The 68,863-nt window shown below is 45.6% G+C and overlaps 5 protein-coding genes across 8 annotated transcripts; 2 read left to right on the top strand and 3 right to left on the bottom strand.

Moving 5' to 3' along the window:
• Positions 1 to 13,268: 13,268 nt before the first annotated feature.
• Positions 13,269 to 16,742, top strand: HRH3 (histamine receptor H3). The gene is made up of 3 exons (XM_059480901.1): positions 13,269 to 13,482; positions 13,913 to 14,079; positions 14,932 to 16,742. Exons 1-3 carry the CDS (start codon positions 13,269 to 13,271, stop codon positions 15,808 to 15,810), a joined length of 1,260 nt encoding a protein of 419 aa, XP_059336884.1. The 3' UTR covers positions 15,811 to 16,742.
• An 11,260-nt stretch (positions 16,743 to 28,002) lies between these two features.
• Positions 28,003 to 32,936, bottom strand: MTG2 (mitochondrial ribosome associated GTPase 2). The gene is made up of 6 exons (XM_059481114.1): positions 32,751 to 32,936; positions 31,497 to 31,644; positions 30,782 to 30,897; positions 30,298 to 30,516; positions 29,518 to 29,656; positions 28,003 to 29,133 (listed from the first exon to the last, which is right to left on the bottom strand). The coding sequence occupies exons 1-6, from the start codon at positions 32,934 to 32,936 to the stop codon at positions 28,739 to 28,741; spliced, it is 1,203 nt and encodes a 400-aa protein (XP_059337097.1). The 3' UTR covers positions 28,003 to 28,738.
• An 838-nt stretch (positions 32,937 to 33,774) lies between these two features.
• On the bottom strand, positions 33,775 to 47,696 carry SS18L1 (SS18L1 subunit of BAF chromatin remodeling complex). Its single transcript, XM_059480715.1, has 11 exons — positions 47,482 to 47,696; positions 44,878 to 44,954; positions 44,136 to 44,220; positions 43,144 to 43,288; positions 40,367 to 40,564; positions 39,230 to 39,394; positions 38,259 to 38,360; positions 37,758 to 37,850; positions 37,016 to 37,135; positions 36,151 to 36,278; positions 33,775 to 35,936 (listed from the first exon to the last, which is right to left on the bottom strand). The coding sequence occupies exons 1-11, from the start codon at positions 47,548 to 47,550 to the stop codon at positions 35,910 to 35,912; spliced, it is 1,209 nt and encodes a 402-aa protein (XP_059336698.1). The 5' UTR covers positions 47,551 to 47,696; the 3' UTR covers positions 33,775 to 35,909.
• A 690-nt stretch (positions 47,697 to 48,386) lies between these two features.
• On the top strand, positions 48,387 to 53,916 carry PSMA7 (proteasome 20S subunit alpha 7). Its single transcript, XM_059481009.1, has 7 exons — positions 48,387 to 48,638; positions 49,836 to 49,962; positions 50,771 to 50,895; positions 52,123 to 52,245; positions 52,584 to 52,703; positions 53,254 to 53,316; positions 53,573 to 53,916. The coding sequence occupies exons 1-7, from the start codon at positions 48,543 to 48,545 to the stop codon at positions 53,663 to 53,665; spliced, it is 747 nt and encodes a 248-aa protein (XP_059336992.1). The 5' UTR covers positions 48,387 to 48,542; the 3' UTR covers positions 53,666 to 53,916.
• Positions 53,917 to 55,699: 1,783 nt separating this feature from the next.
• LSM14B (LSM family member 14B) lies at positions 55,700 to 67,269 on the bottom strand. Of its 4 annotated transcripts, none has more exons than XM_059480966.1 (10): positions 67,044 to 67,269; positions 62,860 to 63,023; positions 62,382 to 62,517; positions 61,810 to 61,926; positions 59,875 to 60,045; positions 59,675 to 59,755; positions 58,526 to 58,687; positions 58,201 to 58,354; positions 57,339 to 57,518; positions 55,700 to 56,993 (listed from the first exon to the last, which is right to left on the bottom strand). In XM_059480966.1, the coding sequence occupies exons 1-9, from the start codon at positions 67,162 to 67,164 to the stop codon at positions 57,347 to 57,349; spliced, it is 1,278 nt and encodes a 425-aa protein (XP_059336949.1). In that variant the 5' UTR covers positions 67,165 to 67,269; the 3' UTR covers positions 55,700 to 56,993; positions 57,339 to 57,346. The 4 variants fall into 4 exon arrangements, with proteins under 4 accessions (XP_059336949.1, XP_059336950.1, XP_059336951.1 ...); XM_059480967.1 differs by having other exon boundaries at positions 59,675 to 59,752; XM_059480968.1 differs by lacking the exon at positions 61,810 to 61,926.
• Between the last annotated feature and the right edge of the window lie 1,594 nt (positions 67,270 to 68,863).

Here is a 68,863-nt window from a genome sequence, read left to right as displayed (position 1 = left end):
CATTGTAATTTTTTTTCCCTAATACCTCTTGCAATTATAATTTTTCCCCTAATATCTACACTGAATCTATCTTTATAATTTTTTTTCCCCTAATTGTAATTTTTAAAATTTTCTTCCCTAATATCTACACCGAATCAATCCTTCTTTAGTTCCAAAGCATCACCCACCCTTGGCAGCGCTCAGATCAGCCCTGGGAGTTCCTCTAACCTGGAGAGGGATGAGCCTGGAGCAGCCCCATGCCAAGAGAGGAGACACAAGTGCTCTTTCAGCCAGAGTGAACTATTACAGGTTTTTAGCGGGAAAAAAAACCATTATCTGATCACAAGAGCAGCCTTGCAAGGCTTCATATGCTCTCAGTGCTTCAGGCAAACACAAGTGGAAGGACTTTTTCCTATCTTTTGTGTGTGCAGCCACTATTTGATGTAAATGTACTCACCAGAAATTGAATAAGTCCCACACCAGTAATTTTATACCCATCCAACATTTAAATTATGAATGCAATAATCTGCAGCACCACGACTCACAAGGCAAGGCTAGAATTCCCCAGGCAAAAACCCCTATTTTTAGCTCTTTGCAGCTGAGATTTTTACAAGATGTAGAAATTTGCTCCCTCCCGCTGCCTCAGGGGTTAATTTGCGTGCAAAGTTTCAGGGTTTTGTTTTTCTGTCCTTCAGGGGGTCAAACCTGAAAGCAGCAAAACAAAGAAGCTGCTTTGGGGGGAAGGAGGGCAAGAAGAAATCCCCAGCTCTGCCTGGGCGAGGGATTGCCTAACAGGGTTACTCTGAGGCAGAGGAGTGATGAAATTGGTTTTTCCTCTGAGAACATCCCCTGGCTGGGCTGGAACCTGGCTCAGGAGTGGCTGTGTTCTCCCTGAGCAGGGGCTGGGCTGGAATCTTTCCATCATTGGTCCGTGGAGCTCGCAGCAGTTTCACAGGAGATGCTCCTGACTCATATTTGCAAATGGCATTTAAAATCTTGGGCTATTTTCTTCACTATGTTTCTTAAGGGTTTTGGTTGTTTTTTAATCTGTTTCAGGGACTTGGTGTTTTACTTGTTTTCTTCTCTGTGTGGTACCAAGGAGAGACCAAAGCAGTGCAGAACTTGTTTCCCTCTGTGTGTGGCAATAGCAGAAAATGAATGAGAGAGAAAAGGATCAGATGCACCCCAATAATCAGAAGCTCCATTCTGCTGGGCCCCACGAGGGATCTGTGATGCCCAGAGCATGGAGGCAGCTCTGGTTCAGGCTGAGCAGCTCAGGGTTTCATCACTTTTTGTGTCACATAAAGGCATTTATCAGCAGGGCTCATCATAACTGATGCGTGAGATGTGGTGCTCCTTCCAAAGGAGGGCTGTAGGGTAATGTTCTCCATGCCAAGCTCTGTCTGGAATTACAGCCTGGTGAGAAATCCCAGCCCTGCACTCTCCTCCCTTGATAAATCTCCCCACTGCCATTTCTTGATCAAAGGCTGCCAAAATGGGAGCTCCAACACCACCTTGCCTCCCAAACCCAGCTCAGTGGCTGCTTGGTGGCAGGAATTAAACACAGGAGTTATTTTGCCTCTGAATACCATCTGTGAACCATGTAGAGAAAAAGCTGCTAAACCTCTGTCTCCCGTGCCCTGTGAAAGGCTCCAGCAGAGTAGGTGGACATTAATCTCCTCTCCTCTGCAAAGTAATGCATTGCTGTTCCTGATGTCATCAGGCTTTGGTTGTGCTGGAGGGAAAAAATATTTAAAAAAAATATTGTGGCAAATGGAGATGCAATTCTTTTAAAACGTATTTTTGAGAGGTAACAGCAACAAAAATTGCGTGAAGATCAAAGAGAAAAGAGGCTGTGCTCAAGAATAACTCAAAAATAATATGGGGCAGTTGCTGAGCAACTCTCCAATGCAAAGTATTGCTATTTTCTGGTCCCTTCCCCCATCTGCACAGGAGGGATGGTGTCTAGTGCTGGTCAAAGAAAAGGTCTGTGTGATTGCCTGGGTACAATTAGATCTGAGGTCTTTGCAAACAGCTCCTATCAATCAGCCTCGAGCCATTGATCTTACATCTGAAGCACTTATTGAAAAATAAATTATGGTTTTTTTGATCTAATCCACTATTAAGGATTCCTTTCTTCCTTTCTGAGGTTGAGTAAATAAAATTCTTCCATCAGAACTTGCTTAATAATTATGCTGGACACACAGCAGACCAAATCTTGAGGGTGAAGCAAAGTGACGACTCAGAAGCTGAAGGCTGATTTCTTTTTCTCTGGTCATTTCTTTTTTTTTTTTTGTTGGAAGAGCTATTCTTTAGGCAGGCACTGCACAGTGCTAAATGCATTCCAATAATCAGGGCATTGTCTGTTATCTGCCTGGAGCCGAGCAGCTCATGTGCCACAGGGACCTGCCTGCTGCACAGTGGTACCCAGGGCTGCACCTTCCTCCTCCCACTGTGCCTCTGTCCTTGTCCTGCTTTTGTGCAGCTGCTTCCAGATGCAAAAGTGCTTTTTCTCCTCTAGGAGGGGTTGTCAGTATCCATCCATGGGGATCCTCCAGCTTCCAGATTGCACTGAGACCATCAGGAGGAGGAGATGCCATGAAAACTCCACAGCAGGGCTGGGACACAGCTCAGGTGGTCACCATCCCTCTCTCCTGCTGGGGTCTCTGGGGAGGTGTTGAGATCTCTGATAACCATGGAAATACATTGTGCCATCTCATTTTGTGAAAGAAAGGAATAAATTCCTGAGCTCCAGCCCAGCCTGCACTTTTCCATCTCCCTCTCCAGCAGGGCAGGATGGAGCTGTGACTCAGCCCCACTCTGTGCACCCCACTGGGAAGGTCCCTTTGAGCATCCTGGGACTGGGGTCAGGTCCCTTTGAGCATCCTGGGACTGGGGTCAGCCACACTTGAGCCCCCTACTCAAATCTTCTTCCCAAGGGCTGGACCTGAGGCAGAGCAGATGCTTGACCCACAGCAGCATCAGTGTGACAAGGCTTGCCCTGCTATTTCCCGGTGTGGTTTTTTTTCCAATATCCCTTTGAAAGCAGTGCAGCCAGCTCAGCTCTGCCTCTTGGATGCTGGCAGGCTGCCACCCTTTAATTAAGCCTGCTGTTATGTCTGATGCTGGTGGCAGAGTTTCAGGGCACCAGCACAGAGGCTGTGGGAGTGGGAGCAGGAGATGAGGTGGCTGCAGAGCTGTGTGGTGATTTGGATGTTCAGGATAACATGCCAAAGTAGCAGTGTTGATTTTATCCTCTCCACTGGTCAGATCAGCTCCTGAGCACAGATCCAGCCAGGCCATTGAAAAACTCCTTTTCCTGCAGGGAAGAGGGCAGCTGAGAGCAGAGAGCATTGGTTTGAAATACACCCCTCACTTTGTGGCACAAATGTGGCACAGAGAGCTCTCTGGGACCCCCTGGTACCCCCCACTCTGTGGCACCAAGAGCTCTCTGGGATCCCCTGGTACCCCTCATTTTGTGGCACAGAGAGCTCTCTGGGATCCCCTGGTACCCCTCATTTTGTGGCACAGAGAGCTCTCTGGGATCCCCTGGTACCCCTCATTTTGTGGCACAGAGAGCTCTCTGGGATCCCCTGGTACCCAGCTGTGTGCCCCCAGCCTGAGCCAGCTCAGCAGGCTCCACTCACCTGGGTGAACACTGAGCTCCCAGCCCAGGTGACAGGAACAGGGACTGAGGGAGGGACAGCTTGAGCATCTCCCCCTGTGCTGCAGGACACACTGAAGGTCAAGTCTGAGAGTTTTCCCTCCACTTCTGGCTGCTCCGCTCAGAGCGACTCAAATTCATCTTGTCCCCCACAAAGTGAGTTGTGGCCAGGTACATCTCACTGCTGCAGAGCCTCTGTGCTGCAAGTCATGGCTTGACTTCAGTGCATTCTTCAGCCTCACTCCTCCTCACACAACTCTGTTCCCTCCTCTCCTCTCCTCTCCTCTCCAGGCAGCCGCTGCCCTTGTGCGACCCCAGGGCTGAATTTCAGTGCAATGACTGCACACAGGACAGGATGGCGAGGCACGGCCAGGAGGGTGCAATCCTAAATCCCTGTCCCCACAGCCAGCCGTGGATGCTTTGGAGAATCAGCCTCACACTGGGATGCTGAGTGGGATGTGGGACTCTGCCACCACCCAGTGATCAGAGGAAAGAAGAGAGAGCAGCCTGCTCATGGCAGCACTTGGATAACCCCAGCCTGGAGCCCAGCACCCCTGATTTGTATTCTGCCTCTCGATCTGCAGCGGCTGTGCCCTGCTGCCCCTCCCAGCCCCACCAGGGCCGATCATCACTGCCTGAGCCCCAGAGGCTGCGCTCGCTGCTCCGCTCGCAGATAACCACGGACTGCAATTAACACTCTGTGCTAATGAGGGGCAGCGACAGAATGCACAATGGCAGAGCTACAGGCCAGCGATTACAGACACAATCTTCCCTCTTCCTTGTCCTTGCTCTGTTTTCTCCACTGTTCCACACTTGCTGAGAGCCTGACACAGCAAGCAGAGCTCTGAAGATGATGAGCAGAGTAATAAAGAAGCTCTTTGAAGCACCATGAGCCCTGATCATCCCTTCATGTTTCTGCAGCCCTGCTGGCCAGGGCAGCGAGCAGGAGGTCCACTTCAGGTGGTCTGAACTGCTAAAAGTAGTGTCATTAAAAAGCCCCAACTTAATCATGATAATTGAATTAAAGGAATATTGTGGAATATTTCCTGCTTGTTCTCAAGAGGGGTTGTGCTCTTTAAAACCTTTTGAAATCCAGCTGCTGCAAATAGCAACTCATGTGCTTTCCCAATTACTCACCTTTCTTGCTCAATACCCAGTATCTATTTAGGAACTGTTTTTCAAAACACCCTGCGCTTTGCACAATTAATTTGGGGAAGTCTGTGGTGTGTCCCAATGCTCAAAAAATGCTGTGACAAGCTGAGGAGACCACATGTATAAAGTCAACCTATAGAAACAAATAAGCACATTTTTGTACATGCAATCTCTGGCAGGATTGTGAAGAGTTGTAAAACAATGCCATAATATTCTTAAATGCCAGATGTCACATGAAATATTATTCAGAATCACTTCTCTCTCCTTCCCAACCTGCCTGCAAACAAGTGGGATCAGCACTGCCTGGCCGTGGGTGCTGGGAGCAGCATCAGCTGTGAGTGGTGCATTATTAACAACTGGAATTATTAATTCTATTTCAGAAAGCTCTTCTGTGCCTCTACATGCAGTCGTTTGCAGAATTATTTAGAAAATTAATCTTGCACCTGATCCTTCCCTTTTTTAATGAACCATGTCGTGCTGTCAGACAACGCTGATGGACAGCATAAAGCAAGGGAAGGGAAAAGGGAAAATAGCAGCTGCAAAGGGAAATAGCACCTGAAATGACAGGCAGAGCCTTCCCACAAAGCACCTCACTCACAGAGTTAAAGCAGAGCAGAACAAGGAGATATTAAAAGAGAAATTGCACCGTGGGAGGGATGGCAGAGTGGTGGGGCCTGGGTCCCTGTGGGGAGGGTAAATGTTCCAGTTCCTCACCTACTGCCCAAACCTTTACCTACCAGAAGATGCTGATGGTACCTGGCTGCAGTTGGGTCCCCTGCTCTATTCCCAGCTGTCCTGGCTCTGCTTTTCCAGCCACAGCTCCAGGAGAACCTTTGTGCCCATGGGGCATCATTGCTTTTTGTGTCCTTCAACATCTGCTTGGAAAGTAGGAAAACTCCTCTTTGCAGTGACCAGAGACACCCCTGGGCTCCAGTGCAGCTGTGTAACCTCTGGAACCCTTGGCATCCTCACTCCATGCTCAGATCTGCATCTCATTCCTATTTTTGCTGCTCTTCTCTCTTCCCAAGCAAATTACTGAGGAATCCTCCACCCACCAAGCACCAACCCAGCCTTCATTGCATAATACTGCCTGCAAAAGTTTTAAGGCAGGGATTTTTGTGTGGTTGACATTCATTTCCCAGCTTCACAGCACCTTGTAGGCCCTGGCAAAGAAAGGAAAGAGGTGGGAATGATTTCATGCATCCCCCCCCTGCTAGGGTGATGTTTCTCAGCCTCCACAGGGAGGATGTGTGTGAAGCAAAGGGGTAAGAGGAGTTTCTGTGGCCACTGGTTTTGGGATGAGTTTTTTATGCAGACTGAAAGGAGATCTGGCTTCTACATCCCCCAAATTCTTTCTTCACCGTGCAGGAAATTCCCTGCGTGACCATCACCCTCTGGAGGGGTTGGATCTGAGCCGTGACCCTGCTGTGCTGAGGCACAGAACAGCCAGGGGGATGGCAGCAAACACCCTTCAGGAGGATGACCCAGCACCTGCACATCTTGTTTTCTACAGCTCCTGTGTTATTCAGTCCCTTGAATTCCACTGAAAGTGATTAATGTTCCTTGTCCTCACCTTCTCCCTCCAGCACGGCTGCACTGTGGCTAAGCACAGGTCAGAGCCAGCAGGACATGATTACTCATTGGAGAGGGAAGGACTTTCAGTTCTTCTTTTTCCCTTTTTTTTTTTTTTTTTTTTTTTTTGTTCCAGGATGGTCTGAACTCAGATCACAGCAGCTGTGACATCCATGGCAGCTCTGCAGTGTTTGGAGTCACCCAGGGCGGCTTTCACAAGCGGAGCCCTCTCATCATCACAGTCAGATAAAAGAGAATCCTGTTACTTACAGCCACAGCAAACCTCCTCTCTTCAGGCCACAAGCCTCAGCAAAGCCCAGGGTGGCTGATGAGATGGATTTATTTGCTAAAACCCTGTTTGCTGCAAGCCAGACCAATAAAGAGACCTGCTGGAGGTCTCAGTTCTCCAGACCCAGGAGGGCTCTGTTTCCTTTGCCCTGTACTATCTTTACACAAATCTGACTCCAAATGATCTTTCTAGAGGTCAAACCAGCTTCAGCAACATGGATTTGGAAGACAATAGATAACAGAAAGCTGTTACAGAAACACCCTGAGCATCATTGCAGCTTTGCCTGCAGTGAGCTGATGCTTCCTAAATGCTTCACCTTCCCCCTGTCACTGTCCCTTTTCACTCCTCTTCCCCATGCCTTTGTAGTTGGATGCCTGACACACTCTGTTAGTCTCTGTGCCTTGTAATGAACATCAAAAGAATGAAAAGATGATGAATTGGAGATCAGGACCCAGAGCAATCACTAATAGAAGGGAATACATTAGGCACACCACAGCTCAATAGGAAATACATTCTCCATCTGCCTTTGCTACAGATCCAAGGGCAAGCTTGTCATTGTCTCAGGCAGACAGAGATGGGGTTGAGACATGGGGTTTTTTATGAGAAAAGCCAGGAGTTAGGGAAAATCCTTGTACAGATGAAGGTCTTTCTGAATTAGAGTGATCTGGAGAGTGTGGGGCAGGCTTTGGAAGGCAATGGGCAGGCAAGGGCAGCAGAATCCCCCTGGCAGCAAATTCAAACCAGGGAGCTGAACAGAATCCAGCCCCTGCAGAAATGGAGAAGTGGCCACAGTGGCTGACAGGGGTGAGACAGGGAACTTGGCAGAGGTGGCAGGGGCTGGAAGGACAGAGGGATGGGTTACCCTCTCCCTAGGAAGGGCACCTTTCTCTGGAGAAAATGCACTTGATAACTGACACTTCAGTGCTGGACCCTCAACCTCGAGAGAGCTTTTAGAGACACAAACACTTGAAATTCCTGCCTGAGATGGCAGCATCTCCAGAGAGAAAACAGAGATGGTGAAGGAGTGCTGCCTGGGCAGATGCTGCTGCATCATTTCACAGGAGCCACTGGAGAGGGGGAGAATAACAACAAGCTTCAGACCCTCTTGGCTAAACACTGTCCCTCTAACACTGCCCAGCACCTGGGGACACCAGTTTTCATTTTCACAGAAGCCAAATGCCCAAACAAACAAGATAAAGTCAGCTAGACTGCTGATTCTCCTAATCTCAGACACAGAGATTTGTTTGCCCTCTACTCTCCAGAGAAATGTGTTTCCTTCTATTCCATGCTGTTTATACAGCCACATATGCTTGGGGAAGAAGAGTCATACAGAAAAGACAAGCTTTTGCTTAAATCCCTCAAATACTGTGCCTGAAGGACCCTCCAGCTTGTAAGACACCTGATGGGAGCCTCTGGGGACAGCTTCTGCTCTCAACTGCCTGGGCATGACTCAGAAGAAACTCTTTTGGTCCAGTTAAGTTGGGCAGAGACAACAACAAAGTTGTCTATGTTTGTGTGTGGAAGGTATCTGGTGCACCCAGGGCTCCATCATCCTCCCTGATGCACACCAAGAATTAATGGATTTGCATCTTTGTAAGGGGAAATAGAACTGGGCCCACGTTGAGCAGCGATAATGAATTAAACTGAATTAAATTTTGATACATATTAGAGATATGTTAGTTACTATATAAAGTAATATGCCTAATTAGCCCAGGAAGTGTGTTAAATATTACATGAGGTTACCAATGAGTTCCTGCAGGAAGCGAGTGAGCTGACATTTGTAGTTCTCCTCACATGAGAACCTGGTGGTAGCTCTGGAGATATCCATGGACTCCACAAATGGGCTTAAACCCTCCCCATCTCATTTCTTAGTGACCTGAAGTTTTGTGAAGCCTGATGGAGTGTGAAGGAGCACACTGTGCCACAGCTTGCACCACGGCCCAGAGAAACCCAGCTCATTTCTCTACAGCTGCTCTGCCTTCCATCTGCCTGGGAACAGAAGTGGCTTTGATTAGAAATGTTTTAGTCCTTCCCAAATCTCTCTTTCTCACTCCTAACCCACACTGCTTGCTGCCATTAAGAGAATTAGAAACAAAAAGCCAGCCTTGCCTCTTAAACCACTGCCTGATGGAGTACCAAATTTAATGGGTACCTTTTCAACAGAGCTCTAACATTCACTCCTCCATGCGGCAAAATGCTTCCAGCACGGTTGGTAGCAGCTGCACACGGATTTCACACCTTCATATTCAGACCCTGCTGTCTCTCTCTGCAAACATCTATCAGTCTGAGCAGCAGCTGCCAACTCAGTCCAGGCTGACAGATGTAGGATGAGTTCTGGTTCCATTCCCCACCGTGCTCAGAAATTCTCGTTTTGAATTACAACACCGAACTGGCCTTGACAAGAGTCAGGTGTTAACTCTGATCAGACACTTACTTCATTACTAATGGCATTACTCATCCTGCTCTGCTTTGTTTTCCTCCCTCAAACTCAGCATTTCCCTGCTCACAAAAGTGCTGTTGGACTGAACAAGGATAGAAATGTGACTTTTTGTGGTGACAAGGCGATTTGTAATCTTAAGGAGCTTGTTCCCAAGAAGCCAACAGCACTCATGGCAGTTTGAGACAGGTCCAACTATGAAAAGTCTCTCTGTAGTAAAGGATGCATTTTTAACACTTTGGGAGTTTGGTTTTGCAGGTTGGAGCTGGGAATGGAGAGAAAGAACACAGGAAGGAGAGGAAAGAAGGAAGGAAAAGAAAGAAGTGAAAAGGTTCATGACATGTTTTGAGTGCAGATGGACACACACTGTGCCCAGATGGGGACAATTCCCCTCCAGAATCTGTGAGCCTGGAACATGGTGGCTTTGTGCCATTTAGAGCTCTCAGCAGGTGTTGCTTTGGGAGTGGAGATGTTAGCTTCTCTCACCCCTCTGAAAGCTGGCTCACAGGTTATTTCTCAGCATTTTCAAGAATTATTCTGGTCATCATTGTCTTTGTTTGACATCAAACTCACTCAATTTTGTCCCCTGCAGTAGGGTAAGGAAGGGACCTCCTGCCAGCAGCAGAAGCTGTTCTGACACCTGGCTGAGCTGGATGCAGCACATCCAGTGACTGATTTCATCATTCCCAGCCAGCTCTGCATTGCCATGCTGGTGTTCAGCCCTAATAGCTCCCCAAGCCTTGACAGACAAGTTGTTGGGTTTGTTTTTAAGAGAAATATATATCAAAGTGTAGCATTTCACTGCAAAGGCATCTCCAGCATGAGAAATGCTCCCCTGGTGTTTTCTGTGTCCTACTCATTGGTGCTGTGTGTGAAATATTTATACTGAGGGTTTGTGCTGTGTCTTGGGGGTCTGGCAAAGCAGGGGCTGAAGGGCTCCTTGAAGATTTTGCCCTCAGCCAATTTGGAATCTCTTTTCTCTGCCACACTGCCCTTCTCTTCACCCATGTGTGCTGGTAACTTGTGAGGGGAATCTTTTAAAAGGGAATTTTCCAAACAGAATAAACATGTCCCACGATGAAAGGCAGAAGAAAAGGAAATAAAACAAAGGTTTCATAGTCACAGATACTTGTGTGAGTGCCAGAGGACTTTCAACCCTCATCAGACATGAACACAAAGAGATTTTTTAATAATCTCTTTCTTTAAAGTTTGTTTCAGAGACAAACTGGCTCCATGGGACAGAAGTAAACAATGGAAAAACTACAACTTGTGCATATCCTCCTAGTCCTAGGTTAATAGAGAGCTATCTGTGGGCACGATGGTGCAGACAAGAGAAGACTTTTTGGCTGTGAGGGCAGTCTGGAGGGCAGCTGGAACAGCTGGAGGGGTTATGGAGTGACCATTGCTGGAGATGTTCAAACCCCAACCAGACAAAGCCCTGGGCAACCTGCTGTACCTGACCCTGCTTAGGCAGAGGAGATGGCCTGGAAAAGCTCAAGAGGTCCCTTCCAGCCTGAACCACCCTGTGATGTGCCACCCCCAGCTGCTGCTGCTGCTCAGGCACAGCCTCAGAACAAACAGAAATGAGGCTCAGGAGGGCCTAGGGCTGAGCTGCAGCTCTGACCATCCAGGAAGGTTCCACTGCAGATCACAGGGATTGAGTCAGGAGCTCTCCCTGCCCATGGCCTGATGCAGGGTGCTCAGAACACCCCGAGTGAAATTATATAAGCACTTATGAGCACATGGGGTACCTACACATGGCAGGTGTGCTGTGTGAGCCAGCTCCAAACGTGAGCTGCCAGACCATCTGCTGGCATGTCTGAGTGTGCTCTGCTTGAACTACAGTTGTGTGATTTCCTTTCCTGAGATGTGTTAGAAATACTCTTGTCCTGTCTGCTGAAGCGAGAGAAACATGAGGATCAGGAAACCTGTAATCTGAGCTCTATCACCTCTCATTTATCCAGCAATCCTAGAAATTTACTCTGGATAAAAAATAACTGTGATTTGTCCACATTGTATTGTATCACTTCATAAATTATCTTAGGTACAAAGTAGGGGGTTTGGCGGTGAAAATTCTGAATAAATGGCTGGCAGCTAACAAACAGCAAACTGCTCCTGGGGATGGGAGCTGCACAGCACACACACCATTGTATGGAATTTGTAAACATTTCAATGAACATTTCAATGAACACTAATGCTTGACTGAGTGGCTGGAGATTACAAATAACACCAGATCACAAACTGCCACATAGTGAAAGTGATTCGTGGGTTCATTAAACATCACAGGTGTCAAAAAATAAAATAAAAAAAAAACAAAACAACTCCTTCTCCATCGCATCTGTGATGATCAGCATAAAATTCACGTCCTGTCTGCTGGGCTGTGGTGCAGTGTGGGCCCGGGCGGGGTGCTTGGGTGGGTGGTTGGGTCTGATCCCCCTTGGGCAGTGCTGAAGGAGCACCAAGCACCCCCAGGGCTAGCTCTGACCCCCTCGGGCAGTACCAAGCCCCTCCAGCCGGGAGTTGCGGCCGCCGCATCCCCAGCGCTGCCGCCCGCGGCTCCACGAGCGCACAGTGACATCCTCCGTCGGGATGCGGCAGCAGCCGAGCCTCGGCCACCCATGGAACACCGGCCTGGGGACACTCGTGTGTCCCCGAGGAGGGAGGGGGACACAGGCGCGGGCAGCTGCGGGCTCACTGCGCGCACAGCTGGAAGGGCAAGCCCGGCTCGGAGCGCGGAGCCGGCGCGATGGCCCCGGGCTGGGACAGGACAGGGTGAGGCTGGCTCCTGCCGAGGCCACCCTTTGGTGGGTGCCACAAGGGCCACACCCTGCGGGAGAAATGCCCTCAGTGCCCTCAGTGCCCTCAGTGCTCGGCTCTGCCGGCTGCAAGCGATTCCCAGCGATTGCAGAGCTCTCCCAGCAGGATCCGCCGCCAGCGGCTGTGGCTGCGTGTTTCGAGAGGAATTCGGTGAGGCTGTAGCAGCTCCTGAGGTGAAAATAGCTTTTGGAGCAATCAGAAGGTGGCAGACCCCCTGGGCCTTAACTACAGGCTCGTTTCTGGGTTTGCACAGTTTTCTTGCGTTGCTTACGTTCTCTATGTTTCTCGAATTCCCCTGACAGAAGGATGCCTGCTCAGGGTCTGCAGCCCGAACCCTTCTCTGTGTTTGCAGCTGCTGCTCTGCCCATCCCCGTGCTGTTCTCCAGAGGTGCTGACAGCAGAACTGATCCTGCCCCTGTGGCAATACCTGTGGGGATGTTTTCTGTCCTGCCACCTGCAGCAGGCACCAAGGATAGGGTTTGTGCAGTGGTAGGTGACTTCATCCTGCACAATCACCAGCTGAAACAAATCCTCAGAGAGAAGTTATTCTCTTTAGAGAATAAGTGGTGGAACAAGTGGTGGAAGAAGGAAGAATTACCTTCCTGGAGCTGGGGCCCCAAGGACTCCTTGGTTTGCATACCAAGAATTCAGTTTTTCTTACACAGCTTTACCTCTTCCTCCTGCTGCCCACGAGGAGCAGAGGCAAGATCATCACCCTCTGTGTTCCACCTGCCCAGGGAGCCCTCCTGGCTGATTAAAAGGCAAATGAAGTTCTGACCTCACTTCTGTTCATTAAGGCACAGATCCCGCAGGAGCAATAAATTCATGGTGGACGCTTTGGAGAGATGCAGGAATGTTGCTGTGCAGCATGCAAAGATGCTCTGGGAGAATACAAGAATGCTTCCGAGTTGAGAGGGGAAAGAGGGATGTAGAGGTGTTCTAGGGGGTGGCAAGGATTCTTCGAGGTAATGCAGTGATGCTCCAGGTTTGAGAAGGGAAGGGAAATGGGAGAAGATGCTCTGGGGGGGGGATCAGGGATGCTCCGGGGTAATGCAAGGATGCTACCAGGTTGAGAGGGGAATGTGTGGATTCTCGGGAATGCCCTGGAGGAATGAAGGGATGCTCTGGGTAGTACAAAGGTGCTCCCGGGCTGAGAAGCTCCGTGGGATTGTGCAGATGCTCAGGGCTGCTCTCGCGGCACGCAGAGAGACGCTTGGGCGGATTTAGGGATGCTCTGGGGGTCTCGGGGCTGCTCGGGGGGCACCGAGGGTGCCGGGGGCCGGAGCGGGAGGCGGGAGCGGGCGGGGCGGGGAGGGGCAGCAGCCCCGCGGCGGCGGCGCGGCGGGAGCGGCGCGGGCATGGAGAGCGCCGGGGCGCTGAACGGCTCCGCCGCCGCCGCCGGGCGCTTCGCGGCCGCGGGCACGGCAGCGCTGGGCGCGCTCATGGCCCTGCTCATCGCCGTCACCGTGGCGGGCAACGCGCTCGTCATGCTGGCCTTCGTGGCGGACTCCAGCCTGCGCACCCAGAACAACTTCTTCCTCCTCAACCTGGCCATCTCGGATTTCCTCGTAGGTAAAGTGCCACCGGCACCGGCACGGCAGCAACTCGGGCTGCCCGGCTGCTCCCGCGGGCCCCGCTCCTGCCCCCGACACCCTCCCGCAGTCCCGGTCCCCTCCCGCAGTCCCGGTCCCGTGCCACAGTCCCGGTTCCCCTCCCGCAGTCCCGTTCCCCTCCCGCTGTCCCGGTCCCCTCCCGCTGTCCCGGTCCCCTCCCGCTATCCCATTCCCCTCCCGCTGTCCCGGTCCCGTCCCGCTGTCCCGGTCCCGTCCCACAGTCCCGGTTCCCTCCCGCAGTCCCTCTCCCCTCCCACAGTCCCGTTCCCCTCCCGCAGTCCCGTTCCCCTCCCGCTGTCCCGGTCCCGCACAGGGAAGGAGCCCCCGGCGCCCGCGGGTCCCCCCGGGCAGAGCCCGGCTCTCATCGGGACCGACCCCTCCGCTTGCAGGCGCTTTCTGCATCCCCCTGTACGTGCCCTATGTGCTGACGGGGAGATGGATCTTCGGGAGAAGCCTCTGCAAACTCTGGCTGGTGGTTGATTACTTGCTGTGCACCTCTTCGGTCTTCAACATCGTCCTAATTAGCTACGACAGGTTCCTCTCGGTGACAAGAGCGGTGAGTCCTGTCATGACAGCTGAGAGGGACATAACTCTCCGCCTGCTTTATTCTCCAGATTGTCTGCAATACTTAAAAGTTCTTTGAATCCTCCAGAAATTATGAATTTTTCAGCTTGGGAGGCAATAACCATCCACAAATGCAAAATTCAGCTGTGATTTCAGATTAGCATTCCTGGCATGATTAAATCACTTAAGGCTCAGTCCCCGTTGTGCAGGTGTTCCCTTCCCAGGTGACAGGGTAGTAGTGTACAAGCAAGCCAGCCAGGTAAGCAGACTGTAAACTAACTTGCAAGAGCTTATTATCCCCAGGACAAACAAGTGGATTGCAGTCAGACTCGCAGCTTCACGGCAGTAAATAGCACTGCCAGCTGTGGCAGGGAATGTGGAGAGGTCTCTGAGAGTGTGGGAGATCAAAATGTTTGGCCTTTTGCAGGAGGTAATGAGCAGTTCCCAGGCAGATCTGACCCACTGCTGTTTGCTCGTTCCCTGATTGCAAATACAACACAGATTTAGCCCAGGAGTTGGTCAAGTCCCTCTCCTTGGGACTGACAGGGAGGAGCTGGGACAGCTCAGTAAGTGGTGGGTGCAGACAGCTGCCAGCTCCAACCAAACCAGTAAATTTCCACTTAGCAGACACCATATTTTGGAGCTGTAAAATGAGTGTTCTAAATCTTCCCTGTAAGAGTGTGATTTATCTAGCAATTGCTCCTGTTGCCTATGGCATATCAATTTGTTGCACTGCTGGGGGATTGCCTAGCAACTTTACCAGGATTGCTAATAGTCCATTTGTGAGGAGCCTCAGCCAGCTGGGGTGTGGGACTGTGTGTAAGACAAGGCTTTCCTCTTGCAGGTCGCCTACAGAGCCCAGCAAGGCAACACCAGGCAAGCAGTGCTGAAGATGGTGATGGTGTGGGTGTTGGCATTCCTGCTGTACGGACCTGCCATTATCAGCTGGGAGTACATATCAGGCCAGAGCATCATCCCCAGTGGGGAATGCTATGCCGAGTTCTTCTACAACTGGTATTTCCTCATGACAGCCTCCACGCTGGAGTTTTTCACCCCTTTCATCAGCGTGATGTTTTTCAACCTGAGCATTTACCTGAACATCCAGAAACGCACCAAAATGCGCCTGGACGTTCTCCACGAAGTGCACAACCAGTCCTTCACTGAGGAGATGGAAAGGAGCCCAGAGGCAAAGCTTTCTCTGAAATGCTGTAAGTGGGAGCAGAAGGAGTCAGCTGAAACCCTCGACCTCTCTAAGAGCAAAGCTCAAGCAGCAGCCTCCACTTCCAGCCTGGATGCCAAAGACCTGCTGGAAATGAGCTCGGAGAGCTCCAGGAAACCCAAGTGTTGCGACAAAAAGAGCTGCAAAACTTCAGCCTCCACTCTGTCCTCAGAGAAACGGGTGAAGATCGTGTCCCAGAGCACAACCCAACACTTCAGGCTCTCCAGAGACAAGAAAGTGGCCAAATCACTGGCCATCATTGTGGGCATCTTTGGGGTTTGCTGGGCACCGTACACCCTCCTGATGATCATCCGCGCTGGCTGCCACGGCCAGTGCATCTCCGAGTTCTGGTATGAGACTTCTTTCTGGCTGCTGTGGATCAACTCAGCTGTCAACCCCGTCCTGTACCCTCTCTGCCACTCCAGCTTCAGGAGGGCTTTTGTTAAACTCCTTTGCCCCAAGAAGCTGAAGGTTCAGCCTCACTATGCCCTTCAGAACTACTGAGGGTGAAGCCAGCCCAGTGTGAGGATGAGACAAGCCTTGGTTTACTTCTGCTGTACTGGTGTGCGACTGGAGCTTGTGTCCTTGGAAGAAGCCAGGAGCAGCGGTGTGGGGCAGGTGAGGAAGGCAGAAGAGAGCCCACAATTAACTTATTTTAGTTCATCAACAACAAAATCCCACCGCAGAGAAATATAAAGGGGTTTATTGACATTAACCACGGGCAGGGAAATCTGCGTCCGCCACTTGCAGGTGCCACAAAAGAGCTCTGCTGCCACCTAGTCAGCCTGAGCAGCACCAGCATTTAGCTCCAATAAACTGAAAACTGAAAAGAAAGAGCTAATAAAAATAAATATCTGGCTTAAACTAGTGTGCTAAACTACAGCTTAGCTGTTGGCAGACCTGATCTTCCTCATAAATGGGAGAGATTTTTCTTCACACCTATTACACATGGATTATGATGATACAGAAAGAAAAGAACAAACCTCAGAAGGAAAACATCTCATTTCTATTTTTGTTACAGTCATAATCTGGATCCCTGTTTCATGGGGTGCAATAGATGTCCTTTCCACACCCCAAGAAGGGACAGATCTCTGCCCTAAGGAGTTTACAGTGCCAGCTTCTCCACAGGCTCCATCCTGACAACCCAAAGACATCCTCAAATCTCTCCTGCAGGATCTTAAAGATACTCTTCTGGCACTGTGTTAGGGAATGACAAGCTCAGATAGATGCAAATCTTGTGTTGTTTTTGTTATGTTCCTTTTTAAAATGTTCCTTTCAGACCTCTTAAATTTTTCAAGTTTCAGAAATCTTGCATTCTTTCTTTTAAAATACCTCATTTCATTGGAGACCTGGCTTGAGCTGATTCAGTCAACACAACCTTCAATTCTTTTACTGTTTAATTTGAAATTTTTCTTTAGAGCTGTCAACTAATTAAACAGAGCACAAGATTCAAGAGACCAGGGCTCTAGCCTTGGTCCTACCAAAAAATCCTGGTCATTTTACTCTGCTTCCCATCTCATGCTTCATCACAGCTGCCCATTTGTTCTGCAGCCTCTTTGGGCACAGAGGCAGTATGACCAAAAAGCAGATTAATTCCACTGCTGGCACTGCTCAGAGATGTAGTAACACAAATAAGTAATTAGTTGCCATGGCAAATGCTCGTATTTAACAGTATTGCACAGGGGAGCTCAAGATCCTAAGTCTGAAAACTCCATTTACAAATAGAATCCCAAATGTGGTAAAGCAGAACCCCAAAGCTTATGATGTTGTGATCACCAATGACATTTTGCTGCTGCGAGCAAACTGCTTTTGGCTGCTGCTAAAAGTAAAAAGAAAATGCCATCAGACTGTATCTCAGTGATATTTGTCAAGTAGATCAGTATTGTCACCTGAAGTCAGGTTTTAAATGATGTCTTGTCTTGTGTGTGTGATATTTCAGACTTGTGACATGTTCTGTCAGTTTGTTATATATGGGTTAAAACTCACCCCTCAAAGTATGTGTGCTGTGAATTGACAGGATAAATGTTGAGCCTGCTCGTACCTTTCCCTGTGTCTGCTCCCTTCTGAAAACTTCAATAAAGTATTTTTGTAAGAAGCTTGCTGCATATTTTATGGTGAAAAAGCTGTTGTCAGAACTGATAAAATCCAACTGGAAGCAGAACATCCACGGGTTTACCTGAGGAGGCAGATATACATGTCACAGATAAACCAGCTCCTGGAACAGCTGAGTGTCTCTTACCTCTGTGAGCAGGTTCCTGACAGCCCCCTGAGGGTCTGGTGAGTGCACATCACTCAGTTCTCTCCAGCTTCTGGTCTTTTCCAGAGCGTGTTACACGCAGCTGGGATCTGGAGAGGGTCCATCAGCAATAACTCTTCCTATAACTCACAAACCTCACTGGTTTACTTAAAAATGACAAAGCCATAACGTGCCCAAGGCACCAGTTTCCAGCTGAAGTTCTCTTCAGGTGCTCAACAGGAGAGGTGCAACTACTAGATCGTTCATTCTGATTAAAAAAGGTGCCTGGTGTGACACCTTCCTTTCCCAGAGGGAAGAAAAGAGTGCATTTCCTTTTGCACAGTATTTTCATGGTCTCTGACCTCCATGTGGGCAAAATTATCTATACTTGGCTGAAGGTAATTTTATTCATTGTTGGATTTTGCAGGGAAGATACTTATATTCCTTCCTGAAATAAGAGCTCTTGCTTTGTCAGATAAAAAGGAAAAATAACTATTTATGCTTGGACATGAGGTCACACCTGAGCCTGGTTTTCATACTGAAAATGTTGGGAGATGCTCTGAAGTTTCAGAGTAGCTGATGACTAATTCAAATATGCTTAAAAGAGTATTTGAATTCTGCTGATTGTCAGTGTTCAGAATATAAATGTCTGTATGCATTTGGAAGAGGCAGTGACTGGGGAGCTTCTAGGCATGAGCCAATATGAATTATGAAAATGCAGAACCACTGGATGAGGCAGGGGTGCTTGTCATCCAGCCCAGCAAAACACCTGCGTATCATTTATTTTTACAGGCTAAAAAATTGCCTCTTTCCTATTGTCTTGGCATAAGCTAAGCAGGCAGGACCTGTTTACAACAGCCATGAAGGAGGACTTGCTGTAATAATTAATATGATTCAAATATTTGGGGAAGCACAGAGGCTTCATCTCCACAGAGAAAAGAAACCTGGCTAATTCCAGGGAGAAGCATCCAATTTATGCAGGGAGTGTTGGTAAACAGCATTCAGGCAGCTGCAAGTCATGCCAGGGAGCTTTTTGGATAAGAGACTTCCCACAGGAGCAGAGTGGAGGTGATGCCAGTTCCCCTCTCTTGGTACAAATCTCCATTAACTCGAGGACATAAAGGCTGCCCCAAAGAGGTCTGTGGTCTTTTCCTACAGCAGCATCTGCATATCAATAAACTACCAAAAAACATTTTTAATTTTAGCACAGCTACTTTCTTTCTGTCTCTCTAAATGCTTCCTCCCTAATCACCAGTAATGAGAGATCTCTTTGCACAGACAGAGGAACTCTGCTCCTCAGCCTCTCCTCCAGCCCCTCCTCAATTACCATCCCTTATTTTTTCTCTCCAACCTGCAGTTACAGAAATTGCTCCATTGTTCCACAGACATCACTGAAGCTTCATTAGCTCAAGTAGGAGGCTGGAGAAGAAGAGAGAATGCAAGGATCTTTTGTTGAAAAACACCTGTCTGTGATAATTAATGAGATTTGCTGGCAGAGAAGGGCTTTGAAAGTAGCAAGATGTGATTATATTTTGATTTGAAAGAATGCTAATGGTTTGTAAATGACCATTCATTTTCACAGCAGAACTAGGATGGAAAGACCAGGGGTTAATATCCTTGCCAGAAAGAACTTGAACAATGTGATTTCTGTGAGAGGGGATTGATTTTTCACAACCCCATCTGTGGAGCAGTGACACCAGCACAACTTTGCAGTACAGATCTGGTCCTAAAAGAGACCTCCTGCACTCTGCAGAGCTTGTTCTGCAAATAGATGAGGCACAGTAAGGAGTGTTATCTTTCCTTCTGAAGTGAGAATTGCAGACAAGAATAAAAACTCTGAGAGCTGCCCTGGATGAGTGCCACAAAAGAGAAAAGCTCTCAATTTCTGACACCACAAAGCCAGCCTTTCATGCAAGATTGCACAGATGTTCCTGTGGACAGTAGGGAACTCACAGCACTTTTCTGCTCCCTTAACCTTTAAGCCTCCTCCTTTCCTCCTTAGAACAATTTTCTGTCAATATAGTTGCATTTGCAGGATTAAGGAATTATGGGGGTTTAGAACAGCAATTAGGAGTTCTGCAGGGTGAAAGGTCTCACCTATAATCCAGCACCACCATTTATTGAGATTTAAAACTATTGTTGGTATTTACTTCAACAAACCCCGCACTACCTGAGGGAGGAACACTTGTGAGCTCCTCAAAGGCAAGAAAACCCAGCTCTGTCCCTGCACCTCCTGTTGCAAGCTCAGAATGTCAATGGCTCCTTCAATCAGCACCATTTTTATTGCTAAGGATGCACGAGCATTACTTATTTACAGGCCCCACACTTTTACTCCATCATTTACAATGTGTTTGCACAGTCTGGGTGCAAAAGGGAGCTAACACTTAATCCAAGTACCAAACATCATAGGTAGAGCTATGTGTGCACTTCTGTGGGGGAAGAACAAGACTATTGTTCAATTTTTAAAATGCTATTACCTGATTTTTATTTTTTTAATGATTTAGAGGCACTAAGCAAGAACTTTGGTTGGGTTGTAAAGGCTTCGCGGCAAAACTGGACCCACAGCTTAAACATGTGTTTTTTTAAACACAAAAATGTGTTCTTTTAAACACAAAAATGTGTCTGTGGTGTGACACCGACTTTGGAATTATTTTTAACACAATATCCTAGGATTTAGCAGCACAATTAACACTGAAGGAAAACTGATTGCAAAGTAGTTAATAATCTCATTCAAGATCTCTCTGAGCATTCACAAACAACAACCTCTCTACCAGGAAGGCAACAAGAGTTCTGGCAAATATTTTAGCTGTTAACTCACAGCTCACACACGACTTTAGCCTTTAGAAGCTGTTTATTGAAGAACAAACAATAATGGGGGTTGCATATAAACCCTTGAACACAAGGCTGCAAGTACACCCTGCAGTGTCCATGAACTGAGAACAGTTTGACAAAGCAATCACCCTCCATTATGAAAATAATTTATACCTTAGATTCTAAGAAGCACAAATTTAATAGACCACTCTGGTTAAAACACCATTTAATACCTCTGATACAGCTTGTATTCAAAATATACAGGGATAAAATAATATGTGTAATACTTTTACGAAGCCTATGGTCAGTGCTCTGGGAATTAAACTGTTATCCAAGAGCTTTCATGAAAGGAAAAAGGTCTTTTGTTGGTGTCATTAAAATTTTTAACCAAAATGAAGGTTGCAAAAACTTTATGGAGCTGTGTGGGCAGAGGAATGCTGACACACAGCTAATTCAAAGTAAGGAAAAGACTGAAGTCAAATGTGACTGTCATTGGAAGAATACAGCACCAGGGCAATACAAAACCTCAGCAGAGGACCAAAATGCCCAACACATCCCTCCTGAAGCTCTCACTGGGGAGAGCTCATGCAGACAGAAGCCTGCAGAACAGTTCATCTGTATTTCAGAGAGATAAGAGCTGAAACACCTTAGAAATTCCCCCTCACAAGTGCCACATGCTCCTGTCCTCTACTAGGAAGGGACAATCTCAAAAATTAGATAATCCCTGGGAACACAGGGATTATACTGATTTCCCTTGAAAAAACCCAGAAATTCACCTTTCCTTCACTCACCTCCTGAGAGATGCTCCAGCAGTACTGAACGAATGACTGAAAGCTGGGGAAATCAGGAATTTAAGGTGATTACCATTGACTCATGTTAATAACCATGCTTTCACCTCAACAATTACTTCACTGAGAACCAGCACTGTGCACCACTTCAGAAAAGTGCCTTCCAGTCACCATTTGTAAATAGGAAATATTTGTAATCAATATTAATCACTCCCAACTGTGGCATAACAAGTTATCAAATCAGAATTGCCTCCTTCACAACAAAAGAACACAGAACATAAATTTTAGTCAGCCTAAATGCCACTTTTACAACAGACTCTGAAGAGGTATCTGTGTGCTGACAGAATCTACCAAATTCCCTTTGAAAAAGCAGGTCTATTAACTGAAAGAACAGAATAGGCATAGCATTTTCTGAGAAAATCTGAACAAGTTCTTTCTTTATTCAAGCACATTTGTGGCTCTCTGCAATTATTTTCTCGATTAATGTATGAGCACTTAGGCTTTCCTGGCGTGAAAGAGGGAATATAGCTATTTTTCAGCCTGGGTATTAACTAAAAGCAAATCTTCTACTGTGCACTCATTCATCAAGTGCCCTGGTCAGCTAAATGTGATATCAGTTTTATTTCAGGCTAAATACATCAGGAAAATAACTTCTGTAGCACTAATTTAATTTAGTCTTAACATACAATTCTAGAACTGTTCTGTTGATCAGCTTCAGAAGCCTCTTCAAGCCATTGAATAACAATTACAAAAATCACTATCTTTAGAACATTTAATTAGTGATAATTATATCAATTAGCAGCACCAGTTAGTAAATTGTACATGTTTCACATGGCAATTGTTATCCATCTACAGATTAAGTTTTATCTACTGTGAAAGAATTTCTGAATGCTTTATAAAACAAATAAGAGTTGTGTGAGTGAGCTCTCCTAAAGCTCCTGAGCACTGCCAGGGACTGCAGTTCCATGAAGAGGGTAAAGTGGATACTGGAGGATTATTTCCCAAATTCCAGGTCATCTGTTTTGCCACAGAATTTCTCTGTGACTCTGCAAGTTGCTAGGGTCCAAATCCAGACAGATATTTTAATTCAAAATGCTTATAATTCAGTGGGATATAGGCTTTTCCAAGCCTGGCTAAGATTGGACCTCAGCCTTTCGTGATTCAGTTTCTACCACTGAAATCAGATTTAAAAATCACTCAGAAACATAAGGTACAGTAATTGGAAAAAAAAATTCAAACCCATGAAATTTTCATCCATCAAAACCATTTTCCTAATGGCCATAAATTAGTTAATGAAGCTGGAAATTTTTGGTTGATTTAGAAACAGAGCTGTGTTAACTTGTCAAAATAAAATAAATTTTTTCAGCCTATAGATAGAAGGGGCACAAGCACAGTTAATATGGCACCCAACCCATAGCACAGTGGGGCAAGATTCAAACCCACAACCCCTGGCTCTGGAGTTTTTAATGTCATCAGATTTGGGGTTTTTTAGATAGACCTCAGCATCCCAGTAATTGCCCGTTTGCACCACTGCTCTAAACTTCCATTACATGTCTGCTGTGGGGGTGGGTAAGTGAGGAGAAGAAACATTTTGTAAAGTCATGCAGTAAGAAAATATCGATTTGTTAGGAAAATTAATCTGCAAACATCAGAGGTTTCTGTCCAAAAAGGAGACAGAGGAGTCTTTTCTGGCTTTATTTGAATAAAGGCAGAGGCCATGGGGTGTTCCCCTGGGATCTCTCAGATTTTTGGAGGACACAGCCTCCCTTTTCATCCCAATTTCCCTTCTCTCTTTCCCCATTGGCTGAGGTACTTGATAGGTTCAGACTTCCCAATACACCTGATACCAAAGATTTCCCTCTAATGTACAATTCACAGAATCACAGAATCACAGAAGTTCAAGACTGGAAGAGACCTATAAGATCATCAAGTCCAGCCGATGTTCTAACTGTTCACTAGATCATGGCAGCAAGTGCCACATCCAGTCTTTTTTTGAATTCTTCAAGGGATGATGACTCCACCACCTCACTGGGTAAATGATTCCAGATCTGACCACTCTTTCTGTGAAATATTTCCTTCTTAATTCTAACTTCTAATTCTCCCTTTTAATCGCTAATTCTTACTGAATTTAGGCACTTTTCTTCCCCATTGTTTCTTTCATCTTTCAACGTCTAATTTCATCTATCAGCAAACCTAAAGCTCCAGCCCAGACCACATGGCTTCCCTCTCCTCCTCAGACCTCTTCACCCAACCAGAACCAAAGAGAATTCCCCTGGGAGTGCTCTGCTTTTAACCCCCTGTGTTCTGAGGTGCATCCCTGTCTTCAGTGCCCACACCAGGTGCCAATATTCAAATCTGACCACTCATTGGTTTGACTACAACTTCCCAAAACTCACTTCCTTGTCAAACCAGGACATTGTGATAAATGTGAGTCCTGTCTGGACAAAGCACTCTGGCTGCCCAAAGTCATCGTCCTGATTTATAAGAGAGGAAAACAACAGGAAATGAAGAGCCACAAACCAGTATGATTTCATGAATAAGATAATCAAAATAGGGATACTTCATCTGTAATATCACAGATGTCTTCTTGACAACCAGTGTTTTAGCAATTACATTGCCTCATGCAAATATTTTTTGTCATAAGCATTTTCCACTTTTAGGGGGAGATTAATTTATCTGGATTTAGAGAGGGAATAGTAACTTCTGACAGTGGCTGATTAGTGTGTGCACAAAGGAAGCACTGGGTGGGGATTCACAAGTCTTTGGGAAATAATGATGTTCCAGTCTCAAAGGTAATTAAGCATCAAGAACCCAAATGCCAAGATTCAAATGAGAAATCTTTAAACCATGATGAAGCTTTTCCATATGCAAAAATTGATCCCAAACCATCAGATGCTTTCTAAAATATTGACTGTTACCAGCACATTAATTGCCTATCGATTTCTCAAGTTACAAAGACAAAAAGGCCCCACGTAGGATTTGAATAACAAAAGATAATTTGTTCAGCAGTTCATTTTCAGCTTTTCAATCAGTCTTAATATGTCTGGATCTAAAGTGTATTTCTAAAATTGCACTTTAAAAGGTGGTTGTGTCTGTATAAAACATTTTCAGCATATGTGAATAGCACAAGGATGTTTTGTGTCTTGTACTCATCATGACATAAAATAACAGCATCTGATTTTGCTGCAGTGCTACAGCCAGGTTAAAAGCCCACCAAACTGAGCCCAGGACACCTCTGCATTATGCCACTCACTCCAATTACACTAATTGAATGTTACCAGAATAAAATGGATTGTAACAAAGTAACCAACCACAGCCTTAATGAAATGGAACGTGCAGACACGAGTGAGTTATTAAACCATAATCATACGGATTTGTAGTATGATTGGTCTTCTCACTCATCAGTCAGGAAACGTCTATAAAATACACAAATACACGTCCTCACCTTGATGGCAGAATATAGCAACATGCAAAGAAGAGAGCTGAGTAAGGAATGCACAGTTCAAGGAGTCAGGGCTATATTTTATACATACAAGGGCAGAGAAAAAAACCCCAAACCCTATGGATGACAAATCAGATGCTGTTAAAGCCTCCTTGGACAATTCTATTTCAATCAGAAAAGAGGAGATGAAAAATTACTCTCAGTGGGGAAACGAAGGACAAACATAATCTCAACATTAAAACAAGGTTGATGAAAATCTCCCTGCCTTTGTCCTTCCACCAGCTAGGTTTTATGACTCAGAAAAATGGGCACACACCACATGATTAATTTCAGAACTGCTCAGAGAAAAATCAAGAGTGCAGCCTGAAGGGAGCTTTGTTCTGTTATCAAGAGTTGCAAAATCATCTTTTATCGTTATTGGCATACAAATTTAACCTCCCCTCCAAATAATAATACTCCCGTCCAAACAATAACTGCAGTCTTTCCAGACTTCTGCAGTGCAGGCACATTTAATCCTTATTTGAAAAAACAAAAATTTGTTGCTGGAGAATGGCACTAGGACCTGCAGCATGGAAGACTAGCAGAAAACAGAATTGTTCTTCAAAGGCCAGGCACACATTGACCTTGGGATGAAGTTTAGCAGTGTCAGGGGGTTGTTTCAATTCTCACCAAAGCCCTTTCCACAACAGTGCACTACCAGTGCAGGTGTTGGAGAGTTTTGTTGGAAACCCATGGAGGACAGGACAGAAAAGCAGTTGGATGGTGGATCCGTGTCCAGCAGCTTGTACAAACTATGACCAGATCCCACCCCATCTCTGGTTCACAGCCACTACTGTCAGTCTTTAATTTGAATTAATGAACAGGTAACAGGTTGTTCAGCATGTTCAAGTCAAGAGTACTTATTCACCTTCCACAAATCTACTATGAAGACTCTTAATAAGGACTCAGACAATAATGGAAGATCCTTCCGTAATGTAAAAAAAAAAAAAAAAAAAAAAAAAAAAATTAGGTAAGTGCTTTAGGAAACAGTAAGTAAAGTAGATTGCAAAACATCTCATGCTTAAACACACAGATTCAAGGCTCTAGTTAATGTAATGCAATGAGTCCTCAGTATGCCCATGTTTAAAAGTGCAGTCCTTTCTAATGCTTGCTTTTACATTAGCATTTGATTTTCTTTTTCCAGGCAATTGATACCACTTCTATTTTCCAAGGACTTACAAAGCGGAAAATAAATAAAATAAAATAAATATAACCCCCCTACAATTAGCACTGAAATAATGTTGTAATTGTGTACTGAAAAAATACAAAAGAGTACTAGAATTGTAAAGTGCTCAACAAAATTATGGTTCAGGCTTCTCCAGGAAATAGAATTGACTGCACTTCAATTCACATTGAATTCCCATGGCTTATTGTCAGAATGAGAAATAAAATCTACCATATCTCTCTCCTCTGGCCAGCTTAAGGAGCAAAGTCACCATCAAAGGGTTCAGCAAAGGAAAGCAAAAGGGAATCGTGTGGAAGAAAACCACCAAAACCTAAATCAAAACAAGCCCACCCACCCCAGCCCGTGCCAAAAAAAAGTGGAAAGACATCCTATAGCACACAGCAGCTCCCCAAAACAATTCACCATTAAACTAATGATTTTTTTCCCTCTCTGTTTTAATAGGCAAAATGCATTTCCTTTGCAAATACTTTATTTCCAGCAGAACCAGAGGTTCCTCCTCAGTCCTGTGCTCCACTACAACGAGACCCAAGAGATCTTCATGCTAACTGTGAAGGAGCACCCTGGAGAAATGTGATTTAAGTGGTTAAAGACTACAGGAAGCCCAAGCCTCTCCAAAGAGCTGTTCCGACAACAAAGCTGGAGGTTTTTGGCACTTTTCAGGGAGTACCTGAGGCTGCAAAGCCTCTTTGAAGCCTGTTAGGAACACGGCTTGGGAGCTTGGTGCTGTCACCTCAGCAGAACAAAGAGCCCAGAGCAGGATCAATGGCACATTCCCGGAGGTGTCAGGAAACTTGCAGTGCTTCTCACACAGCAGCAACAACACTGCTCTCCCTGCAGGGACTGGGACACCTGAGCACTGAAGGAAGGCTGGGAGCTCCTCAAGCGTCACAGACATTTTTCCATTAAAATCCTTTCGTCAGGATTTTTCCTGCTGAAGCTGAGAAGTTTCAGCAACAAAGTGCAAACAATGGTTATCTGCTGCTGTGGGGTGCAACAGGTGTATGGGTGATTGGTCTCGGGTGGATGTTTGGATTTACTGACCACTGGGTCTCTCTCTGCTGAGACACAGACCTTTGTCATTCTTTCTTTTCTAATCTTAGCTTAGCTAGCCTTCTGAGAGCTTTTCCTTCTATTCTTTTTAGTATAGTCATAATGTAATATATATGAGAAAATAATAAATCAAGCCTTCTGAACATGAGGTCAACATTCTCGCCTCTCTCTTCATCCTGCAACCCTTGCGACCACTGTCACACTCAAGTCCTGAGGCTTTTGGAGCAGCCCTTGGCATTCTCAAACACAGCCAGAAAGAGTGAAAAGCCTCTGTGGGTATTAAATAATCTGCTAAGAAGCTGCACCAGCTTTGATGTTCAGGCAACCTTCCCCTGGTTTTATTAAAAGTGGTTGAAAAGCATGTAGTAATAGCAGGAAGAATAGCAGTGAAGCCTAAAAATGCTGCACAAAGCCAAACAGAAGAACAGAACTGAATATTAACTTCTATTTAATTCAACTCAGTAAATCCCAGGGATGAAGCAAAACACAGGAGAGACTTTAGGATTTAATATTAGTTTTGAATTTTTCCTGATCCTATTTATACCAACATCAATGCTTATAATGCAGAGATTACTCCCCACACGTGACCACAAGTAGAAATACTCAGAATGTGAATTTAGGAGAGGTAACTACTGGGTTGGCCATAATTTATTAATCAATTCAGGCTTCCAAGCTGACCTGTCCTTTTTCAGAATTAAAAACCTGCTTTTAAGGATGTTCCATGCAGAAGCATCAGACTGCCAGGGATGAAATCAAAAATGTGCAGAGAAATAAGCAGAGAGAATTATCACCTTCACTGTGGTGTATTACAAAAAGTGGTTAGAGGCTACAGCTTAGTGTTTTTCATATCCACTCAGTAATTTCCTCTATTTCTGACAGTGTTGTGTCTCAGCACCCCACAAGCCTGTTCAGGTCCCTTATGAAAAAGTTTAATTATATGTTTTGATGAATTTTGACTTTCCATTATTAAGATAACAATCTTTTACAGAAAATATGACCAGAGTATATAGAAGCAGCTCTTCTTTCAGTATGAGGAGAGGGCAAAGATCACTGTTCTAAATTAAGATTCCTGAATTCCTAAAGTTTAAGAACACAGTCCATAAAATGATACAGTTGAAAAAAAAAGGGGACACGTACACACAAAGAACTAAATGTTTATTTTATTTTATGTATCTAAGCCTAGGATTTCTCAGAACACTGCCTGAGATTCCTAAATGGGAAAACTCAGATGTGAGTCTCAAATGGTTGGTTCCTGGCCAGTTTATTCAGCTACTTAGCTGCTGCCAGCATTTAAATATAGTAAATTATTTATATTAATGAGAAAATAATCTCAGTCACTAATTGCAGTTTTTTCATGCTCATTACTGAGCTGTGCCTCCCTCTGAGGAGAAAAATCCACACCACAACAGGAGAAAAGTTTTAAGACATGACTGAAACTTGCCATCATATAAAAACATATAACATGGGACCACCTGATTTTATTTTAGAACTTTTGATTTGTGAAAATTGAGAAAGTGACTTCAGTACACTTCATAAAATAAGCCAACACCTCCTACAGATCCTGAATTTCAGTCATTTTTACTAGACAGCAATCTCTTCATTCCATAGTATGCCAAACAAGAGCCAGGCTTCCAGTTCAACTCCTACCATGATTACAATTTTCAATCTGTGCTGTAAAACTTCAGAGACACCTCAAAGGTGAGCAAACAAACAAACCAATGTTTCCAAAGCAGCAGTCCAGAACAAATCCCCATGCTGTGCCCTTCCATATAAACAACAAAAACAACCCACAGCAAGCCCCAGTCACAGAGAGGCACTCAAATCAAACTGCTATTTTAACTTTGTTCTCCTTCCAGCACAGTTCACAGCACTTGTGGCTTCTACCACTTGACTGGGCTTTGTCCTTGTGACTGTTCTGTTTTCACACAAGTGTCATAGAGTTCTCTCAGATGCAACAGCAGCTCCTCCAAGTTCTCCCCTGTCAGAGCAGACACTGCAATGACCCTCTCAGCTACCTGCTCCCTGAGGAGTGCCAGATTGATCCTGGACTGAGCAAGGTCAACCTTATTCCCAACCACAACACAAGGCCTGTCAGACAAGCCTTTTTCATATGCTTCCAGTTCATATTTCAAGTCCTGCAGCTGGCTCCAGGGCTGGGGCACAGAGAGGTCCAGCACGTACAGGAGGAAGTGGCAGCGCTCGATGTGCTTCAGGAAGGCCATGCCCAGCCCACGGTTCTGGTGAGCACCTCTGATTAGGCCAGGAATGTCAGCAACTGCAAGGGAAATTTCACAGTGAATCCAGCAGATGCAATAAAAAACCCTCAAAAATCCCCCCCAGTCTTTTACTAGCCAGTGACAGTACTTTTAGAATTATGTTTCAGTGCCTCAGTATTAAAGCACAACTCATGCTAAGTTTGCTGCTGTTATCTTTTAAAACACCTAAATTTAGATTACTCCAGTGCACACAAAATACAGATTGACAGTTTGGCACTACAAGTGAACGTGAAATGGGCTTTCAGTACAGTTTTCTTTGAAGTTCTTTAGAACTAGCAAGAACACTACAGAACTCCTGAATCTCTTTCTGCAGCATTTTAAAGCATTTACAAAGGTGACATGAATTGCTCTCAAGGTACACACAACAAACTCCAAACTCTTACCTGCCACTTGTTCGTAGTCTTGATAGTGGACAATGCCAACGTGGGGGTTTAGGGTTGTGAATGGGTAGGCAGCCACAGCTGGCTTTGCCCGGGAGATGGCTCTCAAAAGTGAGGATTTGCCAGCATTGGGAAAGCCCACCTGGAATACAAACACACAAATGTCTCAATCTTTAGCAAATCTGCAAAATTCTACTAGACCAGACAGTTATTCTGCAGTTGTTGGACTACATCAAGAACATTTTGCAGCAAAGCATAACTTTCACAGGTTTGCCAGCTGGTGTTAGAATATTTCCATACTCAAATACAAAAATAGCTTAAGCTCAAAGTCGAAGATTTTTCATTTCAGAGGATGACAAACCTGTCACTAACAAAGTCAAATGTTTAAGATCTGCAAAAAGATAAATACAGGGATGAAACAGATGATTTGAACTTTATAATATAGGGGGAAAAAAACCAAACCAAGAAAATAAACCAATTTAAAAGAATTCTCTATACTGTAGTGTTCATGTGCAGAACCAGCAGACAAAGCTGCTGTACATCATCAGTAACCACTGATGAATCTTGTTTCTCTATGTATAGTAGGGATTTTAGCAGAAGTGGGACAACACCAAGTAGCATGAGAGTGACAGCTCTGTGAATCACTTTGGACACCCTTCTACCAAGTAAAAGCAAGAAAGCATCGAGCTGTGTCTCCACACAAGCAAGCCAGGGGCCAAGAAAATGTTCTCTCACATTATTTCTTCAGTCAGTCAAGTGGAAGCTGAACCAACAGAAACTCACCAGTCCTGCATGAGCTGTTGTCTTGAGCTCCAGATGAAGGACCCTCTCCTGACCGGGCTCTCCTGGAGTGAATAATTTCGGAGCGCGGTTTTCGTTGGACAGAAAGAAGCGATTCCCTCTCCCTCCAGCTCCTCCATGAGCTGCAATGTACTCCTCTCCATGCTGGGTGAGGTCAGCCACAACTTCACCATCCTCCTTCACCAAAGTACCAACAGGGACCTCAAAGGGAAGAGGTGCAAGCATCACACCGAAGCTCAAAGCCTGCAGCAGATCCTCCACCAGCTGATTTCAGATTTGCTGAAAATCACTCCTATATATTCTCAAGGTGAGGAGCCCAGAAAGAGAATTGTCTTTCATGAAACTCACTTTCTGAACTCAAACAGCACCCTCAGACATTCACCCTCCATCACACATGAGATTTGCACACAATAAGGTTCTCCAGACTGAAAATCAGCCATGTACCAAGCTACCACACAACACTTACTTTAACGTACTTGTGTGCACCGTTAGCTCCATAACAGTTTTTGCTTCCTCCTCTCTCTCCGTGAAAGCCCTGATAGAAGCGGAACACTGAAGCAAGTGATTTCATCTGCTGGTCAGCTGAAAAGCAAAATACATACATTTTGAACACACTGCTTTAGTAAAACAGGCACGGAAAAGACAATTCACGACTGTTCTTCCCCTTTTTGAATATTGCATGAGTGCACATCCTATTTACTATTTATTGTCCCTATGTTTTATTTACTGTCTCAACAATAAGATATCAGGGAAGACTAACATCAATCTAAGTTGTGACGAAGTTTAACTGTCTGTACTTACCTGCTTAGGTTTATTAATGTGGTCATTCCAAACCAAAATTAATTTGCTAGATTAGATTTTACAGCACAGTGGTGGCAGAAGCAGCTTTATTCATCTTAAGAGGAAAATTTAACCAGATCTTAACATAACACAGTCAGGCACCACTCACTAAAGTATCTGCAAAATACCTCAATTTTCAAAATTCTTTCTAAGGCTGTCAGTGTCATTTATGTCCCCCTTATCACAGCTCAGGACAAAACTTCAAAAGCAAAGACATTTTATACAGAAATAACCATTTTAACCTTTTGCCATTTACCATCCATGCAGGGCTGTTTTTGCTGGGGTGGGGTGTTAAGCAAGAAGACAACAGCACAGAACTGAACAAATTCAGTGAGGTTTACCTTTAAAAATGACATGACCCCCATCACCTCCATTCCCACCATCAGGACCTCCAAACACTTTTCTGGGCTCACTGTGGAAGGACTGGCCCCCATCTCCTCCTTGTCCTCCAACCACGCGCACTTTCCGCTGATCCACGAAATAACGTGTCTGCAACAAGGGTGGGGGTTGCTACCTTTAAATACAATTTATCAGACTCAGCTTCCAAGAAGTTTTAGTTATTAGCCAGACCTGCTATTTTTAGCCCTGATGAATCTCATTCAACAGTAAAAAAAAAAAAAAAAAAGAACGCAGAACTCTGAACCAGAACTCTTGGCATTCACAGATCAACTAAATTCAGTCTACTGAGTGTAATAATAAAGAAAATCAGACCTCATCTTTCAAGTGTTTTTAAGAACTTTTCAAAAAGCAAATGCCTTAGGCTATGCTATGTTAATATAACTTCATCTATCTCCAGAAAAGAGGCTGAAATTCCCAAGGGAAAATATTAGGGAAGTACATTCATTGACAGGTGGAATTGTTTACACAGAGGGATGAAAAAAATAGAAAGCATGACTGTGATCATGGGAACTTTCTAATTCTCTCAATTACTAAGGGACTCAATAATGAGAATGGGCTTTAAGGGTCACTCTAAATAAACGGACAAATAGTACGTGAGGGAGAAAAAGTTTTATTAATGTTATGATACCAAAGATAAACAACTGAAAAAAACCTCCTCTCACCTGAACTTTTGATAAGCAAATTTATACCACTACTAAAAAGCCTCTTTTAGAAAGTATTTGGCACCACCACATGGCGAAAGATTAAACTATAGCTTTTAATGGGGAGTGATTTATGGTTCATTAAAAAATAAGATTTTTCAGAGATGTGTAAATATAAAAATAAGATGAAGAATAAGTTCTAGGACCCTGAAGTTTCTCTGACATAAAGTGATGCTTGTTTGGCAGCTGACTACACCGCAAGACTAAAAAACCAGTGAGAAACAAAACAATATTTTAGATTTAAAGCTAAAACACCCTTTTAGACCTTTAGCTTTAAAAACCTTTTTACCTTCTAGACTTATGGATACTTCCCGCCCAAGGAGGCCAAAGGGGAAGAGAATCGCTACTACGACCACTGTGAGCACCGAGAATATCGCGGGGCCGACTCATTTCCTCACTATTCTGTAAGTCAATTATATTTTAGCCAGTATTTCCTCACTCCAGCAGGGCCAGCGGCGGGAGGCACCCCGAACCCGCGGAGAGCCCAGCACTCACCAGCTGCCGCTCGGAAATGGCTCTCTTCTGCCTCAGCCGCCTGTCCTTGGCGCACCAGGGGCAGCCCGTGGAGAAAGCGGGCGGGCTGAGCAGCACCAGCAGCGGCTTCCAGGGGCTGCGGCCGCTCCCCCCGGCCCCGCAGCGCCTGAGGGAGGCGCTCAGCCCGGCCCCACACAGCACCGCCATGGAGGGACAGGCACAGCCCCGCCTCGGCCTCCCGGGCGCAGCCGCTGCGGCGAAGCCGCGCCCCCGGCAGCCCCGACCCGCCTCAGCCCCGCCCCAGCCCGTGAGCGCTGAGGGAAGCCGCGAGGCACAGAATCCAGAATGGATTGGGTTGGAAGGGACTTTAAAGATCATCTCGTTCCCCCTTCCACTATCCCAGCTTGTACCAAACCCCTCCAGCCTGGCCTTGAGCGCTTCCAGGGCTGGAGCAGCCACAGCTTCTCTGGGCACCCTGTGTCAGGGCCTCCCGCCCCTCGCAGTACCGAGCATCCTCCTCATACCCCATCTAACCCTGCCATCAAACCCCATCTAACCCTGCCCTCAAACCCCATCTAACCCTGCCCTCTGCCAGCTTGAAGCCATTTCCCCTTGTCTTGTCACTCCAGCCCGTTATAAATAGTCTCTTTCCGTCTTTCTCACAGCTCTCTTCAGGCACGGGAAGGCTGCAATGAAGGCACCCCGAAGTTCCCCTAAGCAATCGCGATTCTCTCAGCCTTTCCTCGTGGCAGAGCTGATCCATCTCTCTGATCAGTCTGGGTCCTCTCCAGCAGGTCCATGCCCTTATGGAGGAGCAGAATTCTCCCTCCTTGCTGCCCACGCCGGGATCAGCCCAGCACCCGGGGATTTCTGTGCTGGGGCATGGCCAGCTCTCCCCATCAGCATCTCCAAGGAAAGGGTAACCTGTGCTACCCATTCCATCTGCCACAAGGAAAGTACCACCAAATCCACTTTCAGATAATATTTAAACTAAACCATTTTCAAGCATTCTGTATTACAAAACAGAAAATGATACAATTCATGGAAGAAGTCAAAATGCTGGCATCACTTTGTTTCCACATTGATACATAAAAATGGATGACACATTAAATAAACGTTTTGTTATTAACAATTAGAAATATTAACACCAAAAATCATGTATAAATTAGGAAATAAATGTACAAACTATTTTCAAAGTGCTCTTTCAAATACATTATATACACAACATTCACGAAGTTCTTAATGTAAGACATTTCAGATTGATGTAATGTTGCTGTTTCAGTTTAAGTGTTGTTCATATTCTCTCAAAAGCATTTCAGCACTTTCAAAAACCACATAAAAGGCATATTCCCAAATAGGCAAAGAGCAATATTGCATTCTTCTGGCTACCTGTAATAGTAATTATTATAAAGAAAACAATCTTACTTCCTTTCTGTTCCTTGCTATTTGAGAGTACTTATTTGTATGAAAACACCAGCAGGAAAGATGAGAGAAATGAGGACTGACTGAAAAAAAAAAAGTCTTCTATTTTACCAGTAGTTGAAATTATTAACATAAGAAGGACAGTGCTTGGACAACATTTAACAGTAAACTTCCTAGTTGTCCAGTTAAAGATTTTCTTCTAAAGGAAAAAAAAGTAATGAATTGAGAGATGTGTTTTCCTTGTGGTCTTTGTTTTTCAAAATATAAAGTACTTGAAATCTCATAAATAACACCAGTCAGACAAAGAAAAGGAGAAAATCCTACACAGTGTATTTACTTTTGTAAATTTGCAGTTAATCTCATATCAAAAAATGTTTGTGGGCTACACAGCCACCCCAACTTTTTGCTTCAGAGAAATTTGGACACAGTATTTTGTTTAACACTTATATAAGCACTTTAAAAGTGCCCTTTTTTTTCACCCCCCAAGACTTTATAAGAACATATAAAATTGAATAGAAGAGACTTACATTGTTCATACTGATTTTTACATACCACTAGTTTTTCTCTCTAAATTCTCCCTCTATAAGTATTCTCTCACTGGTTGACCCCATTAATAGCTCCTCTCTCTATATGCACAAGTGTCTCACAATTAAAGCTGAATTTAATTGCTTGTCTGCAATAATAATGCTTTTTTTTTTCTTTTACCTCTGAACTATTTTTCTGTCAAGCTACAATAGGAAAATAAAAGTGATGATGAGCTGTGAGAACAACAGACCACCAAATTTGACAATATTTATGGTTATAATGCTTGCTGGGGAATCTGAGCAAGGGCAGCACAAGAATCAGAATAAAGAAGGATGCCAGCCACCTGCTTGCAAAATTTGGCACAAAAATGTATATGCAAGTTATAAAATTTGGAGTAGGATATTCAAGGTGGGACTTCTGCCAGGTGTTTTTCTCAGCTAAGCACGATATGAAGCAATATTGATGTCGAGCAGGCTGACAGTGCAGGTCTCAGAGCTCCCTTCTGGTTTTCTTTCCATGACAGAAATACCTTTGTTTCATGGACATACAAAAGGTGCCTCTATTTATTAACATTTCTATGATCATAGGTTTGGATCCTCTTTCTGTACCAACACAACAGAAATGTGGACTTTTGCAGATTACTGAATTATAGGATTTGGGTAGGTATTATAGAAGTTGCAGTTATTTTTTGTCATACAGCATAGAACTGACATTTCATAAGGAATGTATCCATCCCCTTGTTCTGCAGAAGTAAACTGAAGAGCCATGGATTTTGGAGGCTGGCAGGTAATCTTCAATGCATCCAGTTTAAAAGAGATCAATAACTTACCACAGGGAACTTCCCTGGACTGAGATGTGACTGATGGGCTTTGCATTGGGCCAGACTGCAGAACAACCTGGCTGTTTTCCAGAACGGGGCACAACTGTGATCTAATGATCCTAAAGCTATTCAGAAACATCAAGAATGGGACAAGAGAGGGTAAAATGGAAAACTTCTGTGTTGTATCAACATACAGTACTATACACAGCACCAAATATCAAACCATTAAAGCATTGTCTTGTTACCAGTAGTGCACTGCTTCATATCCAGCATGAAATGAACACTGTTCACATACAGACGCTGCTTTGTGCTAAGGGGTAACCAACATATTACAATTAGTCAAAACTGCCTGTACATCCAGTTCAAAAGATTGAGATACTATTGAAAGGAATCTGACACAGCACTGTGTTCTTTTATTGCTGGTAATTTCCATATTGTCCCTGTAAAAAAAAAAAAAAAACAAAGAAGAAATAGAAATGTTGAAGGATAATATATTGGAGGCTTACTGTAAATTAGGCAATTTCTTTTGGTCTGTGAATTTTACAAGACCTACTGAAGTATCACCCATATACCTGCACCAAATTACCAGACAGATTTATAGACAGAGCTAACAGCCAGATCTGCTCTTTCAGAGCAGAGATTTAGAGAATTTACCTGCTCATAGCCATAAGGCCTCTGTTGCTGAGCGGATGGGCCTGTTTGGGAAGCTCTGTAACTTCCATATTGCTGCCCCTGTCCCTGTTGGTAGCTGGAATACTGTGAAGAGGCTCCTTGTGCAGGACCTGAGAAGACAGTAAAATCCATTACAGGCAGTAAAATCTATTACAGCCTTGATTTGCTGGAGTTTTTAAGAGCTAACACAATCTAAAACATGATGCTAACAAAGTAATCTATGTGAGTAAGAACTGTGAGTAAATTCTGCCCAGACCTCCCCTCTAGGTTTACACTAGGAGGTGTTAATACTAATAATGATGTAGTTGCAGCAGTGTAAACTTCAGATTTTAAACTTTGCTCAAGAAATGTCATAATACTTCTAAGTGAAGCCTCTTTGAAATCTGTATTGGCACAGCTCAGTTATGATCTCTGTGCAAATTACCTGGCCTTTATTTTAGTAACAACTGCATGTTTAAATTCCTCTCTAATCTGGCTGTGCCACCATAAGTAGCAGAGGAGTGATCCTCTGGACTGCTGATGTTCTTTGTCATGTCAGTTCAGAAGAACTAGGTGTGTAGGAGGCCTGGGAACCCAGGCAGTGACCTCCTGATGATGTTTAACACAAAGTCAACATGAAGAAAATGTGTATTTTCTAACTTCTGGCAAAAGAGAGAGAGATTCAGGATGGAGTGCAGTGCTACACTTATGTATGTTACTGCCCAGAATCCCTTTACTAGATCTTTGGCTAATTTTGGTACCTTGTTAATCCAAGGTTAATCAAGGAAATAGTTTGCAGCCTATTTTAGCTTAGGAATGGAGGCATCAGAGTGAAACACTGCAAACACTTGACTGAAAGCTTTCTTACCATATCCTTGCTGTTGTCCTGGGTAGCTCTGTTGATTTGGGTATTGCTGCTGGGAATATGTTTGCTGTTGTGCAGCTCCCTGTTGGTATCCTGCCTGCTGCTGGCTGTACTGAGAATTTCCTGGAAAGGGAAATATTGGAATTGTTTGGTCAGAGATGAGGCAGATATTTCACTGTACATGTGGATGATGAGGAAAACAAAGGTGTAAGGAGCCTCGGTCTAGAACTCATACACAAATACTTTTCTTAGAAACAGATGGCTGGATTTTGCCAAGCAAGATGTTTTTTTCTCCAGTGATTTTTAATTCTTTTGAATAGGTCAGTTACTTATTTATACACATCACTAAACAAAGAAACAAACAACCTGCTCCCCAAAGGAATTTTTTTATCCCAGAAGGGCTTCAGAAGAAAACGTCACAAGGATAAGTCTGCCAGGGTAAATAGCTGCTTTCTCAAGAAGCCCTCTCATTTTATTTTCTTCTAGATAATGATGTTTATTCATTTATCCCAGAAAGACCACTTATCTAGTTGTTACTGGTATTTTTTTTCAAATACCTATGAAGGAAATTCCATTTGCTGTATCCTGAAACAACAAAATGAACAGAGGCTCTATAGGAGACATCACTTCTCCTAAATGCACCTTGCTTCATCATAATTCAGTTAATAGTACCAGTTAATTTAGAGTTCAGATATCTCAATAATATATTGAATTTACTGTTAAGATTTTTGCTGTGTTTTCCTACCTCCTTCATAGTAGTGTTGTGTAGAGTCGTCAAAGGACCGGTCGTAGCTCTGTTCAGTGTAGGATGACTGCTGATAGGCATAATCACCATGTCCTGCAAGGAGTCACAAGGATTTGTCAGATACCTTCTTAATGGGACCATAGACACAGTGGTGAATGTATATTAATATATTTTATGAAGCTGCTTATGCACCAAGATGAGGCTAAAAGCAAATACAGACTCCTTAGGGAGAATATCGAATACGAGGCAAGGAAAGTCACACCAACAGATAGAACTCTTGTGTTTACTAATCCAAACTGGGCTTTTATAAACTGGAGCAGTTTATATAGCAGGGTGCACTGATGTGCATGTTTTGTACCAGGCTCCCATCCCCTGGGATTCTCATTTTCCAGCACTGAAACTGGAAATGAAGCACAATAGCTTTGCCATGCCCTTGGACGTGGCAGTCGTGGTGCTCTGCACTTGAGCAGTATCACAGTGAGCCCAGCACAGAGGAATTACCATCTGGATAGTATTGCTGATTCATAGGTTCTGATGAGCCTTGGCCATGGCTGTACTGCTCACTGTAATATTCCTCCTGACCCATGTACTGCTGCGAGGAACCTGCAAGGCACAAGACAAGGCGGACTGAGCCTGTGCACTCCTAAGGGATGAGTTTCTCTTATCTAATTTTTTTTTTAAAGAAAACAAAGTTTATGTCTGGAAAAGCAAACAATTGAGAGCAGTTATAAAGATGTTTATCTCACTAGAAAAAGGAAATAAATTTGTATTTTCAGACAAAGATGGCTGAAAATGAAATCTCACAACAGTCAGTAACACATCCTACAATGCCGCACTTCTGCAGCAACACCGAAAGTAAGGGCTGCATTTCATCTACTAATCTGAGTTATTAGAAAGAAAGCACAGAAATGGATTCCATGCTCAAGAGCACAGTCAGAATTAAATATATTTTCATTAATACATTAATTTGTTTCTTAGCAAAATTCAGTTTATTTTCGAATCAGTGTAGCAGCTTTATTACCTCTTAGAACTTTATCCAGAGACGTCTTAGAGCATGGTAGTTATCCTCTGGTGTTTTCCTTTCCTTGGCCTAATTTTTCATTCTAATTGCTGGCAAAATGTATCTTCTTTCCAGAAATGTGTTCCTTGCTAACTGTGCCATGTTAGGGCTGATCCAGCACCATAAGAAAGAATTGAATAGGTTCCCAGTGCCTTGAATGAGCTGTATATCAAATTGTTTATCTTTTCTTTAAAGATTTATGATCCCTTTTGGACAGAATTATTTTTCTAAACACCCAAAATAATTAAATAGATGAATCTTGAAAATAGATTCAAGTTCATCTCATTGTCATGATACTTGCACCATTCAGGATTTCCTGTGCTCCTGGCTGGGATTCTCTGCTTGTAAATGTGACAGACTGAGTGTCATCAGAGTAATGAGAGTTCTATCAATAATCTGATTGCAGTTTTACCTTGCTGTGAAGCTCTGTAAGGGCCCATGGGTCGCTGCCCCATCATGCTGTTGCCTTGGTTGCTCTGGCTCATCATGGCAATGGAGGATTGTCCCTGGTAGTGCTGGCTCCCTCCTTGTGCTGAGTTGTAATGTGACGTTGCTGCTTGCTGGTGCATCATGGAGACTACAATGGACATGGAAAAGATTGTTTTCCAAAGATGAACATGGGGCAGTTCTCTCCTAGTCTCTTTAGAAGCAAGCTAAAACCTTCAGCTAACATGCATCCTGATAATTCTGTGAATTTTCCACAGGGGGAGATGTTTTCCTACTGGATTTATTCTACTCTTCTGCACTGGAATCCAGAAGGGCTCTTATTACATGGTCAGTTCTTGCCATTTGCTTCAGCAGATGTTTAAAAATACACCCAGCCCTTGATTATTATTAGCTTACTTAAAAGAATGTAAACCTTATTGCAGTAGGGTTAAAGGAAGAAACAAGAAATGATGTTTGTTCCTGTCTACCTCCTGACTATTTAATTGCTGCATTTCTTTTCTAATGTATTATTTCTTCTGCTTCCTTCTTCTCATACACCTGATGATTATAGAGTTTAGGTAAACTGATATACTAGGATTTATTTGATTCCTAAATGTCATGCTGCTGTAAAGAATTCTAAAGCATCAGACATCCCATTCAATATGATTCAACTAGAAAACTTTTTTTTGAGTTGTCTGCTAGACTCTTAATGCCCTGCAAACAATGTGAAGTACCAATAAAATAACAAAATGAACTAGTAATGTACAAACAGTGAATGTGTTACACCCTGGCAGGTTCTTTGTGCTTGGGCAAAGGTGCTGCTCAGATCCCTCCCATGGCTGTGGGATTTGCTGCCAGGGCTATCAGACAATGCTGCTGCACCCTCTTTTCCCCAGCTCAGCCCTAACCGTGGGGAGTCAGCCAAAGTTAAAGCAAGTGTTAAACTGCTCTGAATTACACGGGCACCTGACACCTGGAAATTCAGAGATGTCTGAAAGCTCTCTGTCCCTCAGGTACGTTTGCAGCTGTCTACAGGAAATATTTACAGAACAAAGTGACGTGTGGCAAACCCTCTGAGGTCAGAGGGAAGCCAGGGTGGCCCAGGAGCAGGCAGAGGGGTTACCTGGGTTGGACTGCATGTTGATGTTTGTCCGGGAGACGTAATTGCCGATGGAGCCCTGGCCCTGCATGGGCACGTTCTGAGAGGCAGGCACTGTGTGGCTGTAGCCAGGGCCAGTCCCGTGGCTGCTCACTGTCATGCTCAGAGAGGTCGTGGGCATGGTGTTCTGGCCTGACTGCTGCATAGACACGTGGTTAGGACCTACAAACATTAGAGAGAGCAACAGGAAAATCTCAGCTGTTATTGGCAAAGCACAGTGAGCACGAGGCCCTTCTGAAATACCTTATGATAAGGCAAAACAAAAAACCAAAATCTTCGTTATTAGCACTCCCTGTTATAACATTCAAATTAAAAGTGCCCGCTGCACAGTTAAAGCAAACCTCTTCTTCCTGGCAGCCAAATCCAGGCTGTACAAGGTTGCAGATGAGAAGAACAAAACCAGCAGCAGTGCCCTACAACCACTTCCCTGCAGGCAGCAGAATTAAAAAATGCCAGTAATTTCAGGTTCTTCAGAAAATACACGGACTCTGTGAACATCCCAGCCTTTGGAAATTTGCCCTTTCCTTCCTCTTGTCCTCCAGCTGATTCCTTTTCCCCCTTCACACAGGCAGTGACAATGGGAAGGCACAGCAGTGGCTGAGAGACACTTTGCACATTGCTGCATCCACTTTTCCTATATAGTGGATATAACTATATATAACTAGTACTATATAACTGGCATATATAACTATCTATAACTATATAGTTCCTCTATAACCAGCTCACCTTCTTAGCTGGGGCTTCTGAAGTACCAATGCAGCCTCTGCTCAGAGAACAAGCCTATCTCTCCCTTTCCTGAAGTTTGACTAAAAGTACCTCAGGAAGTACCTCAGGAAGAGGAAGAGAAATTTTCCAATTCACCATTACAATCCCAGTTGTTCCTCCCTTTCCAACATCAGGATGTAATCATCAGACTGCTCCAGATACATCCTGGATTTGTATCATCCTGCTTTTCTGGCAATGTGCTTATTTTTCAGAATTCTGTTGCAGTTGGGTAGCTAATATTGGGGAAAATGGGGTTCTTATTTGTTGTTTATTGGTGGAAATAGTTTTATGAATGAGTTTTACAAAGTTGTTTTCACTGTAGATTGTTACTATCCAAGCTGTGATGGTGCATATTGCTGTCTGTCTAAATTCAGCCCTATTGTTGTCAGTCTCAATTAATTTAGGTAGAATGCAGAATCCTTAGAAGAGGCAGAATTGTGTTGCAATGTTTAAATAATGATATTTTAATTCAGGGTTATTGAGTGTATCTGCAGTCTCTGAAAATCATCTAACTCATTTAGTACAAACCTCATTAATTAACCTTAATGGTTTTCATAGACATCAAAATTAGAACATTTGCTGTAAATTATGATATTTTCCTCTGATGAAGAGATGCAAGCAGCAGTTTCAACAAAAGATAAAGAGAGACATTTCTGAAATCAGTGGAGCTGGGTCAAAATGCTGCTAGAGAAAATTATCTCAGTGTTTTTCTCTGGTTTGTTTAAGTTGTAAAGCTGATCCTGGTGCAACACAAGGCCACAGTGTGTGAATGGAGATAGAGTTGCCTTGAGTGAGAGGTGGAGTGAAGCAAGTGTTGGTAAACCTTCCCTTATTTGCATGGGAAAAATTAGAGATTCTTGGCCCTCTTTAAAATAAGAAAAAAAAAGGGTTGGCTAATTTGTGATTGTAAGGGAAAATATGTGGATGAGTCCAGTTCTCATGGCTTCCAGTCTGGTTCCTTCAATCAGCAGCAATTACTCCAGAGATCTGGAGGAGGCTGGGGAGGAAATCAGAAAACCAACAACAGTAGCACTGAAAATTTCTATTCTTAACAACGCAAAACAATGTTTTGACTGAGTTAATATATTACTCATACTCAGTATTAAATCTTTCAAAACAAAGGCCCTGAAAAATGTAGTAAGTTCACTTTACAGGTCCCTTATCCAATTGTGTAAAAGGTACAATAGGCTTGACCACAAAGGGATTTTCAAAAATTCAGAAGTAATTTCATGGCTTGTGTCTGCTCTTGAGTCCCCCTGCCAAGGTCTGTGATTTTACAATCAGATATTTCTATTTATAGAAACTGGTTTTGCTCTCTGTTGCTCTGGGAGACACCCACAGAAACAACTGACTGAATAACTGTGATCTACAACACAAACAGATTATTCATAATATAAAATGCACATATTAAAAATTGGTTTTTTAATTAGCTTAGTCGCATGAACAAAACCAAACAGATTATATTATCATATTCATATGAAATGTCTGTGCAAATTCTTTGCCTGTGTAGTACAACCTTCTGTAGAGGACAAAGACTGGTGCAACACCAAATGATTTGTAAGGAGAAATGGATCCTGGAAGGTCTTTGCAGTCTGGAGGCTTGGTTGTGTGGTTAGTCATGCAAGCAATTCCATTTTACCCTGGCCAACCCTGCCACTTCCATGACAAAAATACTGCAACACATCATTTTTCCTCACTAAAAACTTGGATGCATCTTCACTCGGTGATTTTCATCATGCATTTAAAAAAAAATAAAGAGTCTTTAATTTCCTCTTCAGAAACACAAAGCACCCTGCAGAAACCAACCTCACCCCTGCCTGTAGCCATTTTGTGGTGATTCCAGCACGAGCCTGAAAACCCCCACACGCCCGAGAGGTGAGTTAGGAGAGGTCTTTCCCAGCTCTCTAAGTATATTCCGCATTAATGATTTTGTTGCCAGGCAACAGCGAAGCAGCACAAAGGGGAGCGGGGCTCACCATTGCTGATCTGACTCTGCATGAGGGAGGAGGGAGGGAGGCCGCTGCCGATGGCGTCGCCGAGGTTGCTCTGCGAGTGGAGGGATTGGCTGGACGCGCTCTGACTCATCCCTCCCGGGCCCAAGTTGATGTTCTGCGTTGGTGGCTGCGAAACAAACGGGGAGGAAAAAGCAAATTTTTTTTTTTTTTGGTTAGGTTTTGAATTAGAAAAATAGCAGCCCCCCCTAAATTAGCCTGGCTGTGACTGAAAACTGCCTGGGTTAAACGCGTGTTTGCTTCGATTTTTTGGGTAAATCTTCCTCGGTTTGACTCCTCTGTGTGAATGGCATTGAGCGCGGCAGAGCAGCTGACAGGCAGCAGCACAGTGAAGGGCCTGAAATTACTGTGTTTGTCACAGAGTGTGGCTCCCGTGCTCGTTCCCCTGCACTCACATGGGTTTCCAAACACAACCAATGCATTAGCAAAGACAACACAGGAGCGTGGTGACAGATTGACCTTTGCCAAGCTATGCTGCAGCTTGTGTTGTGTGTGGTACTTCCCAAACCAATCCACTGAGCAAGAATAACAACATGTGTAAAGACAAACCGATGCCCGAGTGTTGAATTAGATTTTTTATGCAAATCAGCAGCATTTTTTCCCTCAAGTAAAGAATAGAATAGGAACAGGTAAGAATATTGAATCTGGAACAAATGGAGCTGTTCAGATCTGCACAACTGCATCATAACCCTTGAGTTATGGGACAGAGATTAACACAAATGTCTCATAAAACATAATTTAAATGCAGTAGAAGTAACTTTTGATTGGTGGTCTACTTGGCCACTTCAAAACTTTCAGCTGGAAAAATACTAAAAAAAACAGTTCATTTACAGTGATCAGTGACAGAATCAAAGAACATTTCCCTCTGGCATAACTGATGTATCTGAGGGAAATAACTATGATATTAGTTATACGAATAACTAATTATTAGTTACAGTAATTGTACTGGTACTTACAGCAGGAAGCAAGGACTGCATATTCTGGTTAGAGTCTGCTATTGTTGCCAAGTAAACCAGGTTTCTGTGCAAGATTTGTTGGTATCTACAGAACAAGGAGTAAAGCTCATTTGGAAAGGGTTAACAATACACAAAATTCCAGGTATTTATCTTTTTTTTTCTCTATTTACAAATGGTTAAATTACCTTAACCCATTTTTAATCTGTCCTAATAAACAGCAGTAGCAATGACCTGTGTCTGTGCTGTCATGTTTCCCATCAAGGATCACTGTGCTCAACACCTCTTTTATAAAAGGATAAACTTCAAAAGGATAAACTTGGGGGAAGAGAGACACAAAATGCACCCTCCTTTGAAAGCACTTTGAACTGTGCAGCTGGGACTCCATCTTTGAGCACTGATACCCAGTCAGCTGCTCCAACAATCAGACCCTTCTCCCTTCTCTGTCTAACAAGTGCTCTGATAGAAATGAAATTCCACAACTCCAAAGCCTAAAACCTGTTTTCCCTGCCAGCAAGCTGAGAAGAACATGATTTTTCTCAAGAGTGCTCTAACTGGAGTGTTTACTCAAGCAAGCACCAGCAGAACCATTTCTGCTTCTTCACAGTTCTCCATGAACTGGAAAAGCTCCTAGAAAGGAACAGGAGTGTTTCCAAGAGCAAACCAGCAGCTGTGCCACTGAGCAAAGGCAAGAGTCAGCCTTCAGGAAACATTTCCAACAAACTCCCCACTCTGTAATACTCACTGAGTACATTCTGCAGTTTTCCCCTTGCTCTGATAATCCATAATACATTGTATTAGGTGGTGATTTTCATCTAGCATCTGCATAAAAGAAAGAGGACCAGAACATGTTACTATGAGAATGGTATAAAAGTCCTGTAATTTGTGATTCTCCACCCTCCTTGGATGTTTTGTGCAGTTTTGTTGCTTTGGCTGTTGTAAATTACCTCCACATGACTTTACTGAGCCACACGGTTGATTCACTTATAAACAGTTATCTTTAAAGTGGTTACTTGAAATCCTCAGACAAGAATTCATGCACTTAGCTCATTCCTTAAATGGCAGATAAATTCTGATATTGAAGAAGGAAAACACTTTCACTGTGAGTTATCTCTGCCTCATCCCAAAGCATCACCCAACCCTTTCCAAAAGTCAGGTATCACTAACATGCCTAATTTTAAGCAGGAAACAAACTTTCAAACAATTAAACCTACTCCTTTTCCTTGAGCATGCTGACAGCTGAACCTGAAGAAGTATAAAATTTGCATCACTGCAGCTACTGAAACCATGTTTAAGAGAATTATATCCCAATATGTCCTGACTTTTATTTAATGAGCTCATAATATGATTAAAAGCTTAAAATACCCTTTGATTTGTTCTGAAATTTCAGATACATTAGTTTGTCCCTTTCCTCCAGATTTCTTGTGAATGCAGCACACTTTCTCCAGGTGAATGAATAAAAAATAATACCAGCATGTAGAAATTTAGATTTGCCTCTGGCATAACGGAGCTTGTAGGTACCACTGCTACCAAGTGCTTGCAAGATTGAGCTTTTGAACCACTGTGCCATCAGGGCAGGAGAGCTCTTGAGGAAAGAACCATTTCTGGCTCAGAACTGAATTTCACTGCCCTGGAAATGCTCTTTGATGAACTATTTTAGAGGAGCTACCAGCACTACTCTATTGCTCTGACTTCCTCTGTGTGAAATCTATTTTAGGAGTATTTGATGCTGGGATAGGAACAGCTTTGAAAGGCTATTAAAATTGAGTTAATAAATAAAAATAAGCTGCTTACGTAATATGAATGCAAATAAGAACAATATTTTTCATTGAAATTTGTATACGTTCTCAAAAGCTCACTTTAATGAGGACTTTTGGAGTTTAGCTTTTCTCCTGCTCTCTCTGCTCCATTTCCATTCTTGACTATAAATCCCATCCAGTTCCTGTGCCTGCAAGTCTCTTCCTCAGCATTGCTGTTTGTCAGAGAGAAGATCACTGCCAACAGCCCAACACTGATGGACAGTTCCAAAGACACCTGCCAGCAGATGCACCTGAGATGGGAAATGGTTCCACTCACTATTTTTTAAAGAAAGAACATTTTGAAGCTTCCATGAAGTTTATGAATATGCAAAAAGGAAAGGGCTTGAAAATCGAACAGAAGACACTTTATTTGCCCTTTGTCTGTGGGTGTGGGTTTAATTACAAACAACTCAATTATGAAATCATTCTAACTGATTTGGAGGTTAGAGGAAAACTTATTCACCGAATCCGAAATATTTCAGTATTTCCAACAATTGGTTCACAACACCACGTGCTGTGAGAGCTCCACAAGATGGGATGTTTCCAAACAGCCTCCTGAGATGCAAGTCATCTCTCTGGGCTCTCTGGTGGCAGTGTGTCCTGCCCTCAGCTCTGCTCTGCTGCCACCGAGGGGGTTTTTGTGCCCTGGAAGTCCCAAAGTGGCAGCAGAGCACGGCTTGGCTGCCCAGCGCTGGTGACAGGGTAATTGCTGTGCTGGCAGTGGCACTCCTGCCCTGGTCACTGTGAAGGGACCTCACAGAGCTCACACCTGAGCGGCCAAAATGACAGCAAAATGCACCTGACAAACAGCAGTGACAGCAAAAACATCACATTCTGTATTGACGTTTCCAGCCTTGCGGCTCCTGACCGTCACCTTCCTCAGGAGAAGGGTACCAGGGTCTGCTTGTGCTGCCAGTCCTGGGAAATGGCAAACAATAACTTCTCTGAGCTGGCCTCCACATGAGACCCATGTGGGCATCTCCTCTCCAGAGGAAATCTTTCAAAACCTTTGTTTGTCATTAAACATCAATAAACACATCACAATAATAATAATAATAATAATAGTTTATGAAAAAGACCAGTGGCTGGTGCTCCCTCTATCTTCTGAGAGATTAAAATTCTGCATCCAGATACAAAAGAAAACCCTTGCAAATTCAGTATTTTATTTCAATTCATTTTTTTAGGTTGGATTCTTTGGGGGCCAGAAGCTGACATACATCATAAATTAATCGCATATTTGCAGATTTTATTGCCGTTTCCCAATGTATGCTTGGCAGCGTTTCCCCTTGGCGAGCAGCAGGGATAACGTGCCATCCCGATTTTATTCCCTACGTCCTTCTCTCGCTCTCTTTGCAGCGATCTGAACACCTTTGCTTTGTTCCACCTCCTCCTCCTCCTCCTTCCCCCACCTCTCTCTCTCCAGCTGTCCATCTCTGCAGCCCTCGCAAATTCACGAGTTTTCCTGATCGCCCTAGAAATCAGCCTCCAGCTGCAGGAGCATGGGCAGAATAAATGTCTAAAATTGTCTGTATAAAAGCATGCTCTTTTACCTTCTGGATAGTTTGCTGGGTGACCTCCCCTTTGCCTCTTGGGCGAGCAGAAGCAAAGGCAACCGACATGGTGGGGGATTTTTATGTGTCTATAATATATCGGTTCCAGGCTCTAATAATATTGTTATTATCTGGCTGCTATTGCCGTGCGAGGATTCTCCGCAGTGCACGGCCAGGGGGGCGCCCGCAGATGGTACGATCTGCGCCCCGCGAACACCCGCGGGCGCCGCGCCCCGCTCCGCCGGGCACCGCCCCCGCCGCGCCCCCCCGAGCCCCCGCGGCGGCGGGACGGGGGCGGCGGCGCCGGTTCGGGGAGGGAACGGGATCAGAGGCGCCGCCGCCTCCCCGCCGCCCGCACATGGTGCGGTCCCGGCCGCCCGGCTCCCGCCGCCTCGGCCGCGCCGCCCGCTGCGCCAACTGCGTACGCCAACTGCGTACGCCAAGTGCGCCAGCGCGGGGAGCGGCGCGGGGCCGCTACGCCAAGTGCGCTGCGGGCGGACAGCGGGGGACAGGGAGCGGCGACACGGGGACAGGGATGGAGCAACTCTGCTGCGAGGGAAGGCTGGGGAATCGCGGCTGTTCCGCCTGCCGTCGGGGTGACCCCATGGTGGCTGTCCAGTACCTCAAAGGGACTCGCAGCAAGGATGGAGCAAAGCTGTTTACAAGAGAGTGGAGTGTCAGGACAAGGGGAATGGGTTCACATTGGAAAAGAGAAGGTTTAGGTTAGATATTAGGAGAATCTTCCTTGCGAGGGCGGTGAGGCTCTGGCACTGAGCGCCCAGAGAAGCTGCGTTTGCCTTATGCCTAGAAATGTCCAATGGACGGGGCTGGGAGCAACCCGGGATAATGGAAGGGGTCCCTGCCCATGGGGCGGGGTGATTTTTGGGGTCACTTCCACCCAAACCCCCTGGATTCCCTGCGCGGTGCGTGCGCCAGTTGCGGGGCGTGCCGGGCGCTGCGCAGCGTGCGCAGCGCAGAGTGCGTACGCCGAGTGCGCAGCGCAGAGCGCAGCGGCCCCGCCCCCGGCCCGCCCGGATGACGGTGCGGGTTCTGCCGGAGCCATGAGCTACGACCGCGCCATCACCGTCTTCTCCCCGGACGGGCACCTCTTCCAGGTGGAGTACGCGCAGGAGGCGGTCAAGAAGGGCTCCACCGCGGTGAGTCGGCGGCCGCGGGGCCGGCGGGGCTGTGGCGGCGGGGCCGGGCCCGTGGCGGGGCTGGGCCGCGCTGCGCGCCCGGCCTGGCGGGCCCGGAGGCCGCGGGAGCCGCTGCGGGACATTCCCGGGGGGATCCACGGTCCGTGGGGCTGCCCAGAGCCCCGAGCTGCCTGCGGTTCTCCGGCGGGGTGGCAGGCCCGGAGGGATCCTCTCTCAAACACAGATTGTGATATTCTGTGTTTGGGCACGAGGCAGAGTCCCGGGCATTGGGAACGCGTCGGTGGAAGCCCTTAGGAGTGCATTGCTTCTCCCGGCTTCCAGCTGTCCCAAGCTCAATGAAAGTTTTAATTCATTTAGGGGAGGAGAAGAAAAGTGTTAAATTGCAAATACCGTTGTATTAGTGATTGTAGTAAGTTCTAGCAATAGTAAGTTTTAATTTTAAAAAGTCATAACTGTATTAATAGTTGTAGTATGTTTTAATTGGCATTACCAAAAAGACAATATACCATCTTTGGGATGGGCATGAATATAACAAGATTTAGTGCCAAATAGATTCCTCGTTTTTTTCAGAAATTAAAAATACTGTGAAAGTGGAGACAGCTTGCAATATAAGCACCCATCTTGTCTCTTGTTGAGTTTAATGTTTTTGGAAACATTTGGAACATGCTGATTCCCGTGCCTCTGTAAGAAACAGTGGGAATGAAGGGGAAGGGTCAAAGGTTTTTTTTCCTCCCTGATGTTGGAAAAGCTGTATTCAAGGTATGAATTAGGAATTAAAGCAGTTACAGACAGAACATTTTGGCAGCTGTGGGTGTTACTTGGCCTGATCTTCAGTGCCTTGGGCTCTGGCTTGAGCAGTGCCACTGGACTAGTGGGGTGTTTGTGGCTGTGGAAACACTGATGGTGCTGTTGGAGTAAGGACAGCTGTAAGAGGAGCTGAGTCTGTCTCTTGGGAACCACAGGGATTTAGGTTGTTGTAAACTGATGATGAAACTGCACCCTGAAATGCATTGCAATTTTTGTTACATCAGTCCTGCCTCCGGGTTGAGTGGGAAATAAAATCCTGACTTCAAGCTGAGGTAATGGTTACAGAGTGGGGGTTTGTGCTTGGTTACTGCTCACTTGAGCAAAGTCTGCAGCTGTCAGGATTTTTGGACCTGGGTTAACTTTTTTACTTCTTCTTTTCATGCCTGGAAGGTTGGAGTAAGAGGGAAGGACATTGTTGTCCTTGGTGTGGAGAAGAAGTCAGTGGCCAAGCTGCAGGATGAGAGAACTGTCAGGAAGATCTGTGCCCTGGATGACAATGTCTGCATGGCTTTTGCAGGTACATGGTCCCTTCAGGGGTTTTGGCAGCTTTTGGTGTGTTTGTGGAATCTGAGAACACAAAATACAGGGTGTGACTGGCTGAGAACTGTGGGAGGCACAGTATTTCTACAGTAGCTTATTATTATTATTATTTTAATATGGAGAATTAGAGTGTCAGTGTCAATAATATTTTTAAGGGGAGATCTGATTTAACTGACTAAAACAACAGGGTTTAGGTTCAGTGTGCAGGAATGAGAGGCTCAGTTCTTTCTCCTGCCTTGCTCCCTTAGCCAGGGTCTGGGATATGTGCAGGGGTGCTCACAAACTTGAGGAAATTTCTCTAATAAAAATGAGGCTGCAAGTGAAAAATGGCAGCATGAGCTAAAAGTAAAATAAAAATTAAATTTCTTTCAATCTTTTTTTTAAAGGGTCACACTTTTGTCAGCTAACATCATGCTGCTGTAGCCTCATTAACTAGATGAGGTTTGCTGGGCAGATGAAACTGGACTGCATGAGGAATAATGTGTGTGAGAATAAGCACAGCAGATTAGCTGAGATATGGAATGCTGTCAGTAATAGTCCCATTACCTGGTTCAGAATTATGTGTCACCTAACTCACAAACATGGAATCTGTAAACTGAATCCTTCGGTTATTTTTGTGCATTAACCACCTTCTGCTGCCTTACAAACGCTCTTGCCCAGCAAACCTCAGAGTTTGAGCTCTGCTTTGATTTTCCCTTGCTGTTGACACTGACCCTGTGGCCTTTTAGGGCCAGATTGGTGTTCTGAGGTGTTTTCATGACTCTGAGGCCACTCTGTCATTTCAGGGCTGACAGCTGATGCCAGGATAGTCATAAACAGAGCTCGGGTGGAGTGCCAGAGCCACAGGCTCACTGTGGAGGACCCTGTCACCGTGGAGTACATCACACGCTACATTGCCAGCCTCAAACAGGTACCTGGGGCTGCCCACAGCTGCTGGGGATGTGTCCTCACCTGGCAGAGGTGTTTTCTGTGCTCCTGTGTTAGCCTGTGCTATGCATTGTGTACAATTAGGTGTGTGACAGGTGGGACTAGAGTGTCACATGTGTAACATGAACCACCTGGAATATCTGACACTTCTTCAAACTGTGCAAATGTCTGTGCTCTGGCCTCACTCACTCCACTTACCTGCTAAAAAACACACTGTAGGTTTTTATTGGGAATGGAAAAGAACAACTGAGTGCTGTTTGAGTTTTCACCCCCCCAAGATAAAGCAATTAGTTCTTGTAAGGCCTGCACATTTCCATGTGCCATGTCATGAGGAGCACCCTGCTCATCTCACTCCCACAACACTGGGCCTTGCTCACTGTCTGTTCTTATGGCTCCTGCAAAGCCATTGCAGGGATGGGTAAGAGGGGAGCAAAGTGGTGCAGTATTTAATATGTTTTGTGTTTGATAGTCATGAATTTAGAATGAATTGCAGCATCAAAATATGCCCAGCTGTGTTCTGTGAGAAAATTACTCATTTGCCAGTGTATTATTCAGTGATTTTTCAGCCACCAGCGAGAATTAGAGAAAATTTAATTTACTTATGCACAGATGTGTTGGAGCAGTGGTGATGGTAATAATGTGATTGTTGTAATAATCACTGGTCTGTCAGAGCAAGGCACCACTTCCAGAGTTTCACTTTGTTCCTGTATCCAATCTCACTCACCCTGTTGCAAACACACCCGGCCCAGCTCCTGCTGTGCTGCTGTGGGTGTCAGCCCTCCTGGCCCTGGTGTGTGACATGGCAGTGACTTTGCTGGCAGTGTCCCAGGAGGGCTGTGACATGGCTCCAGTGGAACCTGCTCACAGCAGGAGCTGCCATGATTTCTTTCCTGTGGAATCAGTGCCAGTCATTGGTGAAAACTCTTCAGGTGTCCTCCTGGGATTTTTTGGCACACTGGGGCTTGCAGAGTTGGCTCTGGCTGCCTCAGTAGGTGGGGAGGTGCTTCTGGAAGCTGTAACCAGGTGTAGGAACAGGCTTGGACAGGAACCACCTCTCACCTGCCTGCCTCAGGGGCTCCGTGGGATACAGAGTCCTGACTAATGGAGAGAGCCAGCTAAAAGCAATTCTGGTGGCTGCAATTGCTCCAGAGTGTGCTTTGCAGCCTGGAAGCGTGTTCAGAAGTGCCTGAGATGTGTCCTTTGTGCTCAGAGGTACACACAGAGCAACGGCCGCAGGCCCTTCGGGATCTCCGCCCTCATCGTGGGCTTCGACTTCGATGGGACCCCCCGGCTGTACCAGACCGACCCCTCGGGCACCTACCATGCCTGGAAGGTGAGTGAATGGGGGCAGTCCCTGCTGGAAATGGAACATTTGTGAGTTCATGGCTCCTTTACAGTGGGATTGGGGTAGAGGAGCTCTCTGGCCAGATGGTGCTGTCTCACAGCTGCAGAAATCCTTAATGATCAAATGCCGAGAGTGGCCATCTGCAGTTCAGCTTTCCTTGGGAAGCCTTGTCCTGCTTTCAAAGAAAACCCAAAACCAACCCACCTGTGCCACCGTCCTTGTGTGTGACAGATTATGCAATTGTACAATTTTGTGTTCCTTTCTTACTCTGAATGAAATCTTTTCTAAACTCTCATTCATTTTCTTTTTCCCCTTAATGTTTCCAGGCTAATGCCATTGGCAGAGGAGCCAAATCTGTGCGTGAGTTCCTGGAGAAGAACTACACTGATGAGGCCATTGAAACGGATGATCTGACTATTAAACTTGTCATCAAGGCTCTTCTTGAGGTGAGGCTGCCTCACATCTCTTCTGTGACTTTTCACTGTCCAGATTCACTTCTTAGATGTGAATATGGGAAAATATTTGTGGATGTCCCAAGGAAATACTGCAAAGGATCTGTGAGAGCTGTTTACTGTAGGCTGTGGCTGTTGGATTGAATTCAAGGTTCAGAATATTTGGGGTAACAGTTTCCATAGTTTACACAGAACTTACCAGCAGCTCTGGGGAGGAATACAGACTTCAGTTCTGGGTGTTAACACAGATGCACCAGAGATGTGCTAAAGCACGTGCTGAATGTTTTATTTTTTAATTGAAGTTTAAGATACAGAAAATAGCACAGGTCAGGTGGTGGGGTTGGGGTGTTCTCCATCTGCCCAGGGCACTGGCACTGCTGTGAAGACCCTTCTGAGAGTTAGTGCTGCTGGTGCTGAGAGCTTAAGAGCTAAGGAGTGAAATACACCCCCATCCATATCTATTCTCCTTCTAAAGAGACCTGAGGGGGGTTTGTTGGAGTGAATTCCTGGCCAGGCTCCTAAAGCTTCCCTGTGCCTCACACAGGTGGTGCAGTCTGGTGGGAAGAACATCGAGCTGGCAGTCATGAGACGGGAGCAGCCACTGAAGGTGAGGCTGTTGTTTGCTTCTCTCCCCTTGAGCCTGTCTCTGATACTGTCCTTGTTGATCTGCCTGCACTTAATCTCACATTTTGCACTGACAAATACTTCAGTTTATTCTTAGTGGCCAAGGAATGTTGTTGTGTCTGCAGCAGGTACCTGCTTTCAGATAAACAGCAGTTCTTCCCATGGCAGAACTAGGATCACTTCATGAGTGTCTCTTAAGTTTATTGGTATCCTGAGGGTCACCCATGTTTCTGTTTTAGATCCTAAACCCTGAAGAAATTGAGAAGTATGTGGCTGAAATTGAAAAGGAAAAGGAAGAAAATGAAAAGAAAAAACAGAAGAAAACATCATGATGAATGAAATGCACCTGCTTAGCTACTTCTTTTTAATTCGAGTGATGGGTTATTCTGTATAGACATGTAGGCATTCCAGTTACTCATACTGTGCTCTCTTGAGATATACAATAAACCTATTGATTTTTTTTTTAAAGCTGTTATTTAAAAAAAAAAACCTGTCTGTTCCTTGGATTTTAATTACCCAGGATGATCTGGTTGGCTACAGAACAGCAGCAGTGACCCATTAAAGGACAGAGACTTTGCTTGCATTTTTTTCCCTGGACACTTCACTTTGTTTAATGCTTCTTTCTGCACGCTCTCAGCTCTCAGAATGTCCCTTTTTTTTTTTTTTTTTTTACTTTAAGCAGCTGTCTTGGGTGTTGTATTATGGTCTCAACATAACTAATATGGAGTTGGAGTTTTTATTCCCTAATGGGCACCTTTCAAGGTGAAAAGGCTGGGTCTGCCTTGCAGCAGCCTGTGAGTGTTTTACTGCTGAAGGACAGGACAGAGGGGGTTGTGTTTTGGGGGTCAGCATGAGAATGTGCTGCTGCAGGCACATGCTCAGGGCAGAGGTGCATGGCCTGGTGCTTCCAAGTCTGGTTCAGAGTAAAACATTGCTGGTGTGGTTCCCAGGGGGGATTTATGCACCAGGAGCTAAACCATAACTATAGCAAGTGTTACATACAACAGAGTTGTAGCTCCCTTCACTTTCTCCTCTGGTAATTTGCCCTCACATGCTTCCTTTCCTCTCCACCCCATGGTTTGAGATGTTTCCTCATTTCAGAGGAGCCTCAGGCCCCTCTCCACCTGAGCTCACACTCCCAAGTCTCAGTACTTGAAGCAATAGGAACAGGTGCTCTTTTATTGTAAAAGTTTCCCCATTTGTACCCACCAAGTGGGTAGAACCAAACTGCCCTGGGAAGTTTGGTTCAAGACTCTTCAGTCTTGCACACCCAGAGGGTGTGACAGGGGCAGAGCAGGGCTGGGCTGGCAGCAAGGGCTGAATGTGGCCCAGGAGCCTGCAAGGGGCAGCTCTGTACTCAAGCCCCTGCTCAGGGCACTGAGGGACTCCAGGGGTGCTCCAGGCAGCAGATCTCAGTGCTGGGCTCTCACACAGCCCAGAGCTGTTTACAGGGAAATGCTGCCCAGCAAAGTGTGGGCAGAGGATCCCACAGGAGTCAAGGCCAAGGAAGCAGCAGTGCTGCTGCTGCTCAGGGACACATCAGACCACAAGAGCCAGAGGAAGCATCCTGCAACACCAGGTTAATTTATCAGCCCTTGGGCTGAAACATTGAAGTGAAAAAAGCTGCACTTGGCTCCCTGCTCAAATTCCCACACTGGGAATTTTCCGTGGGGCAGGGCTGCAGCTGAGCCCCCAGTGCTGCTGAGGAAGAAGGGCTCACAGGTAACAAGCCCTGGGGCTCAGTCACACCCTCCAGCCCCCTCTGCTCCTGGACAGCACCTGGCTTCACACCAACTTCAGCAGTATCCAGGATGAGCTTATGCCTGGGATCTGAAGCTTTGCTGTGGAAACAAGGGAATTGATCCCACTCAACTGAAAAGGCACAGCGACATGTGAATAATGGTGATTACACAGGAGCAGTGAGGATTTCTCCCATCCTCTGCCAGGGCAGTGCAATTCCATCTCCACACTTAAGAGCCACAGTGGCTGCTTTGCCAGCAGCAGAATCAGAGGCAGAGCAGCTCTGAGTGAGGCATTTCAGCACAGGCCAGCTCAGAGGTGTGGGCCAGGGCCTGCAGCAGCAGCACTGGCTCCTGGGGAACCCCAGGGCCTCCCTCTGCAAGGCTGCTGTAACACCACCCTCATTAGGCTGAGTCCCAGCAGGGAACCAGGGCAACAGTACAATGTGCAGTGCCTGGATTTGGGTGTTTCAGCCTTTTTCCAGCACTGTAACACTGCCAGGTTTGCCAGAGCTCTGCAGCCAGGCTTTCTGCAGCTTGGATGGGAGCCCTGCAAGGACAGGTGCCAGAGGAGGTGTAGGGAGTGATGTAATGGAGCTATGTACAGAACAGAGGTGGAGGGAAACATTAAACATTTACATGTTTATTATAATTACAATTTACATTACTCCAAAGAGCAGCCCCACTGCTATGTTCTAATTCTCAGCAATAAAGTCCTACAAAAATAAATCCAAGCTTTTACAGTAACCTAGGTCAATGCATAACTAAAAAAACTTGAGCTATGTAAGGGGTTCAGTCATCAAGGTGCTTTTTCAACAAAATTCCCTACCAACCAAAAACGGGACACATGCCTATAGCAATTTAACCCACTTATTTCATGCAAACAAAGGTAACCCCTCCCTCCCAGCCCTCTCCCCACATACAGATTTTTAAAAACAAAAGAAAAACAACTAAACTATTTACAGTATGGGGGTATAGAGGAAAGAAATTAAACATGCCCATCTGTTAAGCTTCATTATATGGTCTCCCATCCCTAGTTGAATGAAAACATTCCAAAGAGTTCCACCACAGTCTACAGAGTACAGAGAACTGTTTGCATTTGGTGCTGCCTCCAGCGAGGTACAAACCGAGGCAAACAAGTCAGAGCTTCAGGTCTCCTTCCCAGACAGTCACTACTGCCAAAAACTCTGCACATGAGTGGGGACAGTCACTGCTCCCATCCCACATGGTGTCCCCACACTCCAGCCAGGAGCTCCAAGCCCCAGGCATTCCCAGCACCCTGCAGCTCAAGGCAGAGCCACGGTCCTGTGGTACCTCCAGCCCAGCAGCAGCCCACAAACAGCTGTACAGTCAAACACTACTACATGATCAACACTCCAGTATTCCCAAGTGACAATATACACAACTCCTCTGCACCAGGAATCCATTTCTCCAGATACCAAGTGCTACTTCACACCTGCTGCCAAGATCCGTGAGACCAGCAGCACCAAAGGATCCATTTGGTTACTCAGAACAAACAAATTATAGCTGGTTTATTTCAAGTGAGCTTTGGTTCCGTGTTAAAACAGCATGATTTCTCTTCTCCAGGGTTCAGAAAAGGAGTCTGACTTTGAGCTTAGACTATAGCAGCCTTGAGAGACCCAGAAAGAAGAACCGTGTAAGTTAGTCTGCACTTGAAAAACACAAACAAAAAGAAAAGACACCCTGAAGAAGGTACCCCTGAACACATTCCCTCTTCCAAAAAATATTCCAGCAGACAGTGGCTGGTCCAAAGTAAGTCCAAAATATAAGCAGTAGTACATGAAATTCTGTCGCTTGAGCAGAGACAGTACACAATATGAACCATTTTCCCACGTTAGTGCAGCAGTTGGTTGTTTTCTTTTTATATACAGTTTCATTTTCTCAGGAGAGATGTTTGAACCTATTCAGAAAAAAGGTAGAATTAGATTTGATATTATGGGGCTCTTCTCCCAAGAAGAGAAATAGCAAAGCTCACACCCCTGTATCAGCTGAAATGCTTAGTTAGAAACCAAAAGCTGCTTGCTTGAGCTGAGCTTTTTCACAGAGAGGTGAGACCAAGAAATCAACATGTTAAACCACCCCTATCTCCTTCTACCCCTTAGAAATATTAATCAGATCCAACAAAGAAAAATTCTTGATATATCCATGAGACTGGAGGGCAAAACAGACTGCACAGACAGTTCAGTCAAGGAGTAAGAGACAAACCTGGCTCAGAGAGAGTATTTACTCTTGCTAGAGCACTTGCCTCTGAAGTTACACTCTGCCAGTACCAGCTCTGTGAGTGGTTTGGTTTCTCCTTGCTGCTCCACTCCCCCTTCCACCTCGGAATCCACCTCGGAAGCTGCGGCCGCGAAGGAACCGCCCGGACACTCCGAAGGTCTCTGTATTGAGCTTCCTCTCCTCAGCCCACGTGGTGCGCCTGGAACTGAGCAAGGCCGAGCTCAGCTTCAGCACAAACATGAAAGAACCACCAGCCCACTCAGAGAGGAAGCCTCAAACCCCTGATTTAGTTAAGCTGCACTGCAACAGGCACCAGTTGCAGTGTGCCTGCTCTAACCCATCCCCTCTGCAGTCACAGAGCCAAGGAACCCCTCATGCTGACACCAAAGGGATGTCTCATTTCTCCAGGCACTTGATGGCATCAGTGGTGGCAGTGACAGCTGAAGCTTTCCCTTCATATTCCCAACATTTAACCTAATGCATTTCCACAGCCAGAGCTACCTCTCTGCCCCATCTCCAGGCTTAGCTCACTCCTGTGTGCCAGCTGCACCTTCAGTACAGCATGACCCTGACGCCTCCGCTCCCACAAGCCAGATAAGGAATTTGTTTAAAATCAATGGGTTCAAAGTCAGTACTGGGAAACAGAAATAGAAACTCCTCTATCATAGTTTAGGCAAGTGTATCATATCAGCTGAAATGCTTTTTTGTTTGATCCCACTGCATGAAGCTTGGTTCACATCACTTGTGAGCTACCAAATGCATGGCAACATTTCCTGTCTAAAGTCTATTCTAAAATTTTTAAGTAATTAAACCACATCATACAGATTATGTCTGAAATTTTATGCCTAAAATTCCATTTAAAAACCAAGCTTTTAAAAAACACTCACCTAGATTTCAGTTCTGAAGAAATGTTGTCAAAGAAAGACTTGGATTTATCATAGTAGCAGTTGGGCCCCAGCAGGTCCTCCTCTGCGTTACCATCATTGTTTTGGGTTGCCACTCCAGGGTCCCCTTTTTCTTCCCCCGTCTCTGCTTTGTCATCTGAGGATAATGAAATGTATTACACCTCCTTGAGGCACACACTGCAGAGCCATCTGTTCTCTTGCTCCCTCAAACAAAATTTGAGAGGTAATCATGCAGTTTCTCAAAACCAGTTTGTCTATGCAGTGTTTACTACTAGCTCAGCAATTCATATTTAATGAAGGCACAAACCTTTAAAGTTTAGTTTCTTCTTGAATTCTTTATCAAGCTCCTCTCTGTTGAATTGTGCATTTGCACTTTCAAAGTCAAAGTCACCTTCAAACTTTATTGTATTTTCCTTCACAGTAGTTGGTCTGTTTTGTCCTCTAGAACGGTTTCTGGTTCTCCTGTTTCCTGAAAGCAGGAGAGTTTAAACACTTGGTAACGCACAGGGAGGTTACATGGCTTGCTCAAGACCAGAGGAAACCAGGGATAGAACTCAGGAGTTTCTGGCTTCCAGTCCTGTGGTTAGGCCACACCTCTTTGAAAGCAACTTCTGATTTTGGCTGTAGAAGACACATTACAGCAACACTTTAACTTTCTGAGCAGCATTCCTGGATGTCAGTCTTACCACTAAGAGTGCACCCAACTTTCCTTCCAGTGTGCAGAGAGGAAGTCAGAACAAGCACTACAGCAAGAAAAGCTGAGGGAGGTGGGGGAAATTATCTGTCTGCTCTTCACCTGCAAACACAGCACTGTAATTAGCCTAAAACCCATCTTGATGGCAAAGAGGAAGTCTCAGAAAATCCACCAAAAGACTCATCTACCCACAAAGGGAGCTCATACTCTGTCTAGTTTCTGGTTTCCGACTGAGATGCTATCCACTCCTTTCTGGATAAGCTACAACCCATTTTACACACTAATTAATTTGAAGACCCAGGAGTCTGAAGTGTTGTTTCCTATCCTTTCACATTTTATTTGGGCAGAAACCTCTTTTAAATGCCACTTTCTTCTGGCCCATGTTTATACTGCCACTGAGAAATAAGAATTCTGCTCTATGGAGGTGAGTGTTCCATAGCTGCTGTCTGTTACAAAAGCTCTGAAAGTCTCAAACAAGCCGCCTCTCCCAGTAAATACACTTGAGGTTTCAGAGAAATCCAGTTGCTGCTGCCAAGTCACAGCATTGATTTTTATGACATACCTGCAACTTTCTAGAAAAGGCGCTAGAACTCTGTCCCTGGAATGTTCTGAACTTCTGCGACTCCAGAAGCTGTTTTGTTAGGGAAACATCTCTGGATGCCCAAAGCTTTCTCCCAGTCTTCTGTCAGTTAATCCTTCACTGAAGTTAACACCACTTGCCTTCACAGGCTGTTGAGACTGTTTAGCATCAGCTTAACCTACCCGATCTTCTCCTTTGAGGTCTTCTGTTTTCATCATTCACCTGTCCTTGGGTTTGCACAGGTGCTGCCTGAACTGTATCTACTGAACAAGAAGGATAAACTTTAAAGGAGCACAGGAGCAATCCCCAGGCAGCTCAGGGTGGCAGTGCCCCTTGGGAGGCTGCTCCAGCCCAGCTCAGGGCTGCAGCAGGGTGTACGTACCGCTGCCTTTGCCGTTGGCCGGCGGGACCTGCCGGGCGCTGCGCGGGATCCCCGCAGTCACCTTCCCTGGGGGCAGCTTTTGGGAGTTCATGCTGTCAACGGGGCCAGTCTGGACAGCCTGCTCTACCATGGGGCTTTTGCGGACTGGGTGGACAGAAGGAAAGCCAGCACCTGGAAAAAATCCCAATGACTGAGTGCCTCTCAGAAAATGAGCCAACACCATTCAAACCCTGCCCACTTCTAGGGAGAAACCATTTGGTCAGGAATGACTCAAAGCCTTGAGTGTGCATCTTTACAGGCTAAGTTTAAGTGGCACCAGGTAAGGCACCACTGCCATACAAGTCATGGCTCTCACATCCAGAGCCTCCGTTTCAGGAAATATACCCAAATATTTCTTAAACCAAATATTAAACAACCAAGCCAAGTCAGTCTCTCAGACAGTTTATACCAAAATCTAATTTCTACATTATGCAGGATTTTACTTTACATGGTAACTTTAAATCTGAAGCAAAAATTCACCATTTTGAAACTGTTCAACAAAGTTACCCCACTTTGTCAAAAAGTTTTTGCAGCAAAAGCTTAGGCACCTCAGCTATATCCCCTTTTGTAAGCTGCTTTTACAAGTCCTTCAACTTCATTGCTTATTGTTAGAGCTGTCAGACAAAGAAAACCTGAAACCAGACCAGGATCTCAAAGTTACCCTTTTAAATTCCTTCTTGGTCAAGGCCAAAGTGTTACCAAGACTTCTGATGCTCTTCCATCCAGGCTTATTTATTCACACTACAAAACACGTAAATACTTTTCATGGTTTGGTATACCTTACACCAATTATATTAAAAAGTGACAGTCTTCAGTACTCAGAAGAAACACTGCATTCTAGGTTTCATTAGAAGGTTTGGAGTACTACAGGTTCATGTAGTTATGCATAAGAACTGCTTGGAAGCAAACTTTAACTGAATATATTAAAAGAGCAAGAAAAGTGAAAAGCTGAAGAGTTCACACAAACCAAGCCACTGACACTTCTGGGTCACCCAAGTGCAACATGAGATATACCCAGTAGGTTACATCATGCAGGTTCCCAGTTAATGTATACCTGGAAAACTTGCAAGGAAGACAGACATATCCTAAGGATTATTGAGTAGGACAAAGCTGATGTGCAAGTTTAACATGAGAAAGTTTCAAAGTTTAGCCAGAGTATTGAGAAACTATGTACAGATAGATGGCCAAAAGCAGAGAGTAAGTAAAAAGCTTCATGCCAACACAAGCATACATGCTTAAGCTAAAACCAGATGAAACCAATTATCATGTTTAAATGCAGGCTGCACCTGGTCATCCTGCTCTGAGGAAGGTCAGTCTGGTATCTCAACCTTCTCTAAAGGTTTTACACACAGAAGCAAGCACCCAGAACCATGTTACCTCTGCTATTCAGGAATCATGCTTTACTAACTGGGAGTCTGGACAAGGTACAATGCCCCAGCATGCATGAAATCTACCCTGATGTTTCCTCAATTATAGAAAATACAACCAAATTTCTGATCAGCCTAAGTCTCCAACCAGAAGGCCAGCCACAACTGAAGCAGTGTGCTTCTTTTTCCAGAAAAGGCTGACCAATTCCTCACCCAAACCCTATAGTGACACATGTTCCTGGACAGGATGCAGCACATTAGCATCTCTAAACTTCATCCTTCTCCTGATACTTACACAAGAGGATCCACTCTCCTGGACTTTTCCTTTCTCCTGTCTCTATAACTGATACTGCTAGGACAGGAGCAATCACACTTCACATAATGAAAGGCAAAAAAAAAGCTGAAAACAAACTAGTTCTACTGGCATTACCCATATAAGCACTATCATTCTAGGAGGGGTTAACAAGAACAGTGTTTGCAAGTGCCATGCAGTTCTTCCAAATATTTGGAGTCCTCAAACTGCTGTTACCCTTGGAAGAGAGCTGATGGGGCTCTGAAGACATGTCAGGCTCTGAAACAGGTTGTGGAGACGGAGAAGAACTAGGGCTGGAAGCAGCTGCTGATGCTGGAGGGCTTACCAATTTCTCTAAAGAGATAGAGGGAAGAAGAGAGAGCAAAGATACATGGATAAGACAAGGTAGTGAAACATCTGAAGGACTTGGAAAGAGATACAAGATTCTCTAGAACAGCATTAGAGCAGCTTATTTACAGTCCTCTCTGGAAATACAAGTGCTTTTTAACATGTGGTGTGAGGTGGGTTAGGTTAGAAATTAACTGGCCTCAACTGTCAGGTAATCCCATTAATTTGAGAAAGAAACTTCAGCTATTTAGTTTGTTTCTTTCACGTGAGTGTGTGCACATGCAAATGAAACATAGGCCTCCTTGAAGTAAAACCATTGCACAAAGCTGTGAGCTGCTTATTCACTGCTCCTTGCAGCCTGGCACTTGGCAAGGAGTTTGGTGTTAGTTACTGTTATTTGCTTTCACAGCAGCTGCACAGAAGACCATCCCTCTATTCTAGCAAGTAAAGTTTGTACTTACCTAAACCTAAGGAAGCTGCATACTGCTGGCTAAGCAAAGAGCTGGCAGCAAGCTGGCTGTAAGGTGGCATACCTCTAAACGGGCTGTAAGGCACATGTGGCTGAAAGGATGATGTAGAGGCAGAGCCCAGTGAAGACTGTAACAAGACAAAGTACATTTCCATTTACAGCGTCCAGTAGTCAGCTTGCTTTGGCAGTGATTCTTTACTTCATGTACAACATTACTAAAGCTTAAGTAAATTCTGAGAAGGGTTAGTTTACCTCTTTATGATTTTCTGCATTCTCAGCTAGCTCTGGCTTTTGTTGACTGAGGTCTTAATGCTGCTGCTACTTTAAACATTACAACAAAATTCAGGATGCTTTAAATAATACGAAGATTCCTGGAGACACTGACTTGCCTTCATTTCTCTAAGTTTTTACCAAAAGGCAGTCCTTCAACAGCAATCTCAGCTTTTTACCAACACTTGAGGCTAACTTACTTGGACAATGGCAGGATCTTGTGGCAGAGTATGCTGAGCTTTTGGAGGTTCACAGACAGTGATGTCTTTGATGTCACTTCCTCGGAATATAATGTACTCATAGATTTCTTCTCTGGGAGGAGCCGGTCTGTCTGTGGGCCGGTCCTCGGTCCCGAAGGATCGCACTGGAGCGTGGAAACGGTGACATTAGTGCAGAACGGCCACTGCAGCACTCTGCTAACTCACACCCATGCAATCAAACACTATTCCTTCAACACTTGCCATTTGTAACAACAACAACAGCTACTTCCAGAACCCTCCATCTCTTTCTCACGCACATCTGCTCCCTCAAATGCCAACTTTTTCAGCAGCCTGTGTAAACAGTTTTGTTTACATCAAGCTGTGAAGGTAAAGACCATAGACCAGCTGGAGTGAAGAATCCTACTCCAAACCCAAGGACTTCCCCACAGTGCTGCACCCTCCTTCCCCCCCCAGCAGCTGTCCCATGCAGGCATTCAGCTCCAGACAACTGCAGCAGACACAGGGGAGGCCCCTGAAGCAGCAAGGGGAAATCATAGAAGGCTTTAGAGCTCAAATCTGCACCTTTGGTTTCATACATTTATTATTATAAATACATTTTTATCAATGATAAAAAGCTTCCTATTAAAATTCCCTCTCTACTTCAGTGTCACTGTTTTTATGATTAATGTGACTACAAAGCAAGCCATCAGTGATAAATCTAAGTGCTTAGGGAGGCTTTACTGAATGCCAGCTACCAGAATACTTGAACAGACACTAACCAGTAATGTCACACATCAGAGTGGGGAAAAAAAAAAAAGACTTCAGCTGACAGTGGCAACTGCTAGGTAGAAGCATAAATTAATTTGAGCCATTAGGAAAGAAGAGGTCAGACTGGATTATTGGCACAGGAAAACAGATAGCACAGTTACATCACTGTGGCACTGACAGGTAAAAGCTTGAAATTTCAGCCACAAGTTACAGAAACTCCCAAGTTCACTGGGTGGCTGCTTTCTGCCTTTGAGAGGCACTCCCAGCTCAGATGAGCACCAGCACATACTGGCTTGATGCACATTTGTGCCAGTGGAAGAATTCTGTATTGGACTCCCTCAATTGCTTCTAAGAGGTTATCACAGAAACACTAAAACACCTCCACCAGGACAAGCCACTCTTCCTGTCACACAGATGGGGGCACCACATCCTCCCAGGAAAACGAGCACCAAAACTGGAGCATCCCCAGCACACCATGCTGCTCCTAACTTACAAGGAGTGTTGGCAGGTGTAGCAGGGATACTCCAGAGTCCTGTCCCAGGTGTATGCAGGGAGCTCACCTCACACCAGGCAGCACTAGTGCCACAAATGGCCTTCACCCTGATAACACACAGTGAGCTCCAAGGAGCAGGTGAATGCCAGAATGTCCCTGTCACACTGCTCAGCACCTCAGCTTGCACCTAACAGGAGGGGCATCTTCACTGGCACAAGGACAAGCTGTCAGTCACTGCCTTTCAATGGCCATCTTCCATGAGTTCCTGGGGTAAATAACCTCTCCAAGTTATTTTAGATCTCCAGCTGCTGTTTGATCATATTACAGCTGTAACCCAGTCAACCAGAAGCAGATTATAAACTGAAAGCAATGCTTGTAGCCTTCTGGACATCAACTGTACCACTGATCTCTCTGTTCAAAATTAGATTATTACAGCTCATGGCAAGATGTACTAAAGGTATCCAGGGCTCCTGCAGTATTCCACAGCTAGCTTGGAAGGCACCATGATCAGCCCATCAACCTCCACATGGACAAACACAGGATCTGCAAAGCCCAAAGCTGCTCTTGCAGTTGGTCCCAAGGTTTTTAAGAGGGAAGGTGGAAAGCCAAGTCCTTGCTGGAGACAAAACAGGGCTGGAGGGGTTGAGCTTGCCTGTCCCTGCACCTCAGGTGTTTAACTGTTTGTGGCACAGCACAGAGTGCAGCTAAAGTTCCTGTGGAGGTGGGAAGGGCTGTCTACCATGAGGTTACTGACAATTGCTTGCAGATGAACAGAAAATCAATCCCACAGCACTGCAGCTCCTGGATTACAACACAGTTCCTACTCGTGTAGGGCTGTCGAGCTTAAGCTCTGAAGGGGCAGGAAGCACAGCAAGACCTACTGGAAAGCAGAGCTTACATGGATATTTTTTGTTCAAAAACTCCAATTTCTTCAGACTTCTACTTAAGGGGGAGCAGGTTCCTGACAGGACAGCAGTGGGTTTAAACTTCCTTTGTTTACAATTTAAGTTTAGCCTCTAACAAAACAGACAACTTTCTTGTAGTGATTAATTAAGCCCATGGAATCTCCAGCATTTAAGATTCTCTGCATGTATTGAGGTTTAACAAATATAAATCAACTGAAGTCAGCCTAGCTTCAAGTTAGAGGCTGAACTAGATTTCTTCCTGAGGTTTCTTTCAACTTAAATTTTTCTTTATGATAGAACTAAAGAGAATGGCACTTGTACTGCACATGGAAGTGTTTAAACAGTGGCATCCAGGGTTTAACAACAATTTACCTGCAGTCTGGACAACTTCAACAGCACGTCAGTCATTCATAGCCCTTCTAGGGCCTCAGAGATCAAGTGTATTAAACCACTGACACCACAGAGGCAGTTGATACTGCCTTAACTAACTTCAACATTGTTGCTACATTTATAGCAAAGCAAAATTAGGTCAGAATTACAAAGTCTCTAAATTTGAAAAACCCCTCTGAGCTACTACAAAAAGCAGGGTTTGTGATATAAAGTTATGGAACAGCTCTTTAGGTAGGAAAAAATGTATTCCCCACCTACTACAACAACCACTTCATCAAAACTGAACACTGAGAAACCAATAAATACAGGAACTGCCAGAAATCTTATCCAGAGCATATAATGACTCACATCATAAAGCACTTTAATCACACATGCCTTTGAAACACACCAGCTCTGAAGAAGCAAGTGCAATGTGTAAGGCAGGACTATGTAAGGAACCATTTCTACTCGCTGCTGGGTCAAGGTGAAGACCTTCCTGCACCTTCAGGAAAGGAACTGCATCCTTACAGCAACCTCTCCAGTACTTTGAGCCAAGCACTAACACAAATAGCTCCATTTGTGCATTTAAATAAATGGCTACATTCCTAGAGAAAAAGTGAATTTGAGAAAACTCGCATTTTTAACTTCAGAAAGCACTCTAATGGGTGTTAAATAATGTCCAGCATCATATAAACATCATTATGCTGGGTAAACACTGGGGCACACGTTGCCTTGCGGGTAGTTGTGAATCTGGCAAGTCAGTGCCTCCTGCCAGCAAGGCAGCCTTTCAAAACAAAAAGTGTTTGTTTTGTGGACAACCCCGATGGCTGGCTGCAGGCAATGAAGAACGTGTGAACTTCTCAAAACAAGGAAGGACAAAACTCAGGGCAAGAAAACGCCGATGCACATTAGCTGAAGTAGCCAAGCTGGACTTGAAAAGCAGCACAGGAGTAAGTTCATGTTTGAGGGACTAAACAAGACAGGACAGGTTGTACTGAGGTGAAATACAGGAGTTCCTAGCACAGGTGACAACTGAACCCAAATGACACTGTTTCCAAGATAATGATCAGTATTTCTACAGGGAAACAATGCAAAGCCTCGCTGAGGAGCAGCAAGGTCGGCGAGCCAGACCCACGTGCAAGAGGCCCCCAGCGCTCTGGGCAGCAGCTCCCACCCTGCTCACCTGAGCAGAGTCCAGTTATCGAGCACGCAAGGAACAAAGACACAACAACAGCAACTGTTTTCCTCAGCGCCGGCCTGGGGCCCGAGCCGAGCACCGACACACAGCCGGGCACAGCCGGGCGAGGGGAACCGAACCACGCACAGCGATACCGAGCGTCACCTCCCCGCGTCTGACAATAGCAAAGGGAGCCAGCGCTGCCGGCAGCGCTTCTGCCCGGGAGCTCCCGGGGCGAGCCGAGGGCTGCTCAGCATCCCGGGCCCTGCCCGCCCCTCCGCCGCGGCCCCTGTCAGTGCTGACTCACGGAGAGCAGCAGCGCTCCGGACCCGGGGCTTCAGCCCCGCCGCAGCCCCGCGGGGCGGGCGGGCCCCGGGCGCGCTCATTGTTCGCGGCACGGCGGCCCCCGCCGCGTCCCCTCAGCCAGCGCCGGCCTAGGCCCGCCCGCGCCCCCCACAGGGCCCCGCCTCACCCTTGGCCAGCGCCACGGTGGAGTTCTCGGTGTCGATGGTGTAGAGGATGCCCTCATAGCGGATCTGCGCCTTGGAGATCAGGCTGATCTTGCTGCCGATGTAGGGGGTCCCCGAGCTCATGGCGGCGGCGGAGCCGGGGGAGGGGAAGGGGAGGGGGGTCCCAGAGCCGCGCGGAGCCGCCGCGCCGCCCACGCGCACTGCGGAGCCGGGACCCCGCCGCGCGCGCCTTATATAGGGCGGAGGGAGACGGGCCGGGGGGAGGCGGCGGGGGGCGTGATGCGGTACCGCGCATGCGCCGCGCGCTATTGACCAGACGGGAGAGACGGGGTCAGACGGGGAGGGGCGGAGGGGGAACACCCGGGGCCCGCGTCACGTGACCAACGCGGGCGAGGGTGCCACGTGCGCCGCGGGGCGGGGCGGGGCCAGGCGGGGCGGGGCGGGAGCGCGCGCGCACTTGGCTTCCCGCGCTGCCGCGGCTGAGGGGAGCGCGCGGGGAGGGGCGGGGGGCGGCTGAGGGCCCTCAGTGTCCCCCTTGTGGCACTGAGGGCGGCTCTGTGACACAGAGGCCGTGCCACTGCCCCTCGTGTGGCTCCTCACCCCGTGTGTGGTACTGCCTCTCTACCGAGTGTCATTGCCCCTTTCCGCTGTCCTAGAGCTGCTGTCGCACAGCGCAACGCGGGGAGAAGGAGACCATCGCCTTCCCCTCACGGATCAACCATGGCCGCCTCTGCCCAAGCCCCTTCTCCCTCCAGCAGAGCCGCGGGTGCCCGGCGGGCCCTGCCCCGTGCGGGTCGCCCCGCGCCTTTGTTCTGTGACCCGGCCCGGCTCGGCTCGCCCCGGGGCGGTCACCCCGTGCCAGGCTGCAGCTGGAGGATGGGGCCGCTCCGTGCGGTGTCCCCCGGGAACTCTCCGGCTCCCCGGCCATCTGCGGGTCAATGAGAGACAAGCGGCAGCATCTGGCAGCCATGGCCACGGAGGGGAGATCACTCAGCGGCCGGAGGCTGAGGGGATCAGGCAGGGCAGTTGCGTTTCGGGCAGCGGGTCAGAGTGCGCGGATCTCGCTAATTTGTGTGACTCGATAAGATTCAAAGGCAGCAGCCGCGGACAATGCAGCGGGAGCCATTGTCTGAGAGCAGGGAGGTTTGCTGGAGCCGCGGGCGCCCGTGCCTTGGTTACATCCTTCCATCAGCGATACAACAGCGACACGCGAGAACGCAGCCCACAGGTTCATCCCCGCGTCCTTGCCCACCACGGCTCGCAGGGCTGTTCTCCCAAACTGTCTGCCCTGTGACCTTATGTATTTTATATATGTGCTACTCTTCATGCTGTCTATACAGCCTGAAGAGCAGATCTCCCCTGCCTGAACAGGGCAGATGCTTCCTTTCCACTCGTGCAGTCTTCTTGTTAAATTGTTCTAGCATAGAGTTCCTAAAAAATATAAAGTAAAAAAATAATATATATGAATTGGAAAAGCAGTTATTTTGAATAAGAAACTCAGCCCTTAAAGTCAACCTTTTTAGATTTTGAGCTCAGCCTTAAGTATAACTTAGAGAGGGAAAGCAGAGATTCCTTTTTTGCTGCAGTAAACAGTGCCCTTTAGTGGGCAAATTGATGGTTAGAAACTTCCCTAATGAAAAAACACCTCTAGTTCCTCTGTATGAGGACTGTCTAGTTTTGAATGTAGAAAAGATTAAATGGAGAAATAATAGGGAAAGAAATAATAGAAAAAAAATAGAAAAACTGTTACTGTTTGGGACAGCCACAAAAAATATTTATAATGAAAAACTTATGTCAATAGTGCAGCCAAAGGTAGAGAAAC

This window comes from Ammospiza nelsoni, chromosome 12 (assembly GCF_027579445.1).
Source record: "Ammospiza nelsoni isolate bAmmNel1 chromosome 12, bAmmNel1.pri, whole genome shotgun sequence".
Taxonomy (NCBI): domain Eukaryota; kingdom Metazoa; phylum Chordata; class Aves; order Passeriformes; family Passerellidae; genus Ammospiza; species Ammospiza nelsoni.
Note: the sequence above shows the minus strand (reverse complement) of the source record. Positions and strands in the feature narration are given on the sequence as shown.

What these genes read in the sequence shown, in the direction of transcription:
- HRH3 (XM_059480901.1), top strand. Translation starts at nt 13,269, where the DNA reads ATGGAGAGCGCCGGGGCGCTGAACGGCTCCGCCGCCGCCGCCGGGCGC. An exon ending in CATCTCGGATTTCCTCGTAG is followed by an intron (nt 13,483 to 13,912) that starts GTAAAGTGCCAC and finishes CTCCGCTTGCAG; the next exon opens with GCGCTTTCTGCATCCCCCTG. An exon ending in TCCTCTCGGTGACAAGAGCG is followed by an intron (nt 14,080 to 14,931) that starts GTGAGTCCTGTC and finishes TTCCTCTTGCAG; the next exon opens with GTCGCCTACAGAGCCCAGCA.
- MTG2 (XM_059481114.1), bottom strand. Translation starts at nt 32,936, where the DNA reads ATGGCGGTGCTGTGTGGGGCCGGGCTGAGCGCCTCCCTCAGGCGCTGC. An exon ending in CCATTTCCGAGCGGCAGCTG is followed by an intron (nt 31,645 to 32,750) that starts GTGAGTGCTGGG and finishes CCCTTGTTGCAG; the next exon opens with ACACGTTATTTCGTGGATCA. An exon ending in AGACTACGAACAAGTGGCAG is followed by an intron (nt 29,134 to 29,517) that starts GTAAGAGTTTGG and finishes TTTCCCTTGCAG; the next exon opens with TTGCTGACATTCCTGGCCTA.
- PSMA7 (XM_059481009.1), top strand. Translation starts at nt 48,543, where the DNA reads ATGAGCTACGACCGCGCCATCACCGTCTTCTCCCCGGACGGGCACCTC. An exon ending in TGTCTGCATGGCTTTTGCAG is followed by an intron (nt 49,963 to 50,770) that starts GTACATGGTCCC and finishes CTGTCATTTCAG; the next exon opens with GGCTGACAGCTGATGCCAGG. An exon ending in GCACCTACCATGCCTGGAAG is followed by an intron (nt 52,246 to 52,583) that starts GTGAGTGAATGG and finishes TAATGTTTCCAG; the next exon opens with GCTAATGCCATTGGCAGAGG.
- LSM14B (XM_059480966.1), bottom strand. Translation starts at nt 67,164, where the DNA reads ATGAGCTCGGGGACCCCCTACATCGGCAGCAAGATCAGCCTGATCTCC. An exon ending in CACCGTGGCGCTGGCCAAGG is followed by an intron (nt 63,024 to 67,043) that starts GTGAGGCGGGGC and finishes TCCACGCTCCAG; the next exon opens with TGCGATCCTTCGGGACCGAG. An exon ending in GAAGAAACTAAACTTTAAAG is followed by an intron (nt 58,355 to 58,525) that starts GTTTGTGCCTTC and finishes CATTATCCTCAG; the next exon opens with ATGACAAAGCAGAGACGGGG.
- SS18L1 (XM_059480715.1), bottom strand. Translation starts at nt 47,550, where the DNA reads ATGTCGGTTGCCTTTGCTTCTGCTCGCCCAAGAGGCAAAGGGGAGGTC. An exon ending in CCCAGCAAACTATCCAGAAG is followed by an intron (nt 44,955 to 47,481) that starts GTAAAAGAGCAT and finishes TCTTTTATGCAG; the next exon opens with ATGCTAGATGAAAATCACCA. An exon ending in TCAGCAATACTATCCAGATG is followed by an intron (nt 37,851 to 38,258) that starts GTAATTCCTCTG and finishes GACTCCTTGCAG; the next exon opens with GACATGGTGATTATGCCTAT.